Source organism: Streptopelia decaocto (genome assembly GCF_964273445.1).
Source record: "Streptopelia decaocto genome assembly, contig: HAP1_SCAFFOLD_111, whole genome shotgun sequence".
Taxonomy (NCBI): Eukaryota; Metazoa; Chordata; class Aves; order Columbiformes; family Columbidae; genus Streptopelia; species Streptopelia decaocto.
In genome coordinates this window covers 272,811-337,500 of record NW_028116450.1, presented here as the reverse complement: position 1 = coordinate 337,500, position 64,690 = coordinate 272,811, and the positions used below count along the sequence as shown (strand labels likewise).

At 53.4% G+C, this 64,690-nt stretch overlaps 2 protein-coding genes across 2 annotated transcripts; both read right to left on the bottom strand.

Annotated features, from left to right (window-relative positions):
• Positions 1–561: 561 nt before the first annotated feature.
• On the bottom strand, positions 562–1,226 carry LOC309452200 (uncharacterized protein; the record flags this gene model as incomplete). Its single annotated transcript, XM_082076874.1, has 2 exons — positions 562–1,008; positions 1,080–1,226. The coding sequence occupies 2 exons, from the start codon at positions 1,224–1,226 to the stop codon at positions 562–564; spliced, it is 594 nt and encodes a 197-aa protein (XP_081933000.1).
• Positions 1,227–32,631: 31,405 nt separating this feature from the next.
• On the bottom strand, positions 32,632–33,936 carry LOC309452199 (ubiquilin-1-like; the record flags this gene model as incomplete). Its single annotated transcript, XM_082076873.1, has 1 exon — positions 32,632–33,936. The coding sequence occupies one exon, from the start codon at positions 33,934–33,936 to the stop codon at positions 32,632–32,634; it is 1,305 nt and encodes a 434-aa protein (XP_081932999.1).
• Between the last annotated feature and the right edge of the window lie 30,754 nt (positions 33,937–64,690).

The following is a 64,690-nucleotide window of genomic DNA, read 5'->3' as shown; positions in this document are numbered from 1 at the left end:
TAGGAAATTAATCAGATTTTGGGGGCATTTTAAGGGGATTTTTGTGCAAAACAAGGGAATTCGTGGGGAATTAGGGTTTTTTTTTAGTGTCCCTGGTGCAGCCCCGGTGGGGCGGAGCTGCCAGCGGGGACCGGAAGTGGGCGGTGCCTCGAGCAAAGGCGGGGCCAGCGACGGGCTCCACCTCTGCAGCCAGGAGCCACTCCTGGGCACGCAATGAGTGGGTGGGTCCTGTTCATCCTGAGCCCCCCTGAGCGTGACAGCTTCCAATCAAACTAGGGGACCCAGGAGTGCCCCAGGGGACTCAGGTGTTTGGGAGAGACCCAGGAGTGCCCCAAGGGACCCAGGGGAGGGAGGGCACTGGGAGGGTGTTTGTGGGCACTGTTTTATACTGGGATGTTACTGGTTTATACTGGGGGGGACTGGGAGGGGTTATGGGGGGGACTGGGTTATACTGGGACAAACTGGTGGGCTCTGGGGGTCACTGGTTTAAACTGGTTCAAACTAGTGTTTACTGGTGCGACGTTCTCGTTCCAGGGTGTGCGGGTCTCGTCTCCACTCTCCCTATTGGTCAACGGGAAGCGCCCGCCCCGCCGCGCGCTGGCCCCGCCCCGGCTGGCGCTCTCGGCACCGCCCCCTCTGCCAGACGCGGCCCCGGCACCGGAATAAACGCGCCCCGATTGGCTGGAGCTTCCCGCGCCGCGGACCCATCCCCATCTTGGGAGGGTCGGCGCGCGTCTTCATGGTTACGGGCACCATATTGGGAGGGTCGGCGAGCGTTTTGACGGCAACCGCCATCTTGGGGGTGTCGGGGCGCGTTGCGGCTGCCATCTTGGGAGGGAGCGGCGTCTCCATGGCGACGGGTGCCATGTTGGGAGGGTCGGGACGTCCCGCTACCGCCGCCATCTTGGCTTCCTCCTCCTCCTCTTCCAAAATGGCCTCCAGATCCGGCAGGTCACGCGGCGGCCCCAAGATGGCAGACAGGAAGCGGGTGGAGAGCACGCCCTCCGCCTGCGACACAGGGCGGGGCTGAGGGGCCCTCCCGAACTCCTCGGGTCCCCACCCCAACTCCTGGGTCCCACCTGCAGGATCATGCGGGGCTCCAGCGGCGGGAGGGGAGGCGTGGCAGGTGGTTCCAGTTCCTCCTCCAAGGGGCTCCCCAGCGCGGCCATCACTGTCTCGTATTCGCTCAGCGCCCCCGGGGGGACCCCTCCTTCCCCCTCCCCCATCCCCGCCTGGAGGGGGCGGGGCCCGCTGGGGGGCGGGGGGAGGGGCAGCCACGCGAAGCTGCTGTGGGGGCGCCTGGGGGGTGGGGGAGGGGTCAGAATCAGCCCCGCCCCTTTGTGTCCCCTCCCCACCCCAATACCTCACAGCGAGAAGCGGGGGGGGAGGGGCGGCCCAGGGCGGGCCCCAAGCACAGGAGTTGCCGCGGAGCATCATCGGAACTGGGGGTTGGCCCCGCCCACAACGGTTGGGGGGCGGGGCTTGCAGAGCTCTGCGTCCCCATTGGTCACTGGGTCTCTATGGGTCCCTGTGATCTCTATGGGTCAATCTATGGGTCTCTATGGGTTTCTATGGTCTCTATGAGGCTCTATGGGTCCCCACGTCACTTATGGGTCACCCCACAGCTACAAAGCATCCGTCCTTTAATCATCAACTCGTAACGAGGTATCAAAATTAAAAGGGGGGGGCGGGGCCGGGGCCGGGGGGAGGGGCCACGACAGCATGAGCATGGAGGCAGGAAATGGGGCCTATTGGGGTGAACGGGGGTGGGTTTGGGGCTTTAGGAATCGTCCTCGCCCTCCTTCGCCTCCTTCTCATCCCCCTTGATGGACTCCAGCTGCGGGAACACAGAATTGGGACCATTTCACCCCAAATCCAAATTTCACCTCCAAATCCCCAAAATTCACCTCAAAACAGCCAAAATTTTGCCTCAGAATCACCACATCGCTCTCAAAAGTGGAAGAATTTATCTCAGAATTGCTAGAATTTCCTGAATTTTTTTCTATTTTTGAGAGAGGAGGAGGATCCGTGCTGGCCGCCCTTGGAGCCGAAGCTCTTCCCGAACCGGGAGGTGTTCCTGCCACCCCGGACACACGCTGGCGCTTGGAGGGGCCGACACCACGGGGCGATGGGGTGGTGGTAGGACGCACGCTGGGCAGCTGTACATCCTGCAGGGGCCGCCGGACACCTGGTTTTGGCGGGAAAAATGCCCCTTTCAAGGAGCAAAATGGTGGCGTTTTGGCGGGAAACAGGGCATGGGGACGTACGTGGAGTGTAAGTGAATGAAAAGGAGTTTTAATTAAAAAATGTGCATTTTTGGGGAAGGAATATGGGTTTGCAGGTAAATTTGGATTTGGGGAGAAAAAAGGGGTTTTTGGGGGGGAAAAAGTGGGGTTTGGGGGGGGAATGGAGGAAAACAGTTTTGGTGAGAAAAGGGGTATGGGGAGGTATGTGGGAGTTTAAAAGAAGAATAAAAGGGTTTTTTTTTCAAAAAATAGGGGGTTTGGGGGATAAAATGGGGGTTTGAGGTAAATTTGGATTTGGGGAGAAAAAAGGTGGGTTTTTTTTAGTGGGAAAAAGTGGGTTTTTTGGGGGGAAAAGGGAGGAAAGTGGTTTTGGCGGGAAGTGGGTTATGGGGAGGTACGTGGCGTTTTAAAGCAGAAAAAAAGGGTTTTTTGGAGGAAAAAATAGGGTGCCAACTGCCAATTGATCTCTAATGCTTTACTGACTTGCAGCACTACCTGTGCAACAAAACGGGGCCCTCTAGCAGAGGACATCACGGCGGGTACCCCAAATCGGGGTACGGTCTCATTTAACAAAGCTTTGGTTACTGTTGTAGCTTTACTAGTTGGGCAGGGGATGCTTCAGGCCAGCCTGAGAAGGTCTCTGTTAACACACTGCAAGGCAGAGTTTACTGGTGCTGGTTCGAGGGGCAGCGTCCGGGCTCAGAGACATCACTCTCATTGCTCTCTCTGTCTTTTCAGCAGCTCATCTCGCAGTATCAGCTGCCAATTTATTTCCCGTTTCCTGATCAGTGTCTCCTTTGATGCTCCTTGAAATGCATGATGGCAACTCTTCTAGGAAGAGCACAGCTTCTGACAAATGGAGTATCACATTTAATCTGTTCTCCTTATGCTGTTAATAAACGTGGTCCTTTTCAAATGCTCCATGGCATGCACCACTCCCAAAGCATACTTGGAATCTGTCCAAATATTAATCTTCTTCTCTTTGGATAATTCTAAAGCTCGTGTGTGTACAGGTGCCCAGGCAGAAGTCCCAGAAAACAAAGGTTTGGCTTCGATTATCTATCTCGTGTCACCAGACACACTCCACTGAGCTCTACACCAGCGCAGATGCACATGTGCGACAAAATCAACACACATGCTTGTGGAGGGAAAGACATGGACTCAGACATGTGTAGAGCGATGGATAGATACAGCAGGTGCTAACGAACACAGACTGACTTACAGGCACACTGTCTCTGCACCAACAGGGACTGACCCGCAGGTATCCTAGATGTTGATAGCCGACCCCACCACATGTAACTGTGCCAAACAATCAGACACTTACAGGAAAGACACATGCTCTCACACAAGGACACAAGTGTTTGTCCTCAGCTTCTATATCAGGGACAAGCTTGTGCAGAGATGCTCTGCTGTTCTTTCGCACTATGGCATGGTCAGTCTCCTTTCTCTTGTACATCGATTGCTGAGCATCTTTCCTCAGGCCACTGTGAAGCATTTGCCATGGCAGAGAAGTGCCGTGGAGCAGCATTCGGTACTGCCTGCGACTTTGTTCCCTTAGTAGCAGAGCTCCCTTGCATCTGTCCGCATGAGAAATGCAGGAATGTGCAACTAGATATACGCAGAACTTTTCCAACAAAGAGCACAGCGGTACATGCAAACTAAAGCATGAATGGAGCCCACCTCAAGGCACACGCAGGTGGACAGACGAGCATTTCTAGGCACAAATGCTTTCACGCACAGGCCCGTCCAGGAACAGGCACATGTCTGCAGGTACCCACCAAATGTGTGTTCTAGTGCATGCCCTCAATAGACACTAGATGGCAGCAAAGACCGTGAAAGAATTGACATCACGCTCACCCAGGTATATGCAATTCTTTCTTACTATAGCTGCGTTGTATGTTACAAGTTCCCCCAAATTGTAATGAATATGCAATAATTCTGTGAATACAAGCATCGCAAGTGCATCCAGTCTTTGGAGCACTTATGGTGCATGACAAAGCCTAACAGAGCCCGACAGAGCTCGACAGAGCTCGAAAGGGTTTGACGAATCCCGACAGCGCATGATACAGAATGATAGAGCACAGCAGGACCTAACAGAGGCTGACAAAGTGTGACGGATGCAAAAAGAGCTCAACAAAGCATTACAGAGCCTGACAGGACCTAACACGGCTTGGCAGAGCCTTACAGATCTCCACAGAGCCTGACAGGGCCAGACAGTACTGGAAAGAGCCAAACAAAATCTGACAGGAACTGACTGAGTCCAACTTAGCCCCACAGAGCCCAAAAAAGATTGACGAGAGCCCAACAAGGACCGAGAGGGCCTGACAGGGCTCAGCAGAGCTCGACACAGCCCGACAGGGTTCATCAGAGCCCTACAAAGCCCTACAGAATCCAGGAGAGCTCAACAAAGCTCGACTGAGAGCGCCAGGGTCTGACAAGGCCTGGCAAAGACTGTCTGACATTGGCAGGTTCTGTCGGGCTCCTTTGGGACCTATCGAGCTCAGTCGGGCTCTGTCAGGCACTTGCTGTCACACAAGGACACAAGTGTTTGTCCTCAGCTTCTATATCAGGGACAAGGTTGTGAAGAGATGCTCTGCTGTTCTTTTGTGTCATGCCATGGTCTGTTTCCTTTCTCTTGTAGATCGATTGTTAAGAGTCTTTCCTCGGGCCACTGTGAAGCATTTGCCATGGCAGACAAGTACCATGGAGCAGCATTCAGTACTGCCTACGACTGTCTTTGTTCCTCTACTAGCTGAGCTACCTTGCATCTGTCCACATGAGAAATGCAGGACTGTGCAAGTAGATACATGCGGAACCTTTCCTACAAACAGCACAGCCGTGCTCTGCACAGCCGCGCACACTGCTGTTCTTGTGCTAAATGACCTGTTTGGAAACCTTTCTCGGGTAGATCTACCGCTCAGCTTTTTTCTCATGTAACTGTAGAATATCAGTGCAGGGAATCTCTCTATATCAAACACACACTGTGAAAGCGTCTCCAGGAAAGGGTGAAAGCGCTGGGCGGCAGCTGCTGGCGAGGAGGGGAGGGCAGCGTGAGAGACGAGGCCTGGCAGCCCGGAGCAGAGGGTCTCGCTCGCTGAGACGGCGCTGTGGAAACCCTCGGGGGTGGCGGGAGCTGAGGGCAAAACAGTGGGAAACAGCTCCTGAGGCGCTGGGACCAGCCCTGCTGTAAAACTGCGTGTCTTTGCTGCCCCCGTGCCTGCCATGCCCGCACGGCCTTCTGCCTCCCCGGCCTCACCCTGCAGGGCAGGGCCTGGGGGCCAGCGAGCGCCCCACCCGCCGGCACCGTGACTACACCTGGAACCAGGCTGTGCTGACGGACAGATGTCCCGCGGCAGCGGGAGAGCCCGGGAATGACACCGTCTGCTCAGCACGCTCAGGGCGCTGCACATCTGAAGGACACCAGGGCTTTGGCATTCTCCTCCAGCTTTATTAAACTCCAGCCCTCCTCCCGAGAAGAGCTGCTCCTCCGCCGGGCTTAGCGGCGCCAGCAGCACAGGCCTCGCAGGGTCCATCGCGATCGTGGCTGCTCCCTTGGGTTGCTCAGGATGTGGATGGTCTGAGCTGCCAGGGAGCGGATGGAGGGTTCTCTGTCCCGCTTCAAGGGCTGAAGGGCTGCAAGGGAAAGAAGCAGAACCCAGATGAGCTCCCACGTCTGCAGAGACCCCCAGGTATCCCCTCCCGACCACGGTCCCTACTCACCGCTGCAGATCTCAGCCAGCTCCTCCTCCTCCCTTCGGTCCCTCAGGGGCCGCGCAGCCAGCCCTGGGCACAGAGCTCGTCAGCCCCTGCTCCCTCCCCTCATCAGGGCTGACCCCAGGGGAGAGCAGGAGCCGAGATGGTGGGACCGGGCAAGGCGGCCACCAAGCCCGCCTGCGTGGGCAGGGCTGGGAGGGGAGGCCAAGGCCCTGCACGGGGCAGCCGGGGCTCTGGCAGCCACAGGGCTGCTCCTTGTGCCAGGGCAGCAGTGGGGACTGGGGCCAGGCTGCCGAAAGAGGGACCCGGGGGCTGTGACTCACCGATGAACCTCACGGCCGCCTCTCGCAAGCTGGCCTGAGCATCCCTCAGGTACGGCAGGCTCTGACTCAAGAGCTCTTGAGCTCTGCTCCTGTCCTGCTCCAGCTGGAGAGAGCACAAGGGTGTGAGCACGTCACTGTCCCTCCCCAGCTGGCCGGACCAGTCCCTCCCCACAACAACACACATTCCCCTTCCCTCCGCCCCGGCCATCCCCGTTTTCCAGCCAGGAGCCCTGTGGGGCTGAGAGAGAGACACAGGCCGAGGGTCCCAGGGGCGCTGAGAGCCCTCCCTCCCGCTGGCTGCGGGGCAGAGGGAAGAGCCCCTGGGGGCTCTGTTCTTGAGGACAGGGAACAAGGATGCAGCTCGGGGCTGCAGCAGGACAGGCGAGGCACATCTGCAGAGCCCACAGCACAGACATGTGGGGCAGCCCCGTCCAGCCTGGGCCCTGGGCCTTGGGGGTTGTCCTCACCAAGCTCTCTCCAATCCGCCATGGCTGCTCTGTCTGCACCAGGCGTTGGAGCTGTTTCCACCTGAGCAGCTCTGCGGCAGCAAGGAGGGTTTCCCCAGCAGCCTGTGGAACAGCAGAAGCTGGGAGATGGCAGCACTGTCTGGGGCAGGAGACCTGGTGTCCCCCTGCTCTGGGCTTTGTTCCTGGGGTGATTCTGCCCTTAGGGAGCGGGGAGATGCCCTGGCCCAAACGCCCAGGGGTCTCTTCCCTGCATCACTGCTCAGCTTTGAAATCTGTACCCTGGCCACGCTCTGCACTTGGTCACTCATGTGGAAGAAGAGAGGGAGCAGGCCAAGTCGCACTGTGTTCTTCATCTCCCTCTTGTCGTTCCACACCACCATCTTCATCAGGTCTCTGAAGAGGTTGATGGAGATCTCTCTCAGCTGGCTCAGCTCCTGGGAGGGAGCAGCACAGTAGGACCTGAGCACCAGCAGCTCTCTGCCCACGGGGAGCAGAAGCTCCTGCATGGCTGATGGGAGGGGAGACGCTCCAGGGCGGCGTTGTGCACGCTGCAGTTGTGGCCAGATCTGCAGCCCTGGGTGCGTGAAGGGCCACTCAAGGGACTTGCTCAGGCAGTGCCTGTGCCTCAAAGTGCCGTCCCAGCATCCCCCAGCAGCCTCAGCAGCCATGGTGGGGAGGAGCTGTGGGAGCAGCTGGCAGGGAGAAGCTGGGCTGGGCTGCCGAACGCAGAAACCATCCCACAAGAGCCCCGGGGAGAAAGGAGAGAAGCCCCTGCTTTGAGTGGCTGGGCTGAAGGGCAGCTGTCATTGTCCAGTGCCCATCCGTGGGGCTCAGGCTTATACATCAGCCTTACGTCATCAAAGAAGGGCAGGAGAAATTTTGCCAGCGGCACGGCAATGGGACTGGCCTCCTTCCTCTTCATTCGAGCCATCATGGTTCTGAAGATGGCCAGAGCCTCAATCGTGATGGCCTTATTGCCGTTCTGGAGGACCCGCATCAGGTCTGGCAGCATGACCTTCATTTTCCTTGCCTGTATGAAGAAGAGAGTTGCCCTTTTGGGATGAGGTCCATGTGTGGAGAGCTCCCCAGGCAGCCACCAGGCCCCACCATGGCAGGAAAGGCCTTTGGAGCAGGCACCCCAGCGCCAGGCCAAGGGCACCAGGGTGTTTTTCCGGTCACTCACAGCCATTCTAACGAGGCAGTGGTCCCCCAGGTGTGTGCAGAAGAGCCTGGTCTTTGCGTCCCGAAGTTGGATGAGCAGCTCCTTCAAAACGCTCAGCAGGGTCTGGGGCACGGAGAACATCACCTCCCACAGTGCCAGGGCAGTGCTGCAAGAGAGCGCTCTGTCAGCAGGGCAGCCTGGGCCACAGCAGCGTGTCCGGGCTCCGCGCTGCAGGACGCCTGGGATGCCCTGGGCAGCAGCAGAGGCTGAGCTGGTGCTCCCGTGGGGCTGGCAGGAGCGCAGTGGGGGGCTCTGGGCTGGCTCGCTCAGCTGTGGCTGCTGCAGGCCTGGCTGACCCCAGCGCTGGAAAGCGTGGTGGGATGGAGGGTCCTGCTCCTCGGGGGTGTCCTGCAGGATTCCTTGGTGCTGGCAGCCAGAGCGTCTCCGGGCCCCTCTCCCCACAGGGAACAAGGCCTCATGGCTTTTGGGGCCGGTACCTGTCTCCTGGTGGAGCGATTGTCAGCAGTGTCGACACCACCTCCCCAGGGCTCCTGTTGGCCATCAGCAGAAGCAGGGACTCCACGCCCTGCCGGGCTGCTGTCGTGCTGATGCTCTGCAGGCTTTTGTTGATGCAGCTCATGATCTTTGGCACCTGGAGGGGACACAGGTGAGGATGGTGCTGCCACTGGAGTGCAGCCATTTCCTCAGCTGCCCTTTCCATCCCTCTCTGCCGCCTTCAGGTGACTTCAGGTGCCCGAGACACCAGGGGTGGGGAGGAAGAGAGGGATGGAGGGAGGAACAAGGCCTGACAGGGCCGAAGGACAGGGCAATCCAACCACAGGCCACTTACATCCACCAGCCAGAGTTCAGGGTTTCCCGTGACCACGTCCAGCGGGTTTCTGGCCATCTCCTTGTCAAAGGTGCTGGAGTCGCTCATGGCCTCGATGAACACCAGGACCATGTCTGTCCTCTCAGAAGGCTGGAGGTATTCTGCAAAGAGCTAAGGGAGGAAGGGAGGCAGCGAAGCCAAGTCACACCGAGTGCCCCGGTGCTGCTGCGTAGCCGGGCAGTGCCAGCAGCCCTGCAGAGCCGCCCGGCGGCGCTGTGGCGGTGCCCGCAGCAAAGCTGGCAGCAGGGGCGGCAGTGACTGCTGGGGAGGAGGAGAAGAGAGGCCCGGGGAGAGGGAGGAGGGTTGCGGTCATTGCGCAGCGTGCTGGCCCTGCCGTGAACCTGGGCTTGCTGGTGGCCAGCAGGACTGGGGCTGCTGCTGGGACACTGGAGAGCAGCCCTCGCATCGTCCCTGCTCGGGGACAGCAGGAACCCTCTCAGCAGGGACAGGGAGGCCATGCCAGCCCCCTGATTGTGGAGGCCTTTGCTCTCACAAGTCCGCTGCTGGTGCCACAGCCAGGAGGGCCAGCAAGGGGGGAGCTTGTTACCATGGCAACGTGAGTGGTGCTGGGCAAAGAGCGCAGGGAGGTGGCCTTGGCTTCCCAATCCCCTTGGAGCTGTGCGTTCTTCTCTGGCAGTGTCGCACCTAAAGAGCGGGGCAAACGCAGAAGAGTGGGTAAGACACAGCAGCTTCCCCAGCATTGGAAAGAGCTGTGAACTTGGAGTGGGAGGGAGGGAGGAGGGAGGGAGGAGGGAGATTATGACCCAGGGTCTGGGGAGGAGGTGGTGGAGAGCGGGGCCACGGAAAGGCTGACCCGCCTCCACTGTACGTGTGCGAATGCTCCTGGCCCTGGAAACTCCAAGGCCCTAGAGCTCTGCATGCAGTCCCACAGTTCAGTCCACCATGGCTGGAATAACAGTGACGTGGGGGACGGCTCGCATGGCTGCAGTGCTGCGGGGCAGGGATACGGGCCCCTCGGGGGAGATGGGAAGATGCTCCTGAGGAGCAGCTCAGCTACACGGGACCATCACCAGCCTGGGACAGAGCGTGGGGGTCAGGAGCAGGGCCAGGGCTGGTGACATGATGGTGTCTCCAGCAAGCAGGAGAACCATTCATTGCAATGCTCAGGAAGATTAGCAGAGGTATTGGGTGATGTTGGTGTGCAGGGGGATTCATCCCGCCACAGCTTCTCTTACAGTGTTGCTGATACTCGACTTTGAAGAGGGAATAAAGAGCATCCAAAGCCAAATGTCTGATCTCTTCTCCCCTGGATGACAGGAGCAGGACAAGATGTCCCAGCAGCTGTCCGAGGATTGGGATCTGGGTCCATGCGTAGGAGGCTTGTCTGTCCTCATTGGGATCAGCCTGGGCAAGGGAGGAGGAAGAACAGAAGGGTTGAGGGCACCTGGGGATAAAGCCCTGAACCCAAGGGTGTGCCCAGGGCTGGATGCAGGCAGGTCAGAGCTTTGCAGGGCCCTGTGGGCCCCATCTCCCTGAACAGCCCCACACAGGCAGAGCTGCCAGACCTGGGCTCCCCCTGGGTTCCTTGGGCAGTCCCAGCCGACACAGGACTGGGGCAGAGCTGGGTCCTGGCAGAGCAGGGTGTGCCTGGTCCTTACCTTCACTAAGTTGGACAGTAAATGGCTCAGCATAGCGATCCTGCCCATAGCCCTCTCCTGCACACATGCTCTGCTGGAGCTGGTGAAGGTCATGAGCATCTGGGGAGAGACAAGCTGCTGGAGAGCCCTGGGAGCAGCCACCGCTCCAGCAGAAGCTCAAGTCCTGGTTTGGACTGGCCCAGTCGATTAAGGCTTCGCCTGGTCTTGAACAAAGCCTGTAGTGAGGTTCTTGCCCTGGGGTCCCTGGCAGGCTTGGGGCACAAGCCCCAGGCCAGCCCTGTGGCCAGGCAGGAAGGCAGATGCCACCCTCTGCAGCCACTGTGCTGCGGAAGAGCCCGGAGGGCAGCCCCTGGCTCCCCGGGGAGGTGGGCACCCTCCTGGCAGCGCTCTCTGCACGGCACGGGGTGGGACTGTCACCTCCAGAGTGGACACCCCGTCCCCCAGGGTGAGGAACAGCCCTTGTGAAGCCCAAACTTTGCACACCCAGACCTGGAAGATATTGTGCAGCAGCTCGCTGACTCTGGAGACATGACACCGGAGCACCAGCCTATTTAGCATGTTGTCCATGGTTTGCATGGTCTGCAAGAAGACAAGGAGTTGTGGTCGTGTTTCCTGCCATCCCTCTCACCCCCAGGGGACTGATCTGAACTCCCAGCACTGAGGGACGACTCCCGCGCTGCTGCGCTGTGCCTGGGAGAGACCCAGGGACAAATAATCTGCTGCGGGGAGAGCAACCTGCAGCACTGGACATGGCCAGGCCCGCAGGCAGGGGACCAAGGGATGAGGGTGGGACTGCAGAACTGAGACCCTGCCCTGCTTGGATCTCTGGTCATATCACAGCGCAGGGTGGCTGGAGAGCAGCCCAGAGGGACTGGGGGCTCCTGTAGCTCTCCCAGCACTTACCACATGGTAGAGGTCACAGGCCAGGCCCTGCATTTCCTCTTCTGGAGGAAGCAAGAAGACGCTGGAGAAGCAGGCTTCGAGGAGGCTTGTCTCCTTACCCTCCAGCACCATGTCCACTAGGCTGCAAAGAGAGACAGGCCAGTCAGACACTGGTGCTGGGAGCAGTGCGTGGAGGCCTCGTACAGGTGGACACGGCGCTCGGGGGCAGGGGTCCCCGGGAGGGATGGGCAGGTACCTCAATTCAGCAATGGCACGCATGGCGATCTGCCGCAGCGCCGTGCGCAGTTGGTCCCTGGGCTCCTCTTCCAGCAGCACCTGCAGAGCACAGCTGGGGTGGGACCCAGTGCCACCAGCCCCTGGCCCTGCCCAACAATGTCCTCACTGGGTGCCAGTGTCAGGGGCCTCAAGCCCTTCCCCAGAGCCGCTGCGTATCCCCTCACCTTGATTTTGTCTGCCAGCTGGAATATCTGGCAGAAGAGATCTAGGCCCGGGGACAAGCCGGAGCTTCTGCTGGTGTCACACAGGGCACAGATGCTCTGCAGAAACTGCATCTTCTGGCTCTCCTCCTAGAGCCAGGGAGCAGAGAGGCAAACAGGGAGTGTGAGAATCAGGACACACGACCAGTGGGCACCGCAGCATGGGGGTGCAGTGCCATGTGGAGACCTGGGAGCAGCAGCTCTGCCCAGCCAGCACCCTCCAGCACCCGCAGCAGAGCCCCTGTCAGCAGCCGCCAGCACAGCTGCCTTTAAAGCGGCTGCAGTTACCTTTTCTGGGTTTCTGACAAAGGCCGTGATGAAGTCCACGTGTGCCTTTGCAAATTCATACACCGGCAACCAGGTGGCATCTAATAAAGGGGGAGAGCAGGGAGGGCTGCAGAGACGTTTGCAGGCAGGACAGAGCAGAAGGAGCTCTGCCCCCCGTCCAGCCGCACGCCCGCTGCCCCGGCACAGTCTCCCCGTGCGTGTCAGGGCTGCAGGGTGCCCGGCAGACGGGCTGCGATGCTCAAGCCAGGCAGGACGGGGAAAGCGCCCGGTGCAGAGGGTGAGGAACTCGCTTCAGACGGGCAGGAAATGTCCCTGTCCTGCAGCACGGCTGCCTCCTGCCCGCCCCGCTGCCTCTCGCTGCCCGTGCCCTGCAGCAGGAGCTGGGTCCCCTCTGCCCGCAGAGGCTGTGCTGGGGCCGGCTCCCAGCTCGGAGCAGCCCTGGGCTTCAGGCAGCATAATCCCCACCCATGGAACCCCCTGCCAGCGTGTGGGGAACCGTGACCCTGGTGTCGAGTGGGGAACAATCTCTGGGCCCCATCCTGCCCAGACAATCAGCGTCCCTCACTCACCGATCTCCAGGTGCCAGATCGGGGACGTCTCAGAGGGCTCCTGTGGAGGGCTGTCCTCCTGGGGATCCCAAACCTCCTCCCAGGCCACCCTGGGAAGGCTGGGGGGTCTCTCCTCCAAGGACCCCCCAGGAGGGCTGGGGGGTCTCTCCTCCCAGGCCACCCTGGGAAGGCTGGGGGGTCTCTCCTCCAAGGACCACCCAGGAGGGCTGGGGGGTCTCTCCTCCAAGGCCCCCCCAGGAGGGCTGGGGGGTCTCTCCTCCCAGGCCACCCTGGGAAGGCTGGGGGGTCTCTCCTCCAAGGACCCCCCAGGAGGGCTGGGGGGTCTCTCCTCCAAGGTCCCCCCAGGAGGGCTGGGGGGTCTCTCCTCCAAGGCCCCCTCAGGGGGGCTGGGGGGTCTCTCCTCCCAGGCCTCCCCGATGATGACAGGGGGAATGTCTGCCCAGCTCACCCTGCGACGCCTGGGGTGTCTCTCTCCCATCCTGTGGGATGAAGGGAAGGAAGGGAGAACCTTCGGCAAAATCCCTCGGTGCCGCAGGTCTGCCTGGGGCAGTGGGGAAAGATGTGGGCTGTGCTCAGGGACTCCACAGCCAGAGTCTGCTGAGGGCAGCTAGAGATAGGGGATGGTTGGACGCAATGATCTGTAGGGTCGCTTCCAACCAAAATGATTCTAGGATTCTCCGAAAGACTGGGGCTACGCTCGGGGCTCTCGCCAGCTCCGTGCTCACGCCCTGTCCCGTCACCGTCCTGTCGGACAGTGTGGGCTGGGCCCACGGCTGCGCTGAGCACACGCAGGGCAGTGGGTGTCACAGAGTGAGGTCACAAAGGGCCCTTCTGGGACCCTGCGCCTGGGGAGGCACAGGCCAGCTCAGCCCTGGGCACCTGAGTGCTCTCGGGTGCCTCCAGGCCCCCCTTTGCCCGCATGTCCCCTCAGGACCTCCCTGTTGCCCTGTGGTGTGCCCCGAGCCCCATGTTCACCTGGCTGGCCGATCTGAACAGCAGCAAAGCTGCTCCTTTTGTGGGTTGGTAGAGATTTCTAGGGATTTCCAGGGTGGGCAGCAGAGGAGATGGACACGTAACAAGCAATAAACGGCTTCAGCTTGAATTCACATTGAATTGTGTGGAGTCTGTGATTTTTGCCCTCACAAGTGGTAACCCTGATGTGATCCATATGGATAATTGACGGCGAGGAGATGACTGCTGGATGAGGGACGAGCCCCGGCTGCATACGGCGCGGCTGGACCGGGACCGGGACGCAGTTCGTGGAGCTGTGGGAAAGCAGAGGATCCGACATCGGTGCAACGGACACCTGAAGAGGTGAGGAGCCAGGAGCGAGAGGAGATGGGGCAGAATATATCTAACGAAGAAGCAGCAGTACTGCAGCTCCTCTCACATATCCTCTCTAGGAGAGGGGTGATGCAAAAATGCCTTGAAAAGGCTATGGAGCACTGCAACTTTTCTTTCGCCCTGTGTGTTGCCTTTCTGAAAATCAAGCAGCTTGTCAGGAATGTGAGTTAATTGTTTTACTGGCTGTTGTTACAGTTTATTTGTGGTATTGCTTGTGTAAGTGCACTGTAAGTCTTCTTCCTCCTTCTCCCACTCATGCTGCAAGCCTCTCCATGCTTCCCCCTCCTCGCTCGCCTTCTCATGGTTTCTACGTCACGCCGCTGTCCCCAGGGCACTGGCCTGCACGGCCCTGCCCGGCAGCGGGAGCGTCTGCAGCTGCCGGCTGGGTCTCCAGCTTTAGGGTCCCCCGCAGCAGCCCGCTCTCCTCAGCTCTGCACACCCAGCCAGTTGCGCCGCCCAGGCAAAGTCAGTCTGCCCTACACCTCACCTGCAAACAGCCAACTCTTCAGCTGACAACCGCCCAAAACCCACTGACAAACTCTCCAAATCTCAACCTTTCGCTTTCAACTGCTGCCTCTAGTGCATCTCACAGACAAGCCTCCAAAATCCCCTCATCCTGCAATAATACTCCAGCACTGATCGCCTGCGGGAACAACCGCCACAATACCATGCAAACACCAACCAGTTCTGGCACGGAAATATCGCTTTCTCCTCAAGATTCCACGTACACCAACTGCTGACAAACACACGCTGTCCTCACCAAAGCTAAACGCTGCAACAATCAGCGACAACTCAAATCTGCGTGTGCGGCGCAAAATCGCAGGTGTGAGCTAACGCAGAGCTGGGCTTGACAGCTGCAGAGTGTGCACCCTGTGGCTTAACGTGGCCAGTCACTGCCATTCTGCCTTCTCCCCGGGAGAAGCACATGAGCACAGGCTACTTCAAGGCACAATGGGAACGGTTTGGATCTCCGGGTCTCTGAGGGCGAGAGTAATAAATGTGATCTGTGTGTGGCGCAGGAACTTCCCGTCCACTTGCTCCTCCATTCAGTCAGGTGCTGCAAGAGAGGGACAGAGAAAGAAACAGTTAGGACCGGATTAACAACCTCGTCATCCCTGTCCCCAAACCTGCAGGCGTCCTAGGAGGCCTGATCTAAGTTCTGCTCTTCTTACTCTCTTTGCTGGAATACTTTACTGCACAAATTTCTGTCATGAACACTCTCTTAACCAATCTGGTGTGTTCATAGTTCCCAGCCCAGCATCCATTTCTCAAGGTACCTCAGCATTTCCATTTGAAACCAACCTCAGTGCCATCCCGTCCTGAGCTACCTCAGCATTGCCCACTGCAGCCTCCCCGATGTCACCCCCTCCCTGAGGTCCCTCAGCCTTTCCCGCCAAAGCCTCCCCAATGTCACCCCCTCCCTGAGGTCCCTCAGCCTTTCCCGCCAAAGCCTCCCCGATGTCACCCCCTCCCTGAGGTCCCTCAGCCTTTCCCGCCAAAGCCTCCCCGATGTCACCCCCTCCCTGAGGTCCCTCAGCCTTTCCCGCCAAAGCCTCCCCGATGTCACCCCCTCCCTGAGGTCCCTCAGCCTTTCCCGCCAAAGCCTCCCCGATGTCAGCCCCTCCCTGAGGTCCCTCAGCCTTTCCTGCCAAAGCCTCCCCTGACCCGATTCCCCCAGGAGCAGGCGGGACTGCCCGCAGTGCCGGGCCGGGGCAGCACGGGGGAAGCGCAGTTTGGGGGTGAAGCAGTGAAAACTGCCGGTGTGGGCAGAGTCCCGGTGTGGGGCAGGAGAAAAGCCTTCTCCCAGGAGCCGGGGGCAGAGCTGCTCTCTGCCGGCTCAGCTGCTGGCTCAGGCCCACGCTGCAGGTCTCGTCCTCAATGGGTCCAGGGACGCCCGCAGGAACTGGGGGGAAGAGCAGAGGAAGCCAGTGTCCCCCTGCCCTTGGCCAGGGCCCTTCCCACACCCACGTGTCCTGGGATGCTGCTGGGGCGAGCTGCTGGAATGACAGTGTCTGCCCTGCCAAGCCCAGCCCTCTTTTCACCAGCTCCCCACAACTCTGCCTGTTCCCTCTTCTCCCTGTATGTTTGTGACACCCCGAGGATGCTGTACCTTAAGCACGTGCTGCTCCCACTCTGCAGAGTCCAGGGAGCTCTCGGCTCTTCCTAGAAAGCAAGAGGAAGCAAAAGCTCTTCTGCTGCTCAAGCTCACACCAAAGAAGAGCCCGGTGGTCTCCTCTGCGGTCAGACCTCCCAAAAGTCCCAGGCCATCAGGCTGGAAAGGGCCCACAAGCGCCTGTACCAAAGCCCTCGCAAGGCCACAGACACAGGAGGGAGCCCAGGGGCGTTTGTCAGAGCCACTGGATTCATGCTGGGGAAGGACACTCTGACCATGGCTGATCCCCACTGTGTGACTGCTGGGAAGCTGCGTTTTCCTGCCCTCCCTCTCCTCCAGCCTCTCCCCCCAGCCACACTTTACCTGCCAGGTGCTGCAGCAGGAAGGGCATCTCGGTGGCCCACGCTGTCCCCAAGGCCCCGCGGATCCAGCCCTGCAGGGCCTGCAGCAGCTGCGGCCGCTGCTGGTGTGGGGAGCCGCCGCCAGCACCTGGGCGAGGGAGCAGAGACGGGTCACCCCTGCCACCAGAGCCACCCCCGCCAGCCCCGAGACAGGACTGGGATCCCCGCGGGGCTCGGGCAGGCTCGGGAGTGCTGCCAGAAAAGCTCTTTCTTCCCCCAGGGCCCCGCTACTCACCAGCAGTCGAGCCAGCAGCGCCTGGGCAGCCGGCAGCCAGGCTGCGGGGAGGGGGAAAGGCTGGTGAGATGAAGAGGCCCCGCCGTGCCCTGACCCTCATACCTCCCGTGGCCCACACAGGGCTGAGAGCAGCTGCACCGCCACAGTGCTGGCCCGGGGGCTCCCCAGGCTGCTCCGCATGGGGTGAAGGCAGATCCAGCACGGTCAGAAAGGAGCCCTGGCTCCCCAGGAGCCAGCGTCTGACTCTGCCCTTTGCTTTTCCTGGGCTCCTGCTCAGGGTTTGTGGGGCACAGGGAGACACAGACTGGCCTGAGCCCCTTCCAAACCCAGCAGCACTCCCTGGGGCTCCTGCCTTGCTCCTGCGAGTCGACAGCATTGGCTCCTCCTCTTCCTCGCATCCCGCTCTCTCCCATGAGCTTCAGCACACATGGGGGAGAGGTTCAGGCCATGAGGAAGAGCAACGAAAAACACTCTGAAGGCAAGAAGTGGCCACAGCAGTGTTGGGGAGTGGCTAAAGGATAGAGGACATGGATCTACAAAGCAGTTGCACGAGCAGATCCTGTTCTAACAAACTTAGCGTAAGTAGCCAGACTAGGCCGCGGTAGAAGCTGCTGATTGCAGCAGAACTGGCAAGGACACCGCGACCTTGACAGAGCATCGTAACAACTTTGAGGAGCAGGGCTATGCAAATGTGACCTTTAGCGCTTAAGCCAATCAATAAGTGACTAGTAGACATAATTATTGTTATCTGTATAAATATGTGTACCCTGGACCAATAAAGTGAACTATGCTCTATCACTCACATTGAGTCATCTCAGCTTGTTCTTCCGCTGCTCGCACGCTTTGTTTTGGAAGACGTCAGATTTGGAATGTTTAAGGAAGCTGTAACTACTCCCGGGCTGGGAGGGGGGGTGGGGCCCGGTGGCGGGCGCAGACAGGATTGGGGATTAGGGATTCCTACCCTAAGCCTAACCCTAACCCTAACTCTAACTTTACCCTAATTGTTACTGTAACTGTACTGAATGTATCCGTAATAGTCATGGCTAACTGTACTCCTAACTGTTATGATTGTCACCTGTCACCCCTCACTGTAAGCACTGCAGCTTGTGATCCTATAAGCCTGTCAGCTCTTAATGCATTGATTCTGTAGTGTGTATTGTAGTTTGTAATGTAATCTGTATTGTAATCTGTATTGTTGTCTGTATTGTAAAATGATTTTTGTCTTCTAATGTTTGTGTGTGAGTCTGAGTGTGTATAATGTAATGGTAATTAGAGTAGTCTTAGTGCCTGTAAGAGTAATGATTGTATCTACTCATTTTGTGTCTTTTTTTTGTTTCTTGTTTTGGTTAATTTGTGTATGATATTCAGTGTTGTGTAGTTGTGTTTTTATAATTTTTTGTTATATTCTTGATGAATTTTGTGATTTGTATTGGGAGTTGTTTTATGTTTAGGGTGGGCGAAGAAATAAATTCTGTCTATTTTGCATATTTAATGAGCTCATTTACATAATTAGCTTGTGATTTGCGTGACCAGGGGAGTACTCCCTAATTAATCAACCCAACTAACAATAACATTAATTAGGGAGTACTCCCCTGGTTATGCAAATGTCAGGGGTTGGACATGCATGGTTTGTATAGATGTAATATATTTTTCATGTATATATAATTTTATAAAAAACAATAAAATAATAAATCTGGTGCAGCAGTAGGGCTTTGGATGCTCAAGGGGAGTACTTGATTTCTTTAATATTTTTTTTTACTCCCCTTGAGCATCCAAAGCCCTACTGCTGCACCTCTAAAACCCAATACCTTTTAGTTAGTTGTAATTAAAAATCTCTACCTGACATCCAAAACAAACTACCATAACAGCCCACTCAACCACATTCAACCTAAACTGTCACTCCACTCAAAGTCGAGCATCCACACACACACACACAAAGTCCAGGACACACACACAACACAAACAGAGACAAAGTCCTGGACACACACACAACACCAACAGAGACAAAGTCCAGCACACACACAAGACAGACGGAGACAAAGTCCAGCACACACACAGACAGAGACAAAGTCCAGCAGGCACACACACAGACAAAGACAAAGGCCGGCGCACGCTCACGGTCACGATGCCCACGCTCTCACACTCTGGTATGTGCACCAAACATCCAGCTGTCGCTCCGCTCGAACCGAAAAAAGACGCCGGACGACAAAAAGGTACGTCTGCTTTATTACCTTTGTGGTGGCCCTTAGGTAGGACCGACCTCTTCAAACCAAACATTACAACATCATAACCAACTATTTATTTAAAAAAACCCCGGCCCGACGGGCACCCGCGTCCGAACCTTGGCGATGAACGTCACCTCACGGAGCGGCTGGGACCGGGGAAAAAAAAAAACCCAGCCGGGGGAAAAAAAAAAAAATCCCCCGGCTGGGGTTTTTTTATTCTATTTTAAATTAGACATTTACCTGAAAGGGAAAAACCATTAACCTGCCAGAACAAATAACTACAACCCCAAAACACAATATTACCACATCACACAACTCTAACACACCACTCATTCGCCTACCGACACCACCACACCCATTCTCGGCCATTCTCCCCCTGGGCCTTCGCCCTGTCTCCGCGTCGCCCCTCGGAAACGCCGTTCCTGGCGCCCTCTGAACTCTCCCCACCTGCCTAAACCCCGGTCCTGGCCGGACCTCCGTCCGTACGTTGGCGATGAACGTCACCTCGCGGAGCCACCGGGACCAGGGGAAAAAAACCCGGATGGGGGGGGTAAAACCCCCCACCTGGGGCTTTTTTAATTCTTTACCTTTGGAATTTACCTGAAAAGGAAAAAAAATTTACCCTCCAAGGACAAAGAACTAAAACCCCGAGCTGCGTTCACTCGAGGTTTCACGCTATCCCAACGTGCTACGCATCATCTACCGCACCGATCCTTTTAAGTACCTGTCTCAAGCTAATTGTCAGGAGAGGAAAACAGTTTGCACTTAATTCCCTGGCCATCCTTCATATAGTTCTTGACCACGGTGACCTATTCCTCCACGACTTCCCGATCGTGGCGGTTACCGCGAGTCTGTTCCTCTGACGATCCGGAACTCGGACTCGCGCCGCGTCTCCGTCGCTGACCGCCGATGATGCCCGCGACCCTGCCGACGTCGCTTCCTCTCAGGTGACCGACTGGGGGCGCGGCTGACCAAGAGCGGCGTCGGATCGCTCGCGCTGTGACGTCGTGGAAAGTGATGGCGAGGGACGCTATTGCTTTCTAAGTGGACAAAATATGCTGATCAAAATCAGCTGGAACTTGATTCAGATTGATTTCTACGTGGACGGGAGATGCCAAAGGCTAGAGGGAGGCCTTTCCCTTGAGTCGTGAGGTTCAGAATGGACCCCCTTGCTTTCTAAACTCCAAGAGGGGAGTCTAGGTGCGGCTGGATCCAAACTTAGCCCCGCGCCGGATCTACAGTTTGGCTCCCGGACTCGCAGGGGATAGGGGAAACACCTAAGATATTATATTTACATAAGGCCAAAGGATTGCACATGTACACCTCATTCTTTATATCGCTCAGCCTGAATTTCAGAATTGCATCGCTCTACACCTCGACATCCCTACCTCCCTTCCAGGGGCGTGGGGATGGGTGGGTTGGGGTCTAAATTCCTTGGTCTATCAGGGAAAACTCTCAGGCAAAAACTGTGTAAAAAACTAACCAGACAGAACAGTACAGCGGGAAGGCTGACTGGAGCTGCTGCTTCTGCTAAAGTCCCAGCCGAGTATAGAAATCCCTGGGTATTTTTACCCTTACAAACTATTCACCCACCCCTCCACACTGTGATTTGGGCCAATAGCAATAGCTGAGTCTGTGGTCTTCTTGCTTCTCAGTGGATCCTTTGCGCTGACCTCACACCGGACTTGGCTCCGCTCAGCTGTAGATTTTGTTTACGGTCCGCAGGAGCTCCCTTCCAGCCTTGAATGTGGCGTTTTCACTGAAAGAAGCCTATTTCTTCACAAAAGTGTAAAGCAGGCCTTATCTCATGGGTGGGGATTAGGGTCTGTAGCTGCTTTTGTTACCATCAAAAAGGCTATAACTGAGTGTTACACAGCCTAACAAAATGCCTTTTTGTAAGTAAGTGATTCATATTGACAATGTGATCACCTGCAAGGAATAGAAAAAATATTTCATTAAAACATGCTTCATCTCTGAAAAAACATCACACCACAGAAAACACTAGTGAACAATGTTCTTAGTAACAACTGCAAAACACCACTGAAAGGACTATTGACTACCCAGCCCACAGCTACTCCATCCCACATGACTGCACAACCTCTGCCTACGCAATTTAACGTGTCAGCAGATTAACTGGGGACTCCCAGACCTCCGCCCACCCGCCCCTGACTCCACGCGTCCGGGCAGAGCAGCTCCAGCCAAATGCACACGTGCGCAGACAGATGCTCCACAGCATGTTATAGACCAAACGATGGCAACGGCACCGACAACACCCAACGACGAGAACGACTCCAAACCAGACACACAATGATCAAAATAACCTTCAGGGAGGCAGTGGTGTGGCAAGGAGCCTCTACTGCAACCCCAGAAAACAAAGGAGCCGAAAGTCAGGGCCCCTTACGAGACGGCGACGCTGGCGCACACACACACAGAGACGGCGGCACAGCTTAAAACCTTCAAGATGCTGAGAAGAAGTGCCAGTCCCTGAGACTGGATGGGTAGACAGCATAGCTGCCGACGCACCCCTCAGACACCATAAAACACAAAAACACAACTGACCGTAAACGTCCAAAAAGCAATGACCTGCCATGCTTTCAACTGCTGATACCAGAAAACCAGCACCCAATTGGCTCTATGCCAGTCAGCACTGGCGTTCCGGATCCCGGGACGGCACCCGAGATGCCTTTCGTGTCCCTTGAACGCAACGAGACCCCAGGATCGTCTGACAGGCGCAAGGCAGGCGTCCCGAACTACACCACAATGCAGACACAGGCTGGAGCTGCCCTGCCCGGCACACGCTGGCATCGCACTGGGAAATCCCCTGGACCCTTCACCTGCCCAAAGGGGACTGTTCCTGGATAGCCCTTGCCCCGAACAGAACTTTACCCCCCTCCCTGTGGTTCCCAGCCCCCCAGCCTCCACTTAGCTTTCAGAGGGCCAAGGGACCGAATCCATCTTCAACGGATGAAAACGCCACGTGACCTGACAGGGATATTCCAGCATCACCGGCTTCCTCCTCAACATCTACAGCAACACAGGAAAACACACGCTGACTAAGCAGAGCAAACACACAGTATAAAGGCACAAGGCACATCTTCCCTCTGACACCACGCACCGCCCCACCTGCTTACAGTGCTCGGCTTGCCTCTTTTCTCACTCTTTCTTGCCAAGTTGTCCCTCTGCCTACACGATAACAGACACAGGCTGGAGCTGCCCTGCCTGGCACAAGCTGGCATCGATCTGTAAAGTTCCCTGGACCCTTTTTAGCTGCCCAAAGGGCACTGTTCCTGGACGGCCCTTTCCCCTATGAGAGCTTTAAACCCCCTCCATGCAATTCCCAGCCCCCCCCCCAGCCCTCGAGCTTCCACTTATCTGTCAGAGGGCCAAGGGGCTGCATCAATCTTCAGAGAAAAACACCACGTGCGCTAAAAAGCATCTTCCTGCATCGCCCAATTTCTCTTCAACATCTGCAGTAACACAAAACACACAGTCACTTGGCAGAGACAACACACATTATAAAGGCACACAGCACATCTTCCCACTGACACCATGCAACGACCCACCTGCTTACGGCGCACAGCTCGCCTCCTGTGTCGCTCTTCTGTGCCAAGTTGTCCCTCTGCACCTGAAATCAAGTTATTCAGCAAGTCGCCCAGCAGCTCATCAACAGCTTGACCATCCCACAGGTCTGCTTTCTGTTTAGGAATCCCACCAGAAGCTCTAATTGAGTCTCTAAAACACTGGGGAAGGGACAGTCCGCTCCCCTGCCCACGGCTACTCCATCCCAGATGACCGCACAACCTTTGCCTGCGCAGTTTAACATGTCAACAGATCAACCGTGCACCCCTAGAGCTCCGTCCACCCACCCCTGACTCCACGCCTCCGGGCAGAGCAGCTCCTAGCCAAAGGTGCATGTGCACAGACAAACGCACCTCAGAACATTATAGACAACACATCAATGGCACCAAAAATGCTCCATAACAAGAACGACTCCAAACCAGAGACTGCATCGACCAAAAGAACCTGCAGGGAGGCAGCGGTGAGGCGAGGAGTCTCTACTGCAACCCCAGAAAAAAATAAGAGCCAAACGGCACGGCCCCTTATGAGACGGTGGCGCCGGCGCACACACACAGAGACGGCGGCGCCGGCGCACACACACGAGGCTGCTGCAAGACTAAGAACTTCTTCCCAGCATCTTGAAGTGCCAGTCCCTGAGACTGGATGGGTAGAGAGCAGAGCTGCTGCTGATGCAGCCCAGAACAACACCATAAATCACAACTGACTGGAAACATCCGAAATGCAAACACCATCCACACTTTCGGCTGATGATACAAGAATCCAGGACCCAATTGGCACCAAGCCAATTGGCACTGGCGTTCCAGATCCCAGGATGGCAGCCGAGATGCACGTTGTGCCCCTTGAGCACAATGAGACCCCAGGATCGTCTAACAGGCACAAGGCAGGCTTCCTGAACTACACAACGCAGACACAGGCTGGAGCTGCCCTGCCTGGCACACGCTGGTGTCGCACTGTAAAGTTCCCTGGTCCCTTAACCTGCCCAAAGGGGACTGTTCCTGGATGGCCCTTTCCCTTACCAGAACTTTACCCCCTGTCCCTGCGACTCCCAGCCCCTTGCCAGCCCCCATGCCTCCACTTAGCTTTCAGAGGGCCAAGGGACTGAACCCGTCTTCAACAGAGGAAAATGCCACGTGCGCGAACAGCAGTCTTCCTGCATCACTGGGTTCCTCTTCAGCGTCTGCAGGAACACGAGAAAACGCACGCTCACTAAGACATGCCGGCACACGGCGTCGTGGGGTAAACGCCGACCCCTTCCGCAACACCCACCTCCTGCTAAGTTCCATGGCGTTCTGTTTGGCGCGTCGTGCCACGGATGTGGTCACCAACCCTCGGCGCTCATGACGCCTAAGACGGCGAGAAGCAAAAGAACTGTAGCGCCTGGAACGAGTCCCCGGCCCCACGCTCCTCCTCGCCCCTAGCCCAGCTCACCGCAAATGCTCCTCCCAGGCCAAAGGGCCAACAAAGCACCTGCGAAGCAAGAAGCAAACGCTGAACCGAGTCACCGGGCAATACCGGGCTCCTCAACACCCACCGCCGCCTCACCTTCTCGGCTGCCGGCCGGCGTGTGGCTTCGCCCCTCCCGGCTCGTCTGCGGCACCTGCAAAACCAGAGGCACGCGCTCGGACGCCGCCCAAAAACACAGCCTGCCCGCAGACGCTCCCATCTCGCCGCCCTCCCTTACCTGGGCCGCTCGCCCACCCGGCTGCCCTTGCTTTTGGCTGCCACGCTGTTGACCACGAAGACGCTCAGCTACTGCCTGTAAAACACAACCAAAGGACGCTCTGACCTGGACCGGCAACACGGGATTTGAAACGAGCTGCCGCTTCAGCCCAGCACTCCGTCCTCACCTTGCCCAATGAGCTGAGCTGCCGATACCCAGCTTTCCTCTTCGCTTCACACTTAGGAAACAGAGAAATGACCGGGCTTAGCTAGAGCCACACGGCACAGCTTCCCTCTGGCACCCCGCACTGACCCACCTGCTTACGGCGCACAGCTCGCCTCCTCCATCGCTCTTCCATGCCAAGTTGTCCCTCTGCACCTAAAATCAAGTTATTCAGCAAGTCACCCAGCAGCTCATCAACAGCTTGACCATCCCACAGGTCTGCTTTCTGTTTAGGAATCCCACCAGAAGCTCTAATTGAGTCTCTAAAACACTGGGGAAGGGACAGTCCGCTCCCCTGCCCACGGCTACTCCATCCCAGATGACTGCACAACCTTTGCCTGCGCAGTTTAACATGTCAACAGATCAACCGTGCACCCCTAGAGCTCCGTCCACCCACCCCTGTCTCCACACCTCTGGGCAGAGCAGCTCCAGCCAAATGTGCATGTGCACAGACAGACGCACCTCAGAACGTGATCGACAACACATCGACAGCACTAAAAACGCTCTATAACAAGAACAACTCCAAACCAGAGACTGCATCAATCAAAAGAACCTGCAGGGAGGCAGCGGTGAGGCGAGGAGTCTCTACTGCAACCCCAGAAAAAAGAGCCGAACATCACGGCCCCTTATGAGACGGCGGCCCTGGCGCACACACACAGAGACGGCGGCCCTGGTGCAAACACACAGAGACGGCGCAAATACGAGAAGCTGCTGCAAGACTTAAAACCTTCAAGATGCTGGGAAGAAGTGCCAGTCCCTGAGACTGGATGGGTAGAGAGCAGAGCTGCTGTTGCAGCCCAGAACTACACCATAAAACACAACTGACCGAAAACGTTCAAGATGCAAGAACCATGCACCCTTTCGGCTGCTGATACAAGAAAACCGGCAGCCGAATGGCGCTACCCCAATCGGCACCAGCTTTCCAGACCCCGGGATGGCGCTTGAAATGACTTTCATGCCCCTGGAGCGCAATGATACCCCAGGATCGTCTGATAGGCGCGAGGCGGCTTCCTGAACTACGCGACAACAGACACACGCTGGAGCTGCCCTGCCCGGCACTTGCTGGCATGGCACTGTAAAGGTCCCTGACCCCATTTATCTGCCCAAAGCGGACTGCTCCTGGACTGCCCTTTTCTGTCTCAGAACTTTAAACCCTCCCTGCAATTCCCAGCCCCTTCCCAGCCCTCGTGCCTCCACTTAGCTTTCAGAGGGCCAAGGGACCGGATCCATCTTCAACAGAGGGCTAACGTGGATCTTCCTGCATTGTCACTTTCTCCATCATCACCTACAATAAGGAAAGCAAGGACATGCATACGATTAGGCACCCAAATAATATTTAGTGGTAGTAGCCTACGAGTCATTGCTCACCTTGGCTGAGCTCCGGGAGGTACATTTCAATGATCTACCGGGGGCCTCTGCACGCTGCAAAGGTTCTAGAGACAAGACACTCTTCTAGGAGAAGAGATTATATTAACAGCTATTAATACAGCAATACAAACCAAAAAACAACACTCCATCTTCATCGTGGTCAGGAATTACTGGAAAATGCAAAGCACCTGGAACTGAATCAACAAATGAAACATAATGACAAACAACCTTTCTACTACAGCTGCTACTGAACCTTTGCTGTACCCGAAGCTCTTGCCTCAAAGGGACACCTCTGCTTCTCCTGAGATGTCTGCCCATGTAGCTGAAACGGCTCAAAAGCTGCCAACTGCTGAAGGAGCGGCAGAGAACCAGCTCTAAAGCCATCCTGGAGCAGAATAAGCTCCCTACCCGAGACCTGGGGCTCAAATACCCTGAGCCCCGCCCACCCCTTCCCACAGTCCCCTGGGAAAGGGGAGGGATCAATCACCTCAGGCCCCGCCCACCACCCTTATCAAATCACCTGGAATCTCACTTGAAGTGACAGCACCTGCACTTTATTACAGCTATTGCATCTACAATGACACTCAGTATGGATGTCAACTTCGATTTTCTAGGGAGCAGAATTTTAGAAATTTTGACAGGGAATTGAAAATATGTTGATGTGGATTTGGAAAATTCTAGAGAGAATTTTAAAAGTTTCAGCAGGATTTCAACAATTTGGAGAGGGATTTGAAAAGTTTCAATGGGAATGTGAAGAATTGGGACGAAAAGTGAAAAATTTTGAAGGGACTTTGAAAAAATTTCAAATGCTAGAGAGCAGCTCTGTGGAGAGGGGTCTGGGGGTTCTGGTCAATGGCCAGTTGAACATGAGCCAACGGATTCCCTGGGAGCTGAAAGGCCAACCATGTCCAGGCATTTCCAGCCGGGCAGGGAGGGGATTGTCCCGCTCTGCTCTGCGCTGGTGTGGCCTCACCTGGCGCATTCACTGTGTGCATGTCTGGGTGCCACAGGATAAAAAGGATATAAAGCTACTGGAGGACTATGACCTAGTTGAAGGGTTTAGAGCAGTATCTGTGTGAGGAGTAGCTAAAGTCACTAGGTCTGTTCAGCCTGGAGGAGACCTCATTGCAGTCTACAGTTTCCCCACCAGGCGAACAGGAGGGGCAGGTGCTGAACTCTTCTCTCTGGCAACCAATGACAGTACCCAGAGAATGGCAGAAGATGTGCCAGAGGAGGTTTAGGTTGGGCATTAGGAAAAGGTTCTTCACCCAGGGGTTGGTGAAGCACTGGGACATGCTCCCCGGGGAGGGGTCACGGCCCCAAGCCTGACAGTGTTCAAGAAGCAACTGGACAATGTCCTCAGACACACAGTGTGAATTTTGTGATTGTCATATGCAGGGACAGGAGTTGGAATCAATAATCCTTGTGGGTCCCTTCCAACTCAGGACATTCTATGATTCTATGCTGCTGTGTTTAAGAAAGGGTAAAAACTGCAACAGCAGCTGAGAGGAGTGAGTATATGTGAGAGAAACAACTATGCAGACACCAACAGTGAAGAAGGAGGGGAGGAGGAGCTCCAGACACCGAAGCAGAGATTCCGCTGCAGCCTGTGGTGAAGGCCCTGTAGTGTGGGCTTTCCATGGGATCATTGCTTCCTTCAGGTCACATCCACCTGCTCCAGGGTGGGATCCTCCGCAGGCTGCAGAGCGGTGCAGACCAGCACCCCCAGGTCCCTTCCTGCAGGGCTGCTTTCCAGCCACTCCTACTTTATACTTGTGCCTCTTGTTACTCCGTCCTGGGTGCAGAATCCAGCACTTGGACTTGTTATATTTCATGTCACTGATGAGTCCCCAGTGCTCTGATCTATCCACATCCCTCTGCAAGGCCTTGTCCCTTGAGCGAGTCAACACTAAAGCTCCTATTTCAGTGTTGTAATAAACAATTCTAAGAGTTAGAGATGTTTGTTCATTAAAGCTTCTTAAAAGGAAACGCTCAGGGGTTATTGAGTTAGAGATGTTTGTTCATTAAAGCTTCTTAAAAGGAAACGCTCAGGGGTTATTGCGCAACATGGGAAGCCCCTGCCCTTTGTTATGCAATTGCCTTAAATGTTCGATCCTCTAAAGGTGGGGGGCAGGGGTAGGTGAGAAGATGGGAGATTAACCGCCTGGCAACAGAGGACACATGCGCAGAAAGAACAAGTGACGTGGCACCCTGAACAACGAACCCGGGACCCTCTGAAAGGCCAGAAGAAGTTTTTCCCACGCGCACCACTGGAGAAGCGAATCGCATGGTCACCCCGCGCTGTTTTTGCTTATTGCGTTGAAATCCATCGGGAATACATTTCTGTTATTCAAGTTAATTTCGAGTCAAAATTTATTACAAGTATCATCAGCAAATTTGCTACCTCTGCATTCAGCTCCAGCACTAGATCACTGATAAATACATTGAACAGAACTCCCACTAGAATTGACCCCTGGGGAACACCACTGGTTACTGATCACTGGATTTCACTGTACTCTGCTGACTGCGCTGATTTGATCCCCATCATCTGCCGTATGGCAGTTTAGACATTTAGGACCCTGTAGGTAGAGATCAGCAGGTAGTGTCCTTTAGTGTATCTTATAGTATTTGAAGCCATTGCACATGCCAACAGATGTGACTCAACACTTAAGAAGTATCCAGAACCTTCTGTAGTTACAGCTGGAGGCCAGAGAAGACACCATGGAGTATCTCAAATGGCACTAGATACTGATCTCTAGGTAATTAAGTTGTTCATCAGTATATTTACTTGTATTTTAGAAACTTAAATTTAAGACATCTGAAGCTGAATCTTACTCTTATAACATCACTCGTGTTTAAACACATATTTTACATATAATTTGAGATATTCTAGTGTGTCTCAGAGGTCTGGAAGATAGAACACAGTATCTATGGGAGACTTACACTCTTCTGATGTGGCAAATGGAGGACTAGAAAATCCCAGTGTATCTCAAATTGCACCTTATCCCTTTCACGTTGTGATACACAGCATTATATATCCAATCTGTTTGCCGTAATGAGTAATAAGGTATGCATGTATGTGCTTTCAGGGACTGCATCTTTGATCAGTTATGGGTCAGTGTGACCACAGTGAATTTTCCTGCCATTCAGTGTTGTGAACCACAGTGTAACAGGGAGAGGTAAACATATCCAGAAAATTTTTTTAATCCAGCAACTAAATTCCAGAAGTTGAAGTTGATACATTTTTTTGATAGGAGTTGCTCATTTCTGTTTATCATACTTGTGCCACCTATGTTTAGCACCTGAAGGTGCTGGTTCTTCACAATACCAGTAAGAAAGGCACTCACACACTATAAGGTATCACTTGAAATGCCACTTATTGGAGCTAACACTCTAACAAAAAAACAGGATAGTATGGATGATTTTACATCCTTCCAGATGCTGGGAACCCTGAGTTGTGCAGCATCAAACAGACCTTTGGTCAAGGATCAGTATGCTGCGCAGATCTGTCTCCTCAAATGCTACCCACTTTTAGTCACTCAAGCTATTATAGGGAACAATTGTTCTCTTAAAAGGGAACAATTCCATCCAGGATTCTTACTGTCAAACAGAAAGGATGTTTACATATGAAGTTCATGCTGCACTTTTAGGTAAAGACACACAAGGGGAGTAATAACAGGTACCAAGTGGTAGCTAATTGCAGGCTATACTGTTAGATTCAACTGTTAAAGCTCATCCTGCAGCCAGTGGATGTGCACAGCACAACAATGGCCTGAGGACCAAGCTGTACATGCAGCAAAGCATATGTCTGGGCCAACTCAGAGAATCCCAGAGTGTCAGGGGTTGGAAGGGACCTCGAAAGATCATTCAGTCCAATCCCCCAAAGGAGCAGGAACACCCAGATGAGGTTACACAGGAACATGTCCAGGCAGGTCTTGAATGCCTCCAGAGCAGGAGACTCCACAACCTCCCTGGGCAGCCTGGGCCAGGCTCTGCCACCCTCACCCCCAACAAGTTTCTTCTCAAATGTAAATGGAACCTCTTGTGTTCCAATTTGAACCCATTACCCCTTGTCCTGTCACTGGTTGTCACCAGAAGAGCCTGGCTCCATCCTCCTGACACTCCCCCTTTCCATATTGATCCCCAGGAATGAGTCCCCCCTCAGGCTCCTCTTGTCCAGCTCCAGAGCCCCAGCTTCCTCAGCCTTTCCTCACACGGGAGATGCTCCACTCCCTTCAGCATCTTGGTGGCAGCGCTGGACTCTCTCCAGCAGTTCCCTGTCCTGCCAGAACTGAGGGGCCACAACTGGACACAATATTCCAGGTGTGGTCTCCCCAGGGCAGAGCAGAGGGGCAGGAGAACCTCTCTGACCTACTGACCACCCCCTTCTAACCCACCCCAGGTACCATTGGCCTTCCTGGCCACAAGGGCCCAGTGCTGGCTCATGGTCACCCTGCTGTCCCCAGGACCCCCAGGTCCCTTTCCCCTACGCTGCTCTCCAATAGGTCATTCCCCAGCTTACACTGGAACCTGGGGTTGTTCCTGCCCAGATGTCAGACTCTACACTTGCCCTTGTTCTATTTCATTAACATTTCCTTCCCTTTGCGCTGCCTCCCTGGCCCTTTTGCCTTTCCCTCTGTGTCATCTTGTCTTGCTCCCTGTCCCTATCTTTCTCTGGCAAGCTGATCTGCTCCTTACCCTCCTTTTCAAAGGAATCACAACATCATTTTGGTTGGAAAAGATAACTGCAATTTTAAAATACCTTTACCGTTTGAAGAAATGGCCTGAAAAGGTTTGTTTTTTGTTTTTTGTGTTTTGTTATTTTTTTTCCCGGGGGGCAGTTCACAAGGACAGATGGGCTGCTGGACTCTTCAATACCAACATTCAGGGCGAGGAAGGAACTCTTGGCTATACTTGGGTGATATCTGTGTCTGTGTTCTGTGTGTATCTGGGAAAGTGCGCTCTAGGGAACTCAGGCTGCCAATGAGTCAAAAAACGGCCTGGTTGTCTAAAAAACACAAACACTCCAGTGGCCGTATCAACAACTGTACTAAAGATGGTGTAAAGTACCTTTTCCTCCACTCAGCTGTAGCCTTCGCAAGAAAAAAGGAAGTGTCAGATTCCTATCCAGCTTTGTTCTGAAAGGTTTTTTCCTCTTTCAGCTGGGTGTCCACTGCCACCGTCTCACTGCGGTTGCCCCGTCTTCTGCTACAGAAGTACAAGACAGACAGACAGAATCCGGAGTGGTCTGCCCGTACAAGGTACGGCTAAGATGTGTGTCTGCGTTTTTCCTGAGGTACTTGTAGAGTGGACTTTAAAGTTAACATTAAGAATGCACCGCCTCTCCTATATTTTTAATACGAAACATTTTACCACATGTACTAAAAGTAAGGTCTGTTCCGGAGCATGGTACACCTGTGCAGAGCTTACCTTCCTCTGTTTATTTTCTCTTCCTGAAAGCATAATCTTCTGTTTCTGTGGGCTTACGATTGAATGATACAGTGGAAATGATTTTGTACTAAACGAGGAAAGGAGGTGTTTGTAAGAGTTCAGATGTCCAGAAGAAACAGCTGCTTCAATGACAAATGCTTTGTTCTTTTTCAGCCAACAGGTTTTTAAAATATCGTAGCTTTTGGAGTACTATTCTGACTGAGATACAGGCACCTGGGCAGATCGGTTTTGTTCTGCGCATTTGCCAGGTGTTCCCAAGAAGCACTTTCAGCCTCGTAACTGGTGGCAGTGAGTCCTGGTGTGGTTTGGATGAGTTATTGTTTCAATAATGACTTGTTTGTTCTTAACCTACAGTGTGTAGTTCTGGCTTCAGTTGGTAAGAAGTCTTCCAAAACTGCAGCATTTTCCAGAGGAAAACTTTGTCTAGTCAGTTAATTGAAACGGTTTTAGTGTCGTGTATTACATGGTAATATACAAAGCAGGGTTACAGTGTTCTATAACATGCATAGAAGGACGTGTATTTAAGACAATTCTAGACGTAAACAGCATTATTGTTTTATTGGGATCTTTCGGTATCTAAATTCTTGAGCAGGGGGAAAACATGTGTTTTCCAAAATAGCCGGTGGCGACTCATGGTGCTGGGATGGGGCCAATCCAGCTCCAAGTCAGTCGCGCTCAGCTGTGTTTGCCCCCCCCACACCCCCCGTTTCCCAGTTTTGCTCCAAACTTGCTCAAATACAAACAAATAGGCAGCAATTCAGAGACAACAGAGTGGGGCTCAGCCGGTGGTGCCCCCTCCTAACCCCCCCGGCATCCCCAAATCCCCAACAACGGGGCCAGACACCCCCTTCCCCAGCTCCGTTCCCTTCTCTCAGCTCGCTCCAGCACTGGCCCAACACCCTCTAGTAAACAGCGCTTGGTGGCCCCGGAACGCATCACTCCCGGAATGCCGAACTCTGAACTGCTGCATGAAATTCAATCCTTCCGTGCAACAACAGGTGGGTAAAAACCCACTGTGCATACATTTGGGATGTAAACGTGACTTACAGCCACCACCGACTGTTACGATAACCCTCGCGGACAGCACACGCACAGGAGACGCAGTGGCAGAAGTGACACATTGACTTTCATAACAGCATTTGCTCCCTTGAGGAAAGGCTGATGCTGGCAGTGACAGGCAACACAGAAAGCTCTTCAGTCTATTGCCTTTGGATGCAAGAAACCCTTGCGGACCAGGGGAAATCAATTGTCATGGATGGAAGAACGCTACAGCACACAACTTGTTAGCATGCACCCTGCTGCTTTTAGTGTGGGGTGAGACTGAAACGCAGCCATTGACAGAGGAGGTGACGTAACCGGTTCATTTGGACAAACCAGTTATGGTATCTTGTCCGATGACGGTGCTTTCGCCAGTATCTCCGCTGCTGCACTGACGTCTCCTTCTGCATCAATCAGCACCTCCAAGTTTGCGCTCTGGTCCTGGAAGCCCATGGCCCTGAGCTGCTCCATTTGTCTCCCAAATCTGGCCTGTGGCACCTCCTCATCCATCTCCATCTGATGTTCTCCTTGCTCCCCATCTGACTTGAAATCTCCACTGTCCTCAGACTCGCTGCTTTGTGACGAGTCGTCCATGCTTTCCAAATCCAGCTGCACACTTGGGTCCTTCAAACTCAGTATAAAATCCGGTACCTCTGTCGAGAGGGTCTGTAATCCCCGCTGGATCTGCAGCAACGCCTGCAGCGCCCACGGGTTCCTCAGCAGGGGCGAAATCTCGGCGTCCTCCAGCTCCGGTGGCAGCTGCTGCACCTGCTGGTCTTCACATGGAGAATTTCCGTCACTCGGTGTCTCGGCGCCGTTCAGAAGCACTTGTGCGGGGCTGTCGGGGTGTGTTACCGCACTCCCCAGGCTGTGCATGAGCTCTGGGTCTCCTGTCAGCTGCTCAACCATGGTCTGAACCTGCCCCGAGTTGGGCACCACCTGTCCTGCCGCAGGACCCAAGCTCAGCGAGGTGAAACTGTCACCTGTGCTGCTGATGGCGAACTGGCCATCGCAATCCCTTGTGTTACCACTGACCCCGCTGGACCGCGGAGCCCAAGGGTTGGGTAATGGCCTCCAGTTTTCGGTGTGGGCTGGTAGCCTGGCTCCCGTCACGGGTGGGTCACTGTCCTGGGGAGCAAAGGGGCTGTTTCCCATCTGCACAGCGTCCAAGATGGGCTCCTGAACCTCCCTGTACAGCTGCTCCAGAGCACTGAACCCTCCAGGGATGCTTTCCAGGTTCTTCATGGCCACATCATGGTTCCTTATCATCTCCTGCCTTACGGCAGGGCTGCTGGAGGCCTCCAGCATTTCTCTGATAGTCTGGGGGTGGCTGAGAATGTGGCCAATCTCGGGATTTTCTTCAGCCAGCTGCTGCATCTGAGGGCTGGACATGAGGAAGTCCCTGACAACGTCGGCATTGTCGAGGACATCCTGCACCAAAGCAGTCTGCATCTCCCTCTGCAAGCTGTGCAGGGCTACCTCTTCTTCTTGAATGCTGCTCTCCAAGTCCAATGTGTCTGTGGAGTCCAGGCCCAGGAGAAATACGCCCGTAACCCCAAGGAGGAAGCCCAGCAGAAGTGTGTTGTTGTTGATGGTGTTCAGATCCAGGCCTGAAGCAGGGATCCTGGACAAGAGGTCCGCCATGGTCTATGCCACTGTTTCCTGGCTGGAGGTCAACAGCTCAGACAAGTCGTGATGGATTAGCTTGGGTTTTGCAGATGACCCGTGCTTCCCAAGCAGAATAAGTTGGAATTGCTGCAGCTGGGAGGTTGCATGAGGGCGGTCGCTCTTTCTTGATCTGCCAGGCCATCCTGTGGTTTCTGCTGGGACCTGATGACAACGTGGATGTTGACCCCACTGTGAACTCCATGCTGGCTCAAAGTGTCTTGATCCTTGAGGACTTTCCCAACAAATACCAGGACCAGCAGATCAGGGGATGTTTTGAAACGTTTGGCAACTTCTTTCTTAAACTCCTGGATAGTGCTGCTCTGAGCAACCTCAAACTTCTCCTCCTGTTTGAGCGTCTTCACAGTAACCTTGATGATATTTGAGGAATCCATGGTGACAACAGGCTGACCAGTCTCTGCTGCCCCTTTGCTTCTGGGCACGGTGACTCTGAGACCAGGGCTGCGCGTCGCTCTGTTGAAAAGCAGCGGTGCTGGCAGGAGGTGACAGAGGGTGACAGCTGCAGTGGAAACGGGGTGGCAGTTATCCCTGCTACGGTGACAGATGCCAGGAGGGAGCAGTGACACGGGGACAAGGACCACCTCCCTCTGCAGATGTTGCACAGCTGCTCCAGTTGCTCACCACCCGTGCAGTCCCCCCATGTGTTGCCTCTCAGGAGGCAGTGACGACCTGGTTCAGGGACAGCACGGCGACCACGCTCTGGTCGCTCGGCTCATCAGCACGCAGACACCAATGTGGTGGACGGCAGAAGAGGTTTATTTGCAGGTAACACAGGTTTATATACCTTGAGTCTACAACGTCACTTCCGTTTTGCTTACATCACGCATTCCTACCTGTCTAGGGAGGGGCCACTACCTTCCCGTACATCGCGAGATCTTCCGGCCGCCAGACCCTACCTACCTACATTTCCCCCCCCCCCTATGCAGAACTAAATTAACTAAGATACAGCATAAACAGTCCCAAAGATTTGTACCTCCACCTTAGTGCAACACTATGTGAATAACGTGAACAGGGTACTATAAATTGGTGAAAACTAGGGGGTGACGGTGTGCAATACTGTGTAAACAATTCTTGGAGGTAGATTTCATGACGTGAACAATAAGGCACTATAGACTGAGAACTAAAGGGGTGACGGGTTAGTAATGGGGTGAAACTAGAGATGATTAGGGACAACTAGGGATAACACTGGGTAAACACCCTTTTAAAGTAGTTGTTGGCGTTCGATCATCATGATGTTGACTCGCTCTAGCTGGCTTTTAACAAACGACACAAGCCTATTTAGTACGCAGGGTCCGAAGGTCAGTGCTAATATGACCGTGATGACTGGCCCTGCCAAAGTGGATATCAGGGCGGTCAACCACGGTGAGTGGCTAAGCCATGATTCAAACCATCCCTGTAGGGCCTCTCTATCTCTTTTCCTTTGTTCTAGACCCTCCCTGAGTTTGGCCATTGTGTCTCTGACAATCCCTGTGTTGTCTGCGTATACACAGCATTCCTCCCCCAGCGCTGCACAGAGCCCGCCTCGTTGTAGAAGCAAGAGATCCAGTCCCCTACGATTTTGTAGAACAACTTCGGACAATGATCTCAAGGACTTTTCCAAAGCGGTGATCGATTGTTCAATTCGAACTAAGTCTTCATCTACAGCTGCTCTGAGAGAATTAAACTTTTGATTTTGTTCCACTAGTGCTGCTATTCCCGTTCCTGCCCCCGCGGCTCCTATGGCCAGTAGGGTAGCTACGGTCAGGGCAGTAATGGGCTCTCGCTTTTGTATGTGACTAAGAGTTAAGGGGGGTTGATGGTTATACATGAATTCTTCAGGATGGTATATGATTCTTGGAACAATCATTACTTGTATACAAAACTCACTGTTTTGATCAAACACACTAAGAGACACACATGGCGTAACTCCAGTTTTTGAGCATATCCATTTGGTATTACTGGCAGGAACTAGCCATTTGGCCCTCGATCTTTTTTCTAGCGTGAACTCGTTTGCACACAATGCCTTTTTCTCAGGGGGTGCTTTACCGACACAAGTGCCTTGCCCTGATACATATTGCATCGTTATTCCTGGGTTGTTCGTGGAGTTCCACAGGCATTGTGGTGGATTGGGCCCATCTACCAGTTCTGGTTTAGAGGGTATACCAACCGCTTCATAAAAGGGGGGCCTTACATCGTAACAAAGCCAGCAGTTCGCTGTCATATTTGGATTGGTTGAATTCAGGAGCTGGTATGTTGAGTTCAGCAAACTCCATAGCGGAGGCATTTCAAGTTTCAAAGTACTGGATGTTTTAGTACCGTCTACTAAGAGCCTGGGCGTTTGTGGGCTAAGAACCGGGTTAGGCCCGAGTGCCCGGGGCATTTGTGGCTTGACCTTGATGATTTGTATTAGTGTTCCTGGATCTTTAAAAGTGGTGCGAAGAAAAACTGACCACATTTTCCCCACAACCCAACCCGCATTGGTCGGGTTTCGGATTTTTAGGTTTAGATGGGTGCAGTTACCTTGTTGATCTAGCATTGCGTTGAATGCAAACATGGGAGGGGTACACCCTCTTGGTCCCCATCTTACTTGCAGAAATTCGTCCTCTTTTTCTGGTCTCCATCTATTGCTTGTTACAATGGTCTCACACCCCCAATACCCACAAAACATATATCCCGGATAGTTGCAATAGCCTTTTCCCGGGTTTGAACTAGGACACCAATACGTTCCCCATAACGATTTGGATGCAGGAAACAAGTCATTGAATGTAACAGTGAAAGTCGGAGCACCTGCTGTTGTGTTTTCTCTTATCACTCGATCGTTTGAAGCGTCCCGTAGGAGCCACTTGAATGGCTGATGATGACTGTAGTCTGGTTCTGTTTTACCTGTAGCAGCAAACCCCAGGATCAAGATCACGCACAAGTGTCGCAACTTCCCTCCACGGAGGCCGCTTTGCTGTTGTCTGGACTCTATCGGTGCGGAATTCTCAGGCTCAGACAGGGTGCTCGCCGACTCATTGACTTTTCTTGTCACCAGGGTACACAGGTTATGAGAGCGCCCGATGGTCCAGTCCTGAAAACAGAAACTCACAGTTTTCGTTAGTTTTGTTCTGAAGATCCGGTTTAATGGACTTAAGTGGACACCATCTGACTCTACCATCTTTTTTGACTGCAGCATACCCTCGCCCTGTCAGAACCAACTTCCACCCCGGTTCCCATTCTCCTAACTCATTTCCGACAACAACTGACGGGCCCTCTTCTAGCGCTTGAGTGGCCCAGTGTTTTTGGATAGGGCTATTCACCTTCTCCCCCCTGGGGAATTGATTTAGTGCCAGCAAAGCAGTCGCTAGCAAGCGTGCCTGGTCTCTTGAGGGAACAGTGGTGGTAAAACCTTCTGTGTTTGCTAGTACTTCTAGCTTTGATTTCAGAGTTTGATTTGCTCGTTCGACTATAGCTTGTCCTGTACTATTATATGGGATGCCGTGTATTAGAGTAATACCCCATTTCTGAGCGAATGCCTGGACCGATTTGGATACGAAATGCGAGCCATTGTCTGTTTTGATCTGCTTAGGGACGCCAAGCCACGCCATAGCTGTCAGCCAATGTTGGATGGTTGCTTTGGAGTCGGCCTTGAGGTGCTGTGTAGCTACGATCACCCCGCTATATGTGTCCACGGTTACGGCTAGCCACGCTCGAGGTCTCAGCAACTGACAGAGCGTAAAGTCCGACTGCCACACCTCGGAGGCTTTGAGACCTCTGGGGTTGACTCCACTGGACCACAGTGGTGCTTTTTGACAGTGGGGACACGTAGCTACTATGTGTTTTGCGTTGGCGGTTGAAATCCCGCATCTCTTTGCTAGGGCTCTAGTTCCGATGTGAAGGGACTCGTGTAGTTGACGGGCTTCTCTTAGTGTCCATATCCCTTTTGCCGCAGCGTCTGCTTTATCATTGCCGATTTGGTAAAACCCTTTGATTGGGTCATGGCTGTTGACGTGGATGACTGACACGGTTCCTTTTCGGGAGGAAAGCGCTTCTTCCAGCATTAGAGCAGCTGTGGATGTTGACACGCCAGGCCCCGACATGGCCAGGCAAAGTTTGGCTACGAACATTGAATCGGTCACTATGTTGAGGTGTTCCATTGGGAACAGTCCACACGCCAGCACCACGGCCGTCGCTTCTAATAGCTGGACTGAAAGCGCGCTGTCTGTCATTTTGATGCAGCGCCATTCTTCTCCCGATTGCCATACCACTGCTGCGGTTGAGGTCACTGAAGATGCATCTGTGAAGACCGTTGGTCCCTGCTGGGGTCGATCCATGATCTTCTGTGGGAGGTCGATGTTGGCAATTTTCAGCATTTGAGCCCAAGGGGGGTTGACAGCGTGATGGACTTCTCCGCGAAATCCAGCAAGGGCCACAGCCAGAGATTCCGACATCGCCACTGATTGCGTTAGCAGTTGTTTGCGCAAGGGTAGATATATCCTGGCAGGTTCGATGCCTAGGTGCCTTAGGGCGAGTTTTCGGCCTTTCATGATGAGGTTGCCAAGGCACTTGACTCCTGGAGAGAATGCGCGTGATGGTTTTCCCAGGACTATCCACTGTATTGGTCGGGCTTTATCATGGGGGCCCTGGGCCAGTGCCCCTACTCCCCCTCCTTCTGTGAAGCATACATACAGGTCGAGTGGCTCGTGCGGGTTCCACCTGGCAAGCGTGCTTGATGATATTTGTTGCTCGATGAAGTCGAGAGAGTCCATTGCTTCCGTTGTCAGGGTCTTTTGTTCCCACGGGTTTTTTCCTTTTAAAAGATCGTGCAGGGGGGCCATGGTCTCGGGAGGAATCAAGACGATGTTACGGAGCCATTGTAAGGATCCCACTAGTTGTTGCACGTCATGAAGCGTCTTGATGTCCCGACGGATTTTTATCTGGGGAGGGGTTATGTAAGAATTTGTGATCCCCACTCCCAAAAAACTTACACACGGTCCCTTTTTAATTTTTGCACTTGCGATTTCGAACCCGTTTGTTTTTAGGGTTTCCGAGACTGTTGACACCAGTTGGTCCACCTGACTTCCTGATGGTGCGGCGATCAGGATGTCGTCCATGTATTGAATGATCGTTGCAGTCGGGTCGCTGCGCCGAACTGGTTCCAGCGCCCGATCCACCGTGATCTGGCAGATGGTAGGCGAGTTGATCATTCCTTGAGGCAGCACTTTCCACTGGAAGCGCAGGTTAGGGCGCTGGCTGTTTGGAAACACGATAGAGAAAGCAAACCGTTCCTTGTCTTCTTCATGTAAAGGTATTGAGAAAAAAACAGTCTTTGATATCTAGGACGGCACAAGGTTGTCCCTCTGGTATCATAGAGTTCATGGGCAACATTGTTTGAACAGGACCCATTGGCTGAATTGTCTTGTTTACTTCACGTAGATCGTGGAGGAGACGAAACCCTTCACCGGTACGCTTGGGTATTACAAAAACAGGAGTGTTCCAAGGACTAGTAGAAGGCTCTATGTGACCCCGCTGCAGTTCGCGGTCGACTAATTCGAGAAGAGCATCCATTCGAGGCTTTGATAGGGGCCACTGCTCGACCCACACTGGGTTGGACGATTTCCATGTCAGTTTAATCGGTGGAAGTGGGTATGCGGCAGTGGCCCTCACTATAAATTTGTCACTCTGGCTTTTAATAGGGCTAAGGCGTCCCGTCCCAGCAGGGGTTGGACTCCTGGCAAGACAAATGGGAAGAGAGTAATGGTTTTTTCCGGCCCCTTTTCTGTGTAAAGTGTGATGGCAACCAAACGAGCACTCTTCCGGGCTCGGGCTAGTCCTCCGACTCCGCTCACCGTGGGAGCATTTTTCAGTTCCCAACACGGAGGCCAGCTTGACTCGGGGATAACTGTAATGTCTGCTCCGGTGTCGATCAGGAAGGGGACACTAATGGTGGTGCTATTTGGGGTATTATAAAGGGAGCAGATCCCCCACACCATCGGCGGGCTATCACGCCTTACGGCCAAAGCCACCCTGGGGTCTCGCCCCCAGGGAGTGGTGCTTGCTGTCCCTGGACTGAAACTGAAGGCGGGTTCGGCTGGACAACTGGTTGCGCTGTAAAGTTGGGCACCTGCTGAGAATGCAGTGGGTTCGGAGGAACTGGCTTTGGAGGCACCGGGTTCAGGAGCGCCGAGTTCGGGAGTGTCGCGCTCCATGCGGGGTTGGCATAGTTGGGCCGCCTCACATTCGTAGTGGGAGAGGGCTGTGCACGGCCCGTCTGCCCTCTCCCCCTCCCGTTTCCCTGGGCCTTAGATCTGCATTCCCTGGCAAAGTGCCCTCTCTTTCCACAGGCCCAGCACGGTCCTTTGGGTCGGTTTTGGTATTGGGGGAGCGTTGTTGACGAACCCCCCAACTGAGGGCAGTGTGTTGTGATGTGGCCCGACTGGCCACATCTAAGACATACCATCATGTTAGTTATTGCGCAAACGGCTGCCTGGATCGGGGCCAGGTGCTCTTCTCTTGCGACGTGTTTAATCATGTCTGCGATGTTGGCCCCCGCTGGCAGTGATCGCAAAATATCTTTTGTTACCGAATTGCATTGTTGGCGTAGGCATTCTGCTGCGACTGGGCCTTTAGCTTCTGGAGGCAGCGTCGAGGAGTCAATTGCTGATTGGAGGCGATCTACAAATTGTGTGAAGCTCTCGCTTTCACTTCGTTTTATTGTCGACCATGGCGACGGTTTGGCGATGACTCTAGAGGCTGTGCGAATGGCCTCTCTGGCTGCACGTGTAGTTGCCGTAACTTCTTGGGCCCGCATGCCCTGGGCCTGTAACTGGGGACTCATCATTGCTGGATCCGAGCCCATCAGCCGCTGCAGGTTGGAACCGTGTAGCGGGTGATCCGCCCCAGCTACCTGGGCCAGTAGCCTTGCACAGTTGTCCTCCCACTCTTGTTTAAAAACGATCATCCCTGCCCCATCAAAGATCAGCCTACAGACTTGTTTAATGTCGTACGGGAGCAGGTCGTCTCCCCCGAAGACGCCGTCTATGAGGGTGGAGACCAGGGCAGAATTAAGCCCTTTATCTGCGATCGCTTTAACGATCACTTGTATATCCTTTGGGTTTATCGGTGTGTAAACCCTTTGCCCCCCGTCCACCACCCGGACCGGGAACGCCAGCGTGGCCGATGGGGCCCAATCGGCACACGCCATCTTAATCTTTCTCCAATCCGTAAGAGGAATTTTTTCCCTTTGCGGTTTCGCTTTATTTCGGAAAGGAGTGTTTTTACTTTTAATTCTATTTGTTCCCGTTTCCTCCTCCGAATACGAATCGGTATTCGAATCGAAGTCGGAACTAGACTGGTCAGTCACCTCCGTGTCCGATCCAGAACCGGAACTTGACTGGTCGGTCACTTCCGAGTTCCGGCCCCGCCCACCACCCTTGGGGGCGGGTCGCTCTCTGCTCCGGCCCCGCCCACTACCCTTGTGGGTGGGCCGTTCCCTCCCTGTTGGCTCGCCCCGCCTTCCGCCCGGGGAGGTGTCCACCCCCCAGTGGCGCCTCTCCAGATGAACACCTTGATCGGCTCTCCGCCCCTTGTCCACGCCTCCACCGCCCCCAAAGCTCCGCCCTTCGTTGTCACCGCCCCCAAAGCTCCGCCCTTCGTTGTTCTCTTCCACCCGGCCACGCGCGCCAGCCAGGTTCAAAGCCGACTCCACCTTCCCGCCAGGAGCATCTTCGTCCCGCCCCCCGCCCACGTGCTGGGGGCCATCTTGGGGGGCATATGGCGGGGGTCTCGTCCAGACTTCCTCAGCCCCTGGTTTCTCAGCGTTGCGCCTGGCTTCCTCAACCAAACCACCCCAAAAGGATTTAGCTCGCTCCTGCGCCTCCGTGAGCGGGTCGGGCTTCGGGGATTGAGGGGGGTTTTCGCCCTCTCGCGGATCTTTGGGCTCGGCAGGATCGCCGCTATCTGGGGGGTGCGGGGTCTGCGTAGCCGCCCCGACCCCCAGTTGTGGGGTGGCCCACAAGCAAGCTTGTGCTGCCTTCCAGGTCTCCTGCGCCTGCATGGCCTTACGCAGGGCCTGTACAACTTTCCCCCACGACTTGAGGTTTTTCCCACAGCCCGAGGACATCGTTTCCTCGGCAAGTGCTTTAGTGCACTTATCCCACGCCTCAGGGTGGAGAATTTCTACCGGCTGGTCAATGACCCCGATTTGCAAAAGTCTCGCAACTGCAAGAGTAAAATCTTTAGGCTTACAATCGATACCCCATTGCTTATGTAATTGGGATACGACCTTAACGAGGGCTTCCATCCTCCTCGCGGTTCCGGGAGCGTCCTCCCCGCCGGGCTGGTCTAGCCGCTCCGGCCGCTGTTCACCTGAATCCAAGCGATTTTCCCGGGTTTCGGCACCACTTGTTGCCTCTCAGGAGGCAGTGACGACCTGGTTCAGGGACAGCACGGCGACCACGCTCTGGTCGCTCGGCTCATCAGCACGCAGACACCAATGTGGTGGACGGCAGAAGAGGTTTATTTGCAGGTAACACAGGTTTATATACCTTGAGTCTACAACGTCACTTCCGTTTTGCTTACATCACGCATTCCTACCTGTCTAGGGAGGGGCCACTACCTTCCCGTACATCGCGAGATCTTCCGGCCGCCAGACCCTACCTACCTACACCCATGTTCCCTGTCCCACTGCAGCCTCCTGCCCGTATAGAATGCCCATGCAGCGGTGCTGTGCTGTGACATCACAACTGATGTCAGAGTGAGCAGTGATGTCAGAGCTGAGCTCAGGCTTCCTCGCCTCCATGGTCCCCAACCAAGTCCCCAGGACACAAGGGAAACTGTGGCGGGGTTTTGATGGATAAAGATCTGTTGCTGAATTAGTCAGGCTCAAAGGCATCTCAAGGCCGCTTCGAGAAGCTGAGAACAGAACCTGCTGTGAGAAAGAGGGGCGTCCTCGATCAGCGGGGTCCTGGCGTGGCGTGAATCATCGGACGCATCATCAGTGAGACTCCAGCGCACGGACAGCCCACGATACTCATTTAGCGAATCCACACTTGGAGCGTGGACGCGTGATTAGAATATAGTTGCATATATAAGGAGGCTTGTTTCTGTAATAAATGGCTTTGGCATGATTCACATTGAATCGAAGTGTTTGCTGAGTCCTTTATCGCTCCAACAGAAAACCACACCATGGGGACCCCCAGTCTCAGGGGCTGCAGGACCATTTCCATTCCACATGACCGGCAGGTCAACATCGCCAAACCCAGGGCGAAGCTCCCGAGCACCCACCCTCCCGGCTCCGGAGCTTGCTCCCCTGTTTCAGCGAACACCCTCCTCCTGCCAGGTGTGCTGCAGGAACACGAAGCACCTCGAATTGTCACATTGAGCCCCAGTCTTTGGGTCCCACTGTGGGTTTGCTGCCAGCACAACCCATGCACAGGGTCAGCCCTAGAATCACAAAATTACAGACGGGTTTGGGCTGAAGGACCTTCCCAGCTCCCCAGTGCCCCCTGCCATAGGCAGGGACATCTGCACCAGCTCAGGGTGCTCAGAGCCCCGTCCAGCCTGGCCTGGGATGTCTCAGGGATGGTTCATCCACCACCTCTCTGGGTACCTGGGCCAGGCTCTCACCACCCTCAGGACAACAATTCCTTCCTCATGTCCAGCCTGAATCTCCCTCCTTTAGTTTAAAACCATCACCCCTTGGCCTGTCACAAATAGGCTGGGATGATTTATGGCTGGGACGCAAATGCATGGACAGGATGGAGCAATGCAGGGATGGGATGTCACAGAATCATAAAATCATTTTGGTTGGAAAAGACCTTCAAAGATCGAGTGCAACTGTTAACCCAGCCCTGGCACTACCCCATGTCCCTGAGAACCTCATTTCCAATCCGTTCAACCCCTCCAGGGATGGTGACTCCAGCACTGCCCTGGGCAGCCTGTTCCAATGCCCCACAGCCCTTTGGGGAAGAAATTGTTCCTAAATCCAACCTCAACCTCCCCCGGTGCAACTTGAGGCCATTTCCTCTGCTCCTGGCGCTTGTTCCTGGGGAGCAGAGCCCGACCCCCGGGCTCCAAGCTCCTTTCAGGCAGTTCAGAGAGTCCCGCAGGGCCGGGATGGAGTAATCCGTGGCTGGGATGTGATGCGCAAGGTGGATGAATTGATGCTCAACTGGGGTGAAACACGTTTGGTGTGAGGGAGACACAGTTGGTCTGGGATTGGGAGCGGGACGGTGATGGGAGCACAGTGGGGACAGGAGCACCACATGCTCACCCAAAACTCCTGCAGATAAAAATCAATTTATCTATCTCCAGAACAGGTGTGTCTGCTCCATTTCGGTGCTCAGGTGGGTCCATGTGTGTCCCCTGGTGCTGGAACACCCCAAAAAGCTGCAGCCGTTGTGGCCGGAGAGTGCAAGTGATGTGGTGCCCACGTGTGTGCTGAGCATGTTGGTTCTCAGCCTCTGCTCAAGGCAGCAGCGGAATTTCTGGGAGCACTGCGAGAAAACCCCACGGGACATTTCACAATAGCCTCACACGTCACCAGAATGGACGCTGTGCCAGAAAACGAATGAAAAGCCCTCCCAGTGCCAACACAACCCGCGGACACTGAAATCCAGCCCAAAGCACCAAAATGTCCAGGAAAAACAGGGACTTGTTGAGTCCCGCTTATGCCTTTCAGCTCTTTAACCTGATCTTGTCACTGTAATCTCACCAAAGCACTTTTTTTCCACTTGGTTCAACTCTAAAATGAACTTCTCTTCCACAAAACACCCAAATCCTTCAATGAGAAAACCCCAACATCTCTGCTCTCCAGGATCATGACCCCGGCATCTCGTGCCATCGCTGCATGGATTTTAGTTTGTTCAATGAGATGAACACGTGCCGAGGGGGAAAAGAGGAGGAAATCTTTGAGAATTCAGTTTTCCAGCACTGGAGATGTGTGGCCAAGATTTAGGTTTCCTTTATATAGTGAATTGGAAATGGTGCAAAACACGGATGGATGGATGGATGGATGGATGGATGGATGGATGGATGGATGGATGGATGGATGGAGAGAACTGGGACCGTGATAAAGCTCTTGCTTCCAAGCAAGATCGGTGGTAACTAAAACCTCTCCGTCTCTTATTTGCTTTTTTATTGAAGCAGATTGATAAAATTCCCTGGATCTGTGCACCACTGGGGACTTCCACACGGCAAAAACCCGACATCTGTCTTCTATTTTGCTTTTTAATTCAAAGAAAAGCCCACAAGACTCTCTCAGGATGGCCAGAAGCATCTCTGCGCTCGTCTCCATTCCCTCTGAGTTTTGCAGGTTGAATTTTCCCATTGATGTGCCAGCCCAAGAACTCAAAACCCCGTCGCATCGTTAACGAACCTCCCAAACGAGCTGTCGTGCTGGGAACCAGCCGTCCTGTGAAAATACCTCTGGCTGCTTTATTTCCACCCTAATTCCCTGTATCCCACTGATATTAAATTTCCAGGCCAAAATACACGTGCAGTATTTGGTTTGTGATTTGTTGGGGTGGTTTTTTTTTGGTATTTCATTGTTGGAGAATGGCTAAGAGAGAAAGGGCGGAGACCCTCTCTACGAAGAGGATCTTTTCTAGTTAGCATAAGTAGGCCTCAGTTAGCATGAGCTGAACAAGGGTAAGTGGGAAGGTACTGACTGAGAGAGGCCTGGGTAAACAAAGTTCAGGAGGCAGCTCCGAGATAACGGGTGTTGGAGAATGGCCAAGAGAGAAAGGGCATGAGACCCTCTCTACAAAGAGGATCTCTTCTAGTTAGCATGAGTAGGCCTCAGTTAGCATGAGCTGAGCAAGGGTAAGTGAGAAGGTATTGCCTGGGAAAGGCCTGGATAAACAAGTCTCAGGAGGCAGCTCCTGAGAAAGGCCTGGATAAACAAGTCTCAGGAGGCAGCTCCGAGATAATGAGGGAATTCACATACCAGGAGGGCCACAGAAGGGGATGGACTCATTATGTATGTTGGGATGGGCTCATTACGTATGCTATCAAATCGGTGTTTGACGAGTAGGCATAACTAATAGAACCACTATAAAAGTCTGTGCTCTGTATCAATAAACGGAAGTATTTCTTACGATTCACATTGAATTGGCCGCATTTCTTCCTCCATCGCCGCAGGCCAGAAACTATGCCGGGGTCTCGATCCCCGACAAACGGGGAAGTCACATACCAGAGAAACCACAGAAGGGGATGGGCTCATTATGTATGCTATCAAATCGGTGTCTGACGAGTAGGCATAATTAATAGAACTGCTTTATAAAGGGGTGCTATAAATAGAATTGCTATTAATAGAACTGCTATAAAAGTCTGTGCTCTGCGTTTGATATAAAAGCCAGTGCTTCGAGGCAATAAATGGAAGTATGCTTATCATTCATATTGAATTGGCTGCATTTCTTCCTCTGTCGCCGCAGGCCAGAACCTATGCCGGGGTCTCGACCCCGACATTGCATGAATTAAGCACGTTTTTGCTTTGCTTTTTTTGGCTTTCTCAGCCAGCGATCTCAAATTATGCTGGTGAGCTCGTCCCAACAGGTTGGGAAGCAGAACATAGAGTTGCTTGGATTAGTCCCAGGGATGGAAATGCTGTTTTGTGCTGTCATCCCACAGCATGGAGATGTCCCCTCCGGCTCATGGGGCTGCACAACCACAACGAGACACCAGAGAATCCACACCAGGAAAACTTAACGATTTTTCTTTCTATTTTCTAGAGCATTTTCTGCTAATGGTTTAAAAAGCATCAGCAAAAAAACGTGGTGAAAAAGAGAAATTTCGGAGTTCTGTGCCCAGGACTGAAGAATTCCTCAGGAGCACTGAAATCATAGGAATAAATAAAACGTTTTCACATTCAAACCGAAGAATATTTATGGCTGACCAGTTGTGCCAGGAATGGGAAGCAGGAGAGGACGTGATGCCCAGAGTGAGCGTCATGGGATGTGTCAGCACAACCAGCACATCCCAAATTGTCTGTTGACTGAATTAAAGCGGGAATGGTGACAGGTCCTGGGGCAGCAGGAACGTCTCCTCTGTGACTGCTCCACCTTCCCAGGTGCCCACGTGTAGTGGGTATGAGGGTCTGTAAGTGATAATGAAAAACAGGACCAGAGGAAACGGCCTCAAGTTGCACCAGGGGGGGTTGAGGTTGGATCTGGGAACAATTTCTTCCCCAAAGGGCTGTGGGGCATTGGAACAGGCTGCCCAGGGCAGTGCTGGAGTCACCATCCCTGGAGGGCTGGACAGACGGACATGAGGTTCTCAGGACATGGGGCAGGGACAGGGATGGGTTAACAGTTGGTCTCCATGATCTTAAAGGTCTTTTCCAACCAAAATGATTCTGTGACTCCGTGATTTTCCGGGGCGTTGCAGCTTTGGCAGCAGACAGGAGCCAGGAGAAGGGACAGCACTAAAGCTGTCCCGAACCTTTTCATTCCCTTCCAGCCCCATTTCCTACGCTTCCACGCCCACCCTTCACAATTCCAACATGTTTATTTAATTAAATATTAATTAAACATTTCCTAATAGTCTCGCCAATGCTGTCAGCAATTCGTTGGGGTGTCAGCATCGCCAGCTCCACGCTGGGCTGTGATGGTGATTTTTCCTAAAGCTGCTTTAGGAGATGCAAGACACGGTGTGACATTCCCGATCCAGTGGTGATTCTCAGCCGTGGACAAATCACAGTCCCATGGAAAACCCACAGAGCCCACCCAGGGTGAAATCCTGCAGTGATGCAGCTCCTGTGGGTCCATCACATGGACCTTAAATTCACTCCCAGCCTCCCTGAACACCGGTGGGGAGGTGGAGTGGGCACCCAAGGAGGGAGGTGGGCACCCGGAGGGGTGCAAGGGGAACATGTGGGTGCAGCTTGGGCACCCCAGGGAGCAGCGTGGGCACTCCAGGGGTGGGCATGGGACACCCAGAGAGAGGTGTGAGCATGCGTGGAGCAGCATGGGCACCCTGGGGTGCAGCGTGGGCACCCCAGAGGGGTGCATGGGGCACCTTGAGAGAGGTGTGGGTGCTTCGGGATGCAGTGTGGGTACCCCCAGGATGGGTATGGGGGATGCAGGGAGAGGTGTGGACACGCATGGAGCATCTTGGGCATCCAGGGGTGCGGCGTGGGTACCACAGGGTGGGTACATGGGGCAGCTAGAGAGAGGTGTGGGCACACAGAGAGCACCGTGGACCCCCCAGGAAGGAGCCCAGGCACCCCAAAGAGCAGCATGGAGACCCCAGGGTGCAGGTGGGTACCCCAGGGGTGGGCATAGGGTACTTTGAGAGAGGTGTGGGCATAGCAGGGAACAGCATGAGCACCCCAGGAGGGATCCAGGCACCCCAGGGAGCAGCTTGGACGCCCTGGGGGTGCGTGTGGGGCTGCTAGGGGGAGGTGTGGGCACACAGGGAGCAGTACAGGTACCCCAGGGTGCCCCAGGGTGCAGCATGGGCACCTTCTCGGGGTACATGGGGGACCTAGAAAGAGGTACGGGCACACAAGGAGCAGCGAGGGCACCCTGGGGGGCAGTGTGGATACCCCAGGGGGTTCATGGGGCACCAAGAGAGAGATGTGTGCATACAGGGAGCACCATGAACACCCCAGTGGGGAGCCTGAGCACCCCAGGGAATGGACACCCCAGGGGTGGGCCTGGGGCACCTAGAGAGAGGTGTGGGCACCCAGGGAGCAGTGTGGGCACGCAGGGGTGCAGCATGGGTACCCCAAGAAGGAGCCTGGGCACTCGGAGGAGCAGTGTGGGTACCCCAGGGAGGTGCCTGGGGCAGCAGGAGGGAGGTGTGTGTACCCAGGGAGTACCCCGGGCAGTGGATTGGGCACCCCGGGGACAGCGTGAACACCCTGGGGACAGCGTGGACAACCTGGGGATGTTGTGGACACCCCGGGGACGGCGTGGACAACCCAGGGATGTCGTGGACACCCCGGGGACGGTGTGGACACCCCGGGGATGGCGTGGACACCCTGGGGATGGTGCGGACACCCCGGGGACGGTGTGGACACCCTGGGGATGGCGCGGACACCCCAAGGATAGCGTGGCGACGCCGGTGGCAAGGCGAGGGAGCCCGAGTAAGTCCCGCTTACCGGTGTCGGCGTTGGTCCAGGGCAGCAGGAGGACGACGGTATCACAGAGCAGCGGCAGGAGCGGCCGCGCCATGGGACGGTGGCGGCACTGGAGCAGGGCCGGGGGGCTCAGGGCTCCCGGGGGGGGCCGGGACTCGGCCCCGCCGCCCGCCGCCAGACATACCCGGCGTGGCCAGACCCGCCTTCCCCTTTCGCTTTCGAACAGAGACCAGGGTGGGGGGTGCAGTGCCCGGGGGTTCGTTACCCGGGGGGATGCAGGGCCTGAGAGTTCGGTACCCGGGGGGGATGCAGGGCCTGAGAGTTCGGTACCCAGGGGGGATGCAGTGCCCGGGGGTTCGGTACCCGGGGGGGATGCAATGCCTGGGGGTTTGGTACCCGGGGGGGATGCAGTGCCTGAGAGTTTGGTATCCAGGGGGGATGCAGTGCCCGGGGGTTCGGTACCCGGGGGGGATGCAATGCCTGGGGGTTTGGTCCCTGGGGGGGATGCAGTGCCTGAGAGTTTGGTACCCAGGGGGGATGCAGTGCCCGGGGGTTCGGTACCCAGGGGGGATGTAGGGCCTGAGATTTCGGTACCCGGGGGGGATGCAGTGCCAGCAGGTTCGGTACCCGGGGGGGATGCAGGGCCTGAGAGTTCGGTACCCAGGGGGGATGCAGTGCCTGAGAGTTCAGTACCCGAAGGGGATGCAGTGCCTGAGAGTTCGGTACCCAGGGGGGATGCAGTGCCAGCGGGTTTGGTACCCAGGGGGGATGCAGGGCCTGGGGGTTTGGTACCCGGGGGGGATGCAGTGCCAGCGGGTTCGGTACCCGGGGGGAATGCAGGGCCTGAGAGTTCGGTACCCAGAGGGGATGCAGGGCCTGAGAGTTCGGTCCCCAGAGGGGATGTAGGGCCTGAGAGTTCGGTACCCAGAGGGGATGCAGGGCCTGAGAGTTCGGTCCCCAGAGGGGATGTAGGGCCTGAGAGTTCGGTACCCGGGGGGGTGAGGTGCCTGGGGATTCGGTACCCGGAGCGGGTGCAGGGCCCAGGGGTTTGGTACCAGGGCGGGTGCAGGACCCAGGGGTTCGGTACCTGGGGGAATGCAGTGCCCGGGGATTCGGTACCGGGGCGGGGTGCGATACCCAGGGGTTCAGTAGTGGGGGGAATGCAGTGCCTGGGGGCTTGGTACCCGGGACGAGATGCAGTGCCTGGGGGTTCGGTACCGGGGGGGATGCGGTACCCGGGGGGGATGCAGAGTCCGAGGGGACGCAATAGCAGAGACGGGGTACAATACCCAGAGGGTGCAATACCCTCAGAATGCAATACCGGGGGGGGTTGAAGTATCGGGGGGGTGAGATACGATACCAGGGAGTGAGATACGATACCAGGGGGGGATGCAATACCTGGGGGAGAGATGCCGAACCTGTAGGGAAGGATGCAATACTGGGGGGAGATGCAGTACTGGAGGGGGGAATGCAGTACCGAGAGGGGGAGGAGGGGAATGCAATACCCAGGGGTGAGATGGAATACCTGGGGATGGGATGCAATAGCGGGAGGAGGATGCAACAACGTGGGGGATGCAATACCTTGTGGTGGGGATGCGACACTGGCGGTGAGATGGAATACCTGGGGTGGGATACAATAACGGGGAGGGGCTTCGGTTCCCGGGGATGCAATTCCTGGGTGGGGGGGAGTGTGAGGAGCCATTAAAGGACAAATGTTGTTTGTACACCTGGGGACCTGGCGCCTGACCCCAGCGCGGGGGGGAGGACTGAGAGACACCAGACTATGAATCTTTAATGTAAAACTAAGTCACTTCGGACTAATCCCAGAATGCAAACTGATTACTGTGTTTTAAAAGCTAAGCTGGGGAGAAGGGAGCCAGAGAGCTGGAAATGCACACTTTAAGTAGATCAATAAGGGAGGGGGTTGGCAGAATTAGATGAATGAGACAGGTGATCTGCGGCAGGGCTGGGCAGCCTGTAAACCCTGCAGAACCAGCCCCTGGGAACAGGGGAGGGAATTTGCGGCTGAGATTAAGGTGATATATGCACCGGCTTTTTGCCCTATTCCATGTGCTACCATCAGGTAGGACACACAGGTTTGCAAAATTGTTAATAAAATCTACATTGCTGAGAGATCCTGCCTGAGCCTGTTATATTGGCAAGATGATGGTTTCCTACAGGAAGCTCTGCCAAGGTGTGGTCCACCTACCCCAGGTCCCAGCAAAGCTGTTCTGTCAGTCCCTTCTCAGCTGGATGGGGAAAGAAAGCACAATGAAAGGCTCATGGGTGAGATAAAGGCAGGGAAATCCCTCAGCAAGTACCGTCATGGGGAAAACAGACTTTGCTTGGGGAGAAAAAAAATATCCATCAAATCAGAGAAATAAAACCAAATGTTAAAACCCCTTCCCCCCATCCTTCCCTTCCCCCCAGGCTTAACTTCACTCCCAAATTCTCTACCTTCTCCCTGGGAGCGGCGCAGGGGGACAGGAATGGGTGTTGTGGTCAGTTCATCACAGGTTGTCTCTGTTCTCACACTCTTCCCCTGCTCCACCGTTGGGTTCCTCCCATGGGACACAGTCCTCTATGGACGTCTCCAACGTGAGTCTTTCCCACAGGCTGCAGTTCTTCATGAACTGCTCCAGCGTGGATCCTCCATGCGGTCAGAAGTTCAGCAAACCTGCTCCAGCCTGGGCTCCTCTCCATGGGAACAAAGGTCCTGCCAGGAGTCTGCTCCAGTGTGGGCTTCTGTGGGGTCACAACCTCCATTGGGCTCCACCATGGACCTCCATGGGCTGCAGGTGGGTATCTGCTCCACCATGGACCTCCATGGGCCACCGGTGGGTATCTGCTCCACCATGGACCTCCATGGGCTGCAGGTGGGTATCTGCTCCACCATGGACCTCCATGGGCCACCGTGGGTATCTGTTCCACCATGGACCTCCATGGGCCATGGGTGGGTATCTGCTCCACCATGGACCTCCATGAGCCGCAGGTGGGTATCTGTTCCACCATGGACCTCCATGAGACGCAGGTGGGTATCTGCTCCACCATGGACCTCCATGAGCCGCAGGTGGGTATCTGCTCCACCATGGACCTCCATGAGCCGCAGGTAGGTATCTGTTCCACCATGGACCTCCATGGGCCATCATGGGTATCTGTTCCACCATGGACCTCCATGGGCTGCAGGTGGGTATCTGTTCCACCATGGACCTCCACAGGCTGCAGGTGGGTATCTGTTCCACCATGGACCTCCATGAGCTGCAGGTGGGTATCTGTTCCACCGTGGGCCTCCATGGGCTGCAGGTGGGTATCTGTTCCACTATGGACCTCCACAGGCTGCAGGTGTATTTTAGAAAGAGCAACATACGAGACTAAACCTTGAGAACAAGGTTCAAATGCCGGAGGATTGTGCCGAGAAACATTCAGGGCCACGCAGATGAAAATGCTGCACCAGTTATACACCAGTTAAGTGATACACACCGAGCCCTGGGAATCTTGGTTAATTGCTCTTGATTAGGCACATGCTATAATCAATGTACTCTGGACAGGTTGAGATTTCACAAGATGCGTTTTATGAAAAGCAATCAAGAGGTTAGAGTTCACAATCGGCTTGCGCAAGAAATAGTTGATGGTAATGATACTGGGATTTGGTAAAGAAAATATGGTCTGTGAGACTTTATCCTTCTTCCCAAGTGTTCCTTCCAAAGCCATGTAAGACCCAACCATGTCATAACTCTTTCTGGGTGAGGATTTTTCTGATGTTGGTGAAAACAAGCCCTGTAGCTCCTAATCTTCAAGAAGATAAACAAAACTATGCATGAGAGGGTCGAACTGGAGAATTGTGATACCTTTATACAAAAAATCAGAGCTACTGCATGCCTGTGGGTGCTGATTTCCTGACGAGATTCTCAGGGACGTGGGTTAGTGCCAGGGTTGGGTTAATGGTTGGACTCCATGATCTTGAGGGTCTTTTCCAACCAAGATCATTCTATGATTCATCACCCCACTGAGTCCTGCCCAGTCCCCATCTCGGGGAGCCCTTTGTGCACTGTGCCCCTACATGCGGCATCAAAGGATCTTTCCCACCTTGTCCCTGTCCCATGCACCAAGACATGACCCTAAAGCAACTCTCATGGTGGAACATGGAGATAACCAAGGTCTGAGCACATCTTCTGTGTTTTCAAAGGGCTTCACCATCCTGCATCCAAATTAACAATTTAAGAATTGTTTGTTTTCAGTCGCCTCGAACATCCGAGAAGCAATTTTTGGGCTGAGCTCTCTCTCACCTTCTTGCCTTGTGTTGCTTTGGGAAGGTTGGGCAGAAGCGGTTGAGGAGTTCTGCTTGTTTCTCCTTGGATGTGGCATGTAGAAGGGTTGTGTTATTGACTACAACTCTTTAAGTGGAGATTTTGGGGGTGAGAAAAGCTGGATTCTAGGCCAGGACTAGAGATCACTCCAGTGTCTTTAAAGAGAGACAAACTGCTTGTTTCAGGATGCCAGCACCAGGGATTCGGAGCTCTCTCCTTCCTGGGCAAAGATTAAGAAGACAAAGAAGATGGAGATGAAGACAGATGAGGAAGGAGACAGAAGAAGGAGATAAAGAAGATAAAGGAGGAGAAGAAGAAGACAAGGAAGAAGAGGAAGATGATGATGAAGGAGAAGAAGAAGATTAAGAACATGGAGATGAAGATGAAGATGAAGAAGAAGACAAGATGAAGAAAAAAAGGAGGAGAAGGAAGAGAAGAAGAAGGAGGTGAAGAAGAAGAAGAAGATATGGTGCTTAGCATTGTAGGCAAAGCCATTTTCTACTCAAAGCTGAAATATACTGCATTTATGCTCGCCACAGCTTTTACACATTGACGCACATTGAAAACTTCATCTTCTGGAGGTAGGTTGGTAGAATTGGTGGAAACAGGGTGGTTTTGCTGCCCAGAGGAACACCCCAATGAAGGCTATGAGCCTTTGTTGTGTTTGTGGCCTCTGGTCAGAGAGGATCCTGCCTTTCCAAAAGCTGTTTCTGAGCTTGATGAGAGAAATTGCTCCACGTTGGAGTTTCCAAAGTGTGACTTTACTGCTGAGGAATCCATTTGGAGCTGGGTGGGGTCTGAGCAGCTCGGGGGCTCACAGGGGATCTCCAATGGGATTTTTTTTGGGGGGGAAAATTCATCTCTTTTTCCATTTGGAGCGATGGGAGTTGAGGGGGAAGCGCTGATGTAACCACAAAAGGGGTTTTTCCTGCCTCTTCTGGGTTTCCTGCCTTGTGGGAATTGCAGTTCTCGCTTTCTAAGGTCTTTGGCGAGAAGTCTTTTCTCAAAGAGAACAGACTGACTTCTCTCACAAGCCTTTATATTATTAAATCAGATCCTAGGAGACAAGTTACTTATCCTGGAACAAATAACCACAATCGCAGCTGCTGATGAGACATGAGGCTGTAAAATTTGCAGCTGGAGGCTTGGACACATCCCCTTTTGCCTACAAATGGCATCCCCAGAGGATTTATCTTAAAGCAAAATGAATTCTGCTCATGTTTTGGTTTTGGTTTTGCTTTTATGTTTTTTCAATTCTCTGATAACGAAAAGGAGAATGGAAGATTTGTATGGGTCTTTCTACCATCACTTTCTAGGAGCACATCAATGTCTGTCACATGGGGCTTCTTTCCTTTCTCATTTCCCCAGGGTTACAAATAAATGTGCACAATGTCATTTGTCTCTGCTAGAAAGCGTAACAAATGACAGGCAGGTTGTGTCACCTAGTGTCCCCCTGTCCCACCACTGTGTCCCCATGGCCACCTCCACATGTCCCATGCTCATTTCCTCATGTCCTACAGCCTCATCCCTGTGTCCCATGGTCCTTTTTTGTCCCCTTTGTCCCCTGGGCTTTGAAGTGTGGCCACGTCCCCATGCTCCATCACCTTGTCCCCATGTCCCATCACCTTGTCCCCGTGTCCCACTTCCACCTCCTTCTGGTCCCCCTTCTCCCTTGGCCTTTGACATGTGGACACACCTGTATGTCCCATCCCACATACCCATCTCCCATGGCCACCTTGTCCCCTTGGCTTTGATATGCCCCACTGCCACCACCCATAACCATGTCCCTTTGGTCCCCTAGGCTACAAGACATGACCACGTCCCATGTCCCCATCCCTATGTCCCATGGTCACCTCTCTTCAGCCCCTCCCACCTCACCCTTCCCTGGTCACCTCACTGTCCCTTGAACTCCACCTTTGGGTCCCATGAGCAGCCATCACCACTGCTGGCCACATGTCCCCTCCCTGGCCACCTCATCCCTGGTGTCCTCCCTGGCTGGGGGCTGTGGCTGAGGTCCTGTTATGGTCCCTTTTGTCCTCAGGGTGACTCGTTTTTCCTTTCTTTGGCATAAGAAAATGAATATTCTGTGGTGTTTGCAACCCATCCCGTGTCTCCTGGGCCACTCAACTACCAGAGCAGGTCAGATATGGTCTGGGGAGAACAATTCCCATTGTGCAAGTGCAATGAAATTGGAAAACAGAAGCACAAGTGCAATAAGTCATGACACAAAGGCACAACCCTCCATGTTCTTCCCGTATGGGAAAAGAAACCCCTTTCTGCCCTGGAAAGGTGGAAACCATCAGTCCCTTGTGACAATTCGGTACCAGGGACACAGTCCAAGTGTAACAATACCAGAATTATGTGATCTGGAGAGTTCTGGACATCACCAGAATATTAAGAGTGGCTACAGTGGAAAAATACTGACTAAAGCCAACCATCTCATGACCTTCTGAAGAGCAATTCCAAAGTGAGGCCCTTGGAGCTTCCATGGATCGCAGCAAACGTCTCCCTCCAAGCTGGAACCTCCCTTGGACACATATCATGACCAACCGATGCCGCAAAGCTGTGAGTGAGGACAGATTTCTCCAGTCTCAACAAATTGCCCATTAGGAAATGCCAATGCTACAAAGTGAGCAATTTGCTTGACTTGAGAGGAAAATTTTAACCTTAAGTATATCTACATATATATTTCACATACGTATGCTCAAAGCTGTAGGTTGGTGTGCGTGGTATATTCAAATATCTATGGATTAATATGTCCAAGCATAGCGTGACCCTTGACATCATCAAATCTGTCATCAAGTCACTGTTTTGATTACAACAAATCCCACTGAACTGCTTTAAGTCACTTTATTAATCAGCTGTTCATTTAATGTCATCAGAAACCATATATTAAACTTGTCCTCTAACTTAATAAATCCTATAGCTTGGTATTTATGGGTGGTTCTCTCTATACCATGTTTTTGGAGGTGCAGTGGTACACAAGTAAGGAGGATGGAGTAGCCCATGAGCTGACTCGTTATCTAAATAGTTATTAAAAATTCCGTACAGTATATTCGTATCCTTCCTCCATGCCACGGTTCAGAAGAGGATTAAAAAGATGCTGCCATTCCTGAAGAACATCAGAGATGTAACCGTGACCTCATCAGATTGATGTTTACTGCATAACAATTTAAATAATGTACAGGTATGGCAACAAAAGTACAAAGTATTGGCGAAAAGGGTTTCCAGGATGCTAAACCTGAGCAGCTGGGCAGAATCAGGGGCTTCATAGATTCAGAGAAGCAAATAGGAGATAAAACTTGCCACTAGAGCCAACAAAAAAGAAAGGAAACAGCTGGAGGGGTTAAAGAAAGGGATTTCTTCTGAAAGAGCAAACTTGTTTGGACATATTGCGTCCCTGAGATGTGAGATTCTGCAGAGAGCTAATTAAGAAAGCGTTTGATAAGAAGACAGATTGTGGTGACCAGGAGCAGGGTTGGGTCAGACAAACGCAGTGACCAGCCCTGATTTACACCCAACTGGCCCCTTGTACACTCTTTTCTGGCTATTCCTCCTTTTTTTCCTCCCTGATCCTCTTCCCCTGACAATCTGCAGTTTCATCAACTCCCCCAATATCCAGGACCTGAGGGTCCCATCACTCACAAAATTTGAGGTCGCCTGCAGTATCTCGTCAGCCCATCAAGATCGTTTCTCGTCTTTGCCCTCATGATGTTGGTCTCTGCTCCCCAGGAACAAGCACCAGGAGCAGAGGAAACGGCCTCAAGTTGCGCCAGGGGAGGTTGAGGTTGGATCTGGGAACAATTTCTTCCCCAAAGGGCTGTGGGGCATTGAACAGGCTGCCCAGGGCAGTGCTGGAGTCACCAGCCCTGGAGGGCTGGACAGACGGACATGAGGATCTCAGGACAGGGGGCAGTGCCAGGGGTGGGTTATGGTTGGACTCGATGATCTTGAGGGTCTCTTCCAACCAAAGTGATTCCATGATTCCATGTTACTCCACTGTGTTTGTGTCTCTGTATATTCTTTTTACACCTTCCCCCTTTTCTTATTAATCCTTTTAGTATTATCAAGATACAAAAAAGCCCCCATTTTCTTCACATAAAGCACAGGAAAGTGTCCAACTGAGAAGCACATCCTTCCTGCCCAAGAAAAGTCTCCGCTGTGTTTTTGGGATGGGGCAAAGGGTCCAGGAGCAGAGGAGCTCGAGAGAGGTGGGAGACGGTGAACATCTCAAACACATCTGCAACACATCTGCAGAGCCTGAACACCTGCTGGACAATCAAAAAGTGCTGCCACCAGAACTGGCCGAAGAGGATGAAACAAAGACCCTCCACACCCCCAGTAATGAAGAATTCGGAGTTAGGACCTTGGCTTGAAGCCACATTAATGTATTAAATTCAGAGATGCAGCGATGAACTGGTGCAGAGCACCAGGTTTTGGACAAGGGATGAAAAGAGTAGTAGGAAGGAAGAGTTGTTTGGGAAAAGAACCAGACTGGACTTATTTTTCATGAATCTGTACTTTCTGGAAGGAGATGTCTTGTTTGAAACCAAGAGATACTTACAGTGCATGGATAAAAATTAAAATGTTAATATTCATTACAAATGAATGCAAATTTTTTTCTTCTCAGGATGATTTCACGCAGATGTGATTAGAGTGCAATTAGGCGAGATGGATTAAAACCTGAGCCTCAAAGTAATCACTCTAGAAAAATGATATTGGAAGAGTTTATGTGTTAGGAACAAGTTATTGGTCATGGTGAAGAACTCAGTCTTGCGAATTACCCACTTTTTTGACTTGTTTTCAATTGCTTTCAATAAGATGCAAAGACGTGGGATTGTTTTCAGAAGGTGAATGCTCATGCACATACATCATGGATGTGAATTTATCATATTTTACTAGACACAAAGAATTAAACTCAAATATTACCTTTTGGAGCATGTAGTCTTTCTTGAGATCTATAACATTTCAAGTTATTTTCCTACGTTACCTAAATTGAGGGTTAAAACCACGTCCCTCCAGCTCAGAGAGTCGCTCTACACCAGATTTACACATCGACAATATAGATAATGCCATATAATCCAGTTTGCTTCAATTCCCTTGGAGCCTGGTATTCAGCTGATGTTGAGATTTAGATCTACAAAGCTTGGGCTGGCTTGAAACTGCCCCTTCAAGCATCATTTTCTTAAATTATGAGATATAATTGGTAGGGAAGAGCGTCCTCGATTTCTTCTTCGTTCATGGGAAGAACTCCAGGAGCTAATGGTAACAAGCTCCCACCTTGCAGAAGGAAAGTTGCCCAAATCTTTCACAAAATGGAATAATTTGTGTTTTAAGAGACACACTTAGGCATTCAATGAATTAACACCCTTAGCAAAAGTCTAATAAAAAGGGATTTTGCTGCTGGAGCTACAGTGGGCTCTGGAAAAGAACCAGTATCATCACATTTTGCAGGACTGGGATTTTAGGACTAGAATCAAGATTCACTGTGACTTGATGATTCCCCATAAACAGGAGAGCAGATACATTACATTGTGTGGTCTCAGTTTGTGGAAGATCTCAAATAATTCTTTCAAATATTCCAACTATATAAACACCTGGGTAGACGGCAAGGACTTGCTTCTTTCTCTCGCTCCATAATATCCTATTAATGGGTTAACACCACCTCTTAGATTCCACCAGCAGCATGTAGGGAAACAAAAACGTCCTCTACCCACCCTAATTTCAGAGACCAAGGAGCTCTGCTTGGGTTTTGTGTTTATGCTGCTAAGAGGAGTAAAGCAAACAACTTTTATTGCAACACACCGGAACAAACAGACACCACTTGAATTTTTGCCTGTGGGAGACTGTAGGAGACATGAAAACAAGGATGGTACCAGGGGATTTGGACAAATTAATCATATTTAAGTAGTCATTCAAACCTTTGGCTGAAAAAATGCAGCTTGTCTGAATTTGTCTTTGTTGGATTGCATGGAAAAACAGAATTAAAAATGTTGAGTGTCATCCATCTGCATTCATTATGCGACTGAAAAACAAGCCCGTTCCCTGTGAACTGACAGCCAGTACTGGTCACCCCGCTTTGCAGATGATATGAACTCAAGGAAATGTAGAGAACAGCAATTTTCAAAACTCAGGGATATAGAAAAACTCTCGGAAGATGTTGGAGGGGAGCGCGTGTTTCTCAGGAATGGTGCAGAGGTCTCGTGGCACCAAAAGGAGAAAGTACTAAACCCAGAAGCTCCGGAAGGAAAAGCCACATAACACAGCCCAGTGTCAGACAGCAGAAGTCCTTGCAGACACAACTTTACCCACAGAACCAGCCGGTCACTTCACCGTGTTGCCTGTGGATGGGATTCGAGAGAAGCGTTTCATCCAGACCAGCAGACCCGTGCTAAACATCTGTGAGAGTGGGTCCGGAGATGGAGCAGGATTGGCCTGACCATCACCATCAAGAACTGAGAGAACTGAGGCCCTGACCGAAAGAACAGATGGACAATGACTTGGAGAGAGGCCCGAGGAGCAGCATTGTTTGAACTGTTTCTCTGATATGGGGGCCTCCTGCTCACAATGGCTGCTGTGTGGACTTTGCTGCTGCTTCAGCCAAACCAGCCCCCCCTCCGGAAAGCTGTTGTCATGAGGGTCTCTTTGACCCAGGGACAATCGCTGCAGTCCAGAAGATGTGTTCTCACCTGCAGCCTCAGTCACACGTGTCCCCCACCTGCTCCCTCAAACAATGGCCAATGACAAAGAGCATGCCCAGAGCTCGCCAAGGGTCCTGAGGTCACCCAGTGGACCAGAGAGAGACCCTGAATGCTGGACACGTAAGCGCTGGCAAAAGAAAGCGTGGATCCTTCGAGCCTGCGCAGTTAAGCCTGGGTTGCGAAATCAAGGCAGACTGGCCTGAAACAATGGGAGCGAGGGGGGTGAAGAAGCACACAAGGTGACTCCAGAATGGACACCGGTGAAGATCTTCCCACCAGAGGATCCCGAACCACGGCAGAGAACCGGCCGGACTCCACGGGACCGGAGACCAGAGGGAGCTTCTGGAACTGGATGGTGAGAAACGCAACCTCATTGCTCATCTTTACTTCTCCCTGTTTCTTTTCCCTTTTCTCTTTCTCACTCTGTCTCTCTATCATGTGCCGCTTTACGGGCAAATTAATAAAGTAACACTGCTTGATTGAGTTATAACCCCTTGGCATTTTGGTCACCTTAATTTTGCGCTCTGAGGTCAAGGTAAAAGAACCATCACGAGTCCATCGCCGAAGGGACTGTGACAACATCTAAACCAATTTAATTTTTCAGAAATTAAAACGAGGGCTGCTCTCGCAACAAATTGTGCGTAATTGCTCATCTTCTTCATTATTGCCACGACCAGGGACCTGATAGCAGGTGGGACACTTTGAGGTTGGTCCATCTGATATTTCCTGGGACATCAAACCAGATAAATAAAGATCTGCCACCACGATGGAGCTCGGATGGTTCCAGTTGCTCGGCTGATGGCCAACCAGTGACCACTGGGGCTTCCAAACAGATTCATGGTTCTTCTACTCATTTGTTCATTGCATTATGAATGTTAAGCTCTTGGGCAGCTGTGGAACACCATGCTCTGGTTGCTTCCCAGCCACCTCCTCTTGTCACCACGAACATGACACCATCGAGTTGCTCTCCTGGAAAGGACACGAGAAGAATTTGTCTTGGCCTTTCATCTGAAGGGGGTCCAGAAACTCCTTTAGTTATTCCGTGCCGAGAAGGAGTGGCCTAGAAAGAAGGAAGCCACAAACAGCAAGGCTACTGACAACTTAAGCTGCATGTTTAATTCAGTATTTGAGGGGAGATTATGTGTTTTATTGTATAAATCAAGCTCATTGGGGGCGTTTTGCTGTGCTGGATGGTTTTGATAGCAAACTTAGCTTTACTGGTATTGTAATTGTTGCCTGCTCGATGAGTTCTAGACAGCAAATGCATGGTATAGACAACAAATAGATATTTGGAGAAGAGGAGCAACAAAATTGCATTTATTTTATGATTAAGAACAAATCAAGAAAACTCACATTAAGCAGACGGCCCAGCAGGTGAGCTTGGCAAGTGTCTCACAGCACATGGAGACCACATGAAGAAGGCGACAGAGCAATCGGTGAGACGCTTGTAAATGGGAAAATAAAGCTGAGGGGACTCATGGATAATATTCAGAATTACAAAAGATAAATTCAGTGGCGGTAAGAAATGTATTTTCTGATGTAAGAACATGTAGGAAGATGGGGAAGGTGGTGGAAGGGGATCTGGAATACACTGGAGGAGAAGGGAGACAGTTGGGTGGAGATCGAGATCTTCTCATGTCAGATACAATATTGTGTGTTGGGGGTGATGGTGAGGGCAGGGGGAGAAGCTTCGGGAACCAGGATGGGGGAAAGTGAGATGCTGGACAGCACATTTTTGTGTGAAACAACCAGAATATGAGCTCCAAGGAGTAATAGTTCATCATATCAACAACGAATGCTAAATTCCCAGGACTCAATGATCCTGAGGGTCTCTTACAACTGAAGAGAAGCTGCCAAATTAATTCATACTGTGATTAAGTTACAAAAGACGTACCCACCATTAACCAACATGATAAATGCTTTCTGACCACCTGCAAAACAAGGGGTATTTTTCAAGTTTTAGATCCTTCTGCGTGACAGAAGAGAGAGAGAAGATTAAGTGATATGTTGTTCAGAAGCAGAGTGCTTAGTTGATATTTAACTAATAATTAATAGATGTAAGTAAGAAACTAAACAGTTATAACTAACATAATGAATTATTTCTTAGTATAGATGTATTGTGTGTCAAAATTTTCAAAAATTGTAATGCATATGTAATAATTATGTGAATATAAGCAACACAAGAGCACCCAGTCTTTGCAGTACTTGGGGAGGATGATCCCAGTGTTCCCCAGCGCTGACAAAATAAAGTCGCTTAACAGTTTAATCGACCCCGCTGTTACGCTTATTTCTTCGTTTCACACGCAAAGTGATCCCAGGATTTTACACACCCCGCACAAAATGGTGGCGCGGCTCCTTTAAGACGCCCCCCCACACCCCCAGCAGCACGGAGAGGGCGTGGCTTGGAGAGACGGAAGGCGCTCAGCGGCCCGAAGCGCGTCCCGGGTTGAGTGACAGCGCTGCGGCCCAATCAGGCGCGGAGGTTGAGGAAGCGGGGCGGGCCTCCCGGCGGGAGCGCTGCGGCTCCAAGGGAAGCGGGGGGGCGACCGGCGGCGACGTGATTAAGAAGTTTGACCAGAAGGACGAGGAATCCGGTCCGGGGCTGGCGGCGGCGGGGAGGGAGCGGGGGGCGGGCTCAGGGCGGCCGTGGTGGCAGCGCCCTGAGGGGAGCGAGCGTTCGGCCGCCCGGCGCGGCCCGTACCGGCCGCTGAGGGGAGTGGCGGGAAAAGCCGCTGAGAGAGGAGCTCCCGCCTCTCCCCGTGTCCGGGCTCCCCAGAGCCTCCTCTGGCCCTTCAGGATGGTCCGCGGGCTGCGGGGCCCGGGGGTGGGAAGCAGTTCCTCGCCTCCTGGGGGCCGCGGCGGGCGGGCTCTTCCCGCCCTTTCCGTGAGGACATAAAGCTACTGGAGAGTGTCCAGCAGAGGCTGCGGAGCTGGTGGAGGGTTTGGAAAGGAAGAGATACGAGGAACGGCTGAAGTCACTGGGTTTGTTCAGCCTGGAGAAGAGAAGACTGAGGGGAGACCTCACGGCGGCTGCAGCTTCCTCACAAGGGGAGGAGGAGGGACAGACACTGAACTCTTTCGTGACCAACGACGGAACCCGAGGGAAGGACAGGAAGATGTGCCAGGGGAGGGGCAGCTTGGACATAGGAAAAGGTTCTTCACCCAGAGGTGCTGGGCAGTGGAGCAACTCCCCAGGGAGCTGGGGCTCTGGAGCTGGAGAAGAGGAGACTGAGGGGTGACCTCAATTCATGGTGATCAGTATGGAAAGAGGCAGTGTCAGGAGGATGGAGCCAGGCTCTGCTGGTGACAACCAGTGACAGGACAAGGGGCAATGAGTCCAAACTGGAACACAGGAGGTTCCACTTAAATATGAGAAGAAACTTCTTCCTGGTGAGGGTGGCAGAGCCTGGCCCAGGCTGCCCAGGGGGTTGTGGAGTCTCCTTCTCTGCAGACATTCCAACCCGCCTGGACACCTTCCTGTGTAACCTCATCTGGGTGTTCCTGCTCCGGGGGGATTGCACTGGGTGAGCTTTCCAGGTCCCTTCCAACCCCTGACACTCTGTGATTCTGTGAGGTGAAGGGCAGACAGTGCCAGCCCTTGGGGTACCCTGTGTTTTGAAGGCACCACGGGAAACAAATTCTTCGTGGGGCTCTGGTGAGAACCATCCCCCGAGGAACATATTTTGGTGTTGGGGCAGGGAGGAGTGTGGACAGGCAGCCCGGCCCCTGGGTCCTCTGCCCTGCTCGGGGAGGGGAGGTTGTTCCCTGTACGATGGGCTCAGCACTCCTGGGCTCACAGGAGATGTCACCACCTCCAGAAGCCATCTGCTGTTCCCAAGGCCACCAGTGCAGCAAGTCAACATTTATTTGATGCAACCAGTCTGCTACAGCCAGTAATCCTGTGTAAAATCGATGAAAATTACCACTGTGCTTTATTACAATGTGCCATATAACAACCAGGCATTGACAAATTCCTCTGTTTGCCCTGTGAAATCACATTTGTGGCACTTAGATTGTGACGTTGTTGCATTGCAGAGTAAAATAAGAGAACTGGAAAAGGAGGTTGAGATTTTACAGGATGTAAAGGCGATCGCACAAGAAGTAATTACTGTTCAAGCAGACGGTGCTATGAGCTGCAGGATAATGCAGACTGGCTGCTGGCATCTATTGCTAAGGGACAAAAGGAAAAATGTGCCAAAAGTGAGTTTTTGTGTTCTCAGGTTTGTACTCTTACCACAAACCACTCTTGGAATCCCGAGGAATGGGATGGAAATATTTGGAGTGGATCCTCAGACTCCAATATTGAGTCTGAACTTGATCCTGACTTAAATGGCAGGGAGGTGGCGGGAGCACCACCCCCCATACAAATGATGCTGCAGCAGGAACAAGCAGATGAGGGGGTGGATCGCACATACTCACTCTCCGAAGGAGTTAACGGCATTTTCAGAGATCTCTAAGCAGACAAGTGGGGAAGGAATTCCGGCACAGATTTTGCCAGCTTAGGATAGTGGAGCTGTGTCTATCCATTTATCGGCAGATGAACAAGATTTCTTAAGCCCTATAGCCTATGGTGATCAGATACAACAACGATATGCTCAGCTGCAAACTGTCAGAGGTCCGGACAGGCAAGATATTATTGCACCTACGCTATATCAATGTTTGTG